At 34.2% G+C, this 72,089-nt stretch overlaps 3 protein-coding genes across 5 annotated transcripts in view; 2 read left to right on the top strand and 1 right to left on the bottom strand.

Annotated features, from left to right (window-relative positions):
- The window catches only part of LOC129892245 (uncharacterized), an 8,141-nt gene extending 4,758 nt beyond the window's left edge, over positions 1-3,383 (top strand). The window contains exons 5-8 of the mRNA XM_055967807.1: positions 169-241; positions 1,384-1,474; positions 2,504-2,583; positions 2,753-3,383. Coding sequence (XP_055823782.1) covers positions 169-241; positions 1,384-1,474; positions 2,504-2,583; positions 2,753-3,067 — 559 coding nt within the window. The 3' untranslated portion in view covers positions 3,068-3,383. The remainder of the gene's footprint in view (positions 1-168; positions 242-1,383; positions 1,475-2,503; positions 2,584-2,752) is intronic.
- Positions 3,384-34,007: 30,624 nt separating this feature from the next.
- Positions 34,008-47,940, bottom strand: LOC129892242 (uncharacterized). 3 transcript variants are annotated; one of them, XM_055967802.1, is made up of 13 exons: positions 47,853-47,940; positions 47,770-47,808; positions 47,527-47,633; positions 46,882-46,964; positions 46,704-46,779; positions 46,514-46,581; positions 38,311-38,386; positions 38,030-38,151; positions 37,781-37,864; positions 36,948-37,094; positions 35,518-35,626; positions 35,286-35,405; positions 34,008-34,414 (listed from the first exon to the last, which is right to left on the bottom strand). In XM_055967802.1, the coding sequence occupies exons 3-13, from the start codon at positions 47,612-47,614 to the stop codon at positions 34,341-34,343; spliced, it is 1,047 nt and encodes a 348-aa protein (XP_055823777.1). In that variant the 5' UTR covers positions 47,615-47,633; positions 47,770-47,808; positions 47,853-47,940; the 3' UTR covers positions 34,008-34,340. The 3 variants fall into 3 exon arrangements, with proteins under 3 accessions (XP_055823777.1, XP_055823778.1, XP_055823779.1); XM_055967803.1 differs by having other exon boundaries at positions 47,527-47,630; positions 47,770-47,806; XM_055967804.1 differs by having other exon boundaries at positions 47,770-47,792; positions 47,861-47,940.
- Positions 47,941-51,675: 3,735 nt separating this feature from the next.
- On the top strand, positions 51,676-52,653 carry LOC129893236 (beta-1,3-galactosyltransferase pvg3-like). Its single transcript, XM_055968739.1, has one exon. It carries the CDS (start codon positions 51,739-51,741, stop codon positions 52,627-52,629), a length of 891 nt encoding a protein of 296 aa, XP_055824714.1. The 5' UTR covers positions 51,676-51,738; the 3' UTR covers positions 52,630-52,653.
- The last annotated feature ends 19,436 nt before the right edge of the window (positions 52,654-72,089 follow it).

The following is a 72,089-nucleotide window of genomic DNA, read 5'->3' as shown; positions in this document are numbered from 1 at the left end:
TGTTTGTTTGGTGCCCTGACAGTATTTATGCCATGATCATTGGTGTCAATCGTTCTCATTTATTTGGTGGTACTTTTAACCAGGTTGTTCTTAATGTTGATGAGTGTCACATGGAAATTTGTTTGTCACACTTATTTGGGTATTGCTTTTTTCTTTTGCTGTCAACAGAGTCTGGCAAGACGTACCTATCCTTGTCATGGTCAGCATGCTTGCATATTTTTGCTTTCTGGAGCAGCTTCTGGTAATTCCCTTTTGTTTCTTCATTATTATATCTCTTCCTAAGTGAGTTAAAATGCTGTGATGATCTAAGTAATTTTCTACTCTTTTTGCAATGTTTGTTTTTGTACTTAGTTTATAGGTTTTGTGCAACTTTTGTCCATCTTTTAGGTATGCAAGGTTTAATTATTCCATCTTTTATCCTGCATAAAACAATACATACATTGACTCACAACTTATACTCCCTCCATCCCATTTTATGTGGCATCGTTTCACTTGGCACGGTGATTAAGAAAAAAAGGAACACTTTTGAAACTTGTTGTCTAAAACAATCCTTGTGTGGTTGTAAATCATTTCATCAAGTGTAAAAGAGGAATTTTAAAGTAAAATTGTTTCTAATTATAGTAAGGTGACATTTTTTTGGGACGGACTAAAAAAGAAAGGGTGCCACATAAAATGGGACAGAGGGAGTACATGATTTAGTTATGTGGGATTGTAAAATGACAGCCAAACAATGTACTTGGTGTGCTTAATTTTATACTAAGCAACTAAAATGCGACCAAACATGATATTTACCATGTTAATTTTAATATACATGAATAATTCCTTCCTAACCAGCAACCAAACAATGCCTTAGGACTTTATGTGATGACAATAAATGCATAAACCCTATTAACTATGCTCCAAAAGTGCACATTTCACAGAAGTACATCAAAAGACACACGACTCATATAACGTTGGTTACTCAATGCAATTTTGGCTTTATTTATTCACTGCTTGGTTCCCCTGTCATAACCATCATGATATTCATATTCGGCATTCATGTCATTCATTTTTTTAAGTGGAGTATAGAACTACATGTTGCAGTTACAGCCTGAACTTCGTGAAAGCGTAGACAGAACAGTAGCTATGTTTTTATCATGTGGGGGGGTAAATCAATGCTCCACGTTACTGCAATACTTATCATTATTCGGTATGTCCTTAAAAATGACTGGGTAGTGAGTCTCGTTATGTCAAAGCTTGGAGCGATGTTTAAAATTGTCGATAGACAGTACTCCTATTAAAGCGACAGCCATTTCTTTGATCATATTTCACTTTGCATTCACATTGTGTTTGATGTAGAATATTGTATTTATTAATTTCTTTTCTTGTATTGTATTGTGACAGGTGGCTGACTTAGGCGCTCGTGCTCTTGCCATCTCTTTACCTTTCTCTTGTGTTTTAGGCCTCCTTTCTTCTATGATAGCTTCTACTATGGGTATGAATGTTTTTTCTCCTCTTTTCTTTTCTTATCAGATGTCATTTCTGAAATGATTCCGACCTAAAACTTCTACTTCCTGGTTATTCTCTGTCAATGATGAGGTTAGCGCATAAAAACATAGGAGAAGAATGCACATTCAACACAATAATTCTCCCTTTGCATTTAACCGAATGCCTCAAATAGATTGTGGCTAGAGAGACAAAGGAGGTTGTTGGTCCAGTGAATGCATGTTATGTTGTCTCTTTAGATTTCAAAATAGCTATGAACTGTAAAATTACTGTATATGCAATTTAAAAATTGTATTCCCACCGTCTCAATTTGTTTGTCTTACTTTTCTTTTTAGTCCTTTTGAAAAAGAACGTCTCTTCCCTTTTTTCCACGTGACATGTTTAAGACCACAAGATTAAAGGACATTTTGGTACATTCTACATATCTTTAATTTAAGACTACAAGATTCAAAAATCTTCTTTATTTTCTTAAACTCGTGTCAAATCAAAACCAGACAAACAAATTGAAACGGAGGGAGTATTAAGTATATGCAATTTCACCATTTCCTAACTTGAAGTTAACTCAGTATATCATAGGATTTACATGACTGCTAAGTAGCCACTTATAGTGGAATTTTGATCTTTAGTATACATGGTTAACGTGTTTGGATAAATAGTTCCGTGCCATTAGCCAAGAACATACTTGTCTTTATTTATTCATTGTTTGATTCCTCTCTCGTAACCAAAAGCCTATTTGGACAAACTGCTTATCATGCTGTAATACATACCTCATCAGTAGCCATGGGTAAAGTGAAATTGGCATGGCAGAAGGGAAATGAATGGCTCAGTCTTGTAGAAACTCAACATGTTTTTATTCTTAGCTTATTCCTTACATAATGTTGATTTTTCTGTTGTTGACGTATTTTTGTTGTTAGCTCATTCCTTCACATTTTCTACACACTCCTTCGATATCTTTTTTCCTTGGAGGTATGATTCTTTTTAAATAAGAATTATAATTACATTCTTTGGCCATTTGCAGTCAGCAAGAGTTACATATGGGCTTATGCTTCATTTCAGTTTGCAATTGTTATCCTGTTCGCCCATATATTCTATGCGGTGGTAAGAATCTTTCATTCTTTCATTTCTTATTTTTCCACAGCTTCCTTTAGTCTTATATATGTTGGAAGAGAGGAGGGGGGTTCCATGTTTAGAATGCGGGGGAAGGCTATTGGTGTTTTCACCTGCAAAAATAACCGATACATAAAGATTTACATAAGCTAATGTGCAGCTTAATGTTAGTGCACTCCTGTCGGTGCTGCTTTCCTCCTTCACTGGGTTCGGTATTGCAATTAGTACCAATTCTCTCCTCATAGAGTATTTGAGGTGGAGAGCAAGCAGACGCCTTCGATCATCCCCTGCACAGACAACCCCACACAGTACTCTGCCTGTTCAAAGATATTTTAGCTACATCGACAACCCCTCAGGACAACAACATCACCGCGACCACCGCCCCCATAATAATCAGCAGCAACAACCATTGCATCCTGTAGTTGGACAATCAGAAAATCCGGGGCTGCCAGAGATCAGGATCCAGACCGCATAACTCAGAGTTGTAATAGTTTGTATTATGAGGAATTCCTCATCTTGTGCTACTTTTAGCAGTACCATGAAAATTCATCTGGTACTAAGCTGCACAAGGAATAGGCAACGTATAATATATGCCAATTAAAGGTGGGGGGGAAAATGCAGAAATGAGATTAGCATAGGAAAGCTTGTAGAGCATTTTATCATTATTTGGAAGCATGTAACTTTGAATACTTCTGCTTCTTTTATGAAATACAAAAAAAGGTTTATGCTTTAATAATCGAGTTTGTTTTGGATTTCCTTCTTGATCAATAACAACGGTAGCATTGTCATTATATCGTATTATCATCCCATTGTCACGTTTGAGTTCTTTACAAGTTCGCACTACTACAACTCTGACTACCTCTATTCTTTCTAGGGGTATATTTGGTACTGTCTTTTGATTGAATTATTATCTTGACTAGTAAATCTAGAGAATAATCTTCAGTTTAATTTATTATGCTGTCAGCTCCAGCATACCCTAATTGTCCCATATGTTTTGAGTATTAGTTCAAAATAGTCTCTTAAGTACGCACTGAATAGTTTTGATTCATTAAGTTTGCGAAAAGTCTACACTTTTAATCTTTATCAAATATTTAACAATTTATATTTGTTGGATTTGATGAAAGAGTTGAAAAAAATATTTAATTATGAACACCAAGAAAGTCTCATCAAATCTTAAAAAGCCCAACACAAAAAACTGTACTACGTATTTTTAAAAATAGTACAAATTACACCTAAAAAAATTTATATACTCTAGAAATAAATTTAAAATAGTGGCACTATAAAAAAAAAATTAAAAAATTGTACCTCTAATTATGTTAACTTTTTACGAACTTAAAAAATCAAAATTGTTCAGTCCATAATTAAAGGACCATTTTAAAACTTATTCTCAAATATAAGGCACCCCTTTTTGTCATTTTTCTCACGAAGGGATGGTAGACTTTAATCACAATTCACAATTATGAGTGGTACAGTATAAATTTTTCACTAAAAAATAAAAAGAGAGATAAGAAGAGAAGGCCTTTGTCCTATCAGATTTTTCCTCTTCCCAGAATGAAGAATTTTATATTAAAAATGTTTTTCTTTATTTATATTTTTGCTTATTGCTCTCAATATTAAGAACCAAAACTTGTTGAAACGAGCTAAACAACACAGATGAGGAAAGCAACATCTTCAAGGGTTCTTTAGTCCACAAACTTAGTTATGTAAATTATAAAAAAATGGATTGGTATGCAATTAATAATACTATTTGGACCGTTGTATAACAATGTTATGATATGCTCAATTATCTCCCAACTTATCTATGTTAGACACTTTAACTAGGCTTTTTGTACAAATACTTTTATTACGGATAGATCGACTAATCACTATTGATTGCCCACACAACTAGGTTAGGTAGGTGAGGAAATGATCAATAGTGTTGTATGCGACAAAGTTTTGTTCCTGAAATATAGCGATCAAGAAAGAAAAAATAGCAAGCAAACAATAATATTTATATTTGAATATGTGCAAAGGTTACAATCTTTATGAAATCTTAAATAAAAAAGATGTAATCCCCTGATTCTCCTCTTCGTGATTGTCAATTCAAGAGGCTTACTTTGTTCTTGATTTTATGGAATACTTGCGGCTCAACAATGTAGAAGACTTGCAGATTACCACTGAAGAGCAAGGATTCTCTATGTATTTCTGTGTGTCCTTCTTTTCTTCTGAAGACCCTTTATATAGGCATGAGCTAGGGTTTTAGGGGTATTTTGATCTTCAAATAATTTAGAAGACCTTGGACTTGAAGAGCATGAGTTGAGCTCGTCTTGTCCACTTAATGGACTGGCCCAAATGTAATTTGGACTTTATTTAAGTCATATAATTTTAACTTAAATATTAATTCGACTTTATTAACCAATAATTTAATTTGGTCAACGAATCATGAATTTAAAATTTAATTCAAGTTTAATATGAATTTATTAATAAAACTTCACTGTCTACAAATGCCCCCTGCTTTGAGGCTTGTTGGGGTGCTCGACTTGTCGAACCCGTAAAGACAACACTTGAAGTATTTGTGAAGTAAATTTTTTCCTTCACGTAATTTATCTTACATGAAACATATGAACATCATAAGAAATGACTATGTCTCTATGTTAAGGTTATCCAAATCGACACATGCTGGAGTTTTTTTGACGTCATTCTCTAATTTGTGAGAGATTACTTGACTTTCGGTCATGATCAGTTACCAACTCATTTTCGATATGAAGTGTTTCCAGCTCATGAAGCCTGATCGCATGATATTTCTTGATAGTTTAATGATTATATTCGGATCATCAACTACAAAATGGCTTCCAATTCTATGAGTAAGAATTGTGTCTACAAGCTTGATCTACTGATACGAAGCTTGTAATTTTGGTGCAAATTTAAGGCATTTAACGCCCTTATGATAGGTTCTCCTCCAATTTTGCTTGATCGATTGAACAAAATGTAAGGACTTCAACCCGTCATTACGTAAGCCTAGACTTATTAGGAGGCCTTTTCATACGTATATAGGAAACTTTTTGAATTTTCCACATTCGACTGTAAGGAGTGTTTTCCATGATTTGATGTGAAAAAATACGTGTATGCATACAACAACAACAACAACAACAAACCTAGTGTAATCCCACCATGTGGGGTCTGGGGAGGGTAGAGTGTACGCAGACCTAACCCCCACCTTAAAAGGCAGGGCGGCTGTTTCCGAAAGACCCTCGGCTTAAGAGAGAAGAACAAGGGAGGAGAAACAAGGAAAACAAGACATAGGTCAGTAAAGCCAGACATATAGCAGACAATATAAAGATATAGATAATGAGAGCGATAAAGCGATAAAGTCAGGGTAGGAAAGATCGGGGATAAAGGAGCATTAACTACTATAGATAAAATAGGATACCCAAAGTAAACTGGGCCAACTAATATAAGCAGTAATCCCATGCAAAATCATATGTTAAGACAAATAAGCGCAACTACGACTACTATGGAGAACCGATAGGCCACCTAGCCCACTATCTTAGTCTGAGTCCTCCATAGCCTCCTATCTAAGGTCATGTCCTCGGAGAGCTGCAACTGTGCCATATCATGTCTAATGACCTCTTCCCAATATTTCTTTGGCCTCTCTTTGCCCCTCCTGAAACCGTCCATAGCCAACCTCTCGCACCTCCGCACTGGAGCATCTGTGTCTCTCCTCTTCACATGCCCAAACCATCTCAGTCTTGCTTCCCGCATCTTGTCCTCCACCGATGCCACTCCCACCTTGTCTTGGATATCTTCATTCCTAATTCTATTCATCCTAGTGTGCCCACACATCCACCGCAGCATTTGCATTTCTACGACTCTCATCTTCTGAACATGAAGTTTCTTGATTGGCCAATACTCCACCCCGTATAATAGGGTCGGTCTAACCACCACTTTGTAGAACATGCCTTTGAGTTTTGGTGGCACTTTCTTGTCACACATCACTCCGGAGGCGAGCCTCCATTTCATCCACCCTGCACCGATGCGGTGTGAAACATCGTCGTCGATATCCCTATCTTCCTGTATAATAGACCTAAGGTACTTGAAGCTTCTTTTCTTTTGAATGGCCTGGGTACCAAGCCTCACTTCCCCATCAGCCTCACGCGGCAGGCCACTGAAACTGCACTCCAAGTATTCTGTCTTGGTCCTACTCAATTTAAATCCTTTAGACTCCAACGTCTGTCTTCAGCCCTCCAGCTTGTCGTTAACTCCGTTGTGAGTCTCGTCAATCAGGACTATGTCATCCGCGAACAACATACACCAAGGCACCTCACCTTGTATTTGTCTTGTCAATTGATCCATCACCAGGGCGAATAGAAACGGGCTAAGAGTCGATCCCTGGTGCAACCCCATCGTACCAGGAAAATGCTCCGAGTCCCCCCTACAAAGTAAACGAAAATCACGATCAGATAGCTCCTGGATTCGCTCATGTGATTTTTTGAATTCGACTTAAAGTTCTGATGAACTGACTGCACCGACTTTGTGCAGCTTCATGAAAAATTCATATCTTGACGTAGAAATAATGAAATAACAAATCGTTTGCGGCGTTGGAAAGAATACTCGTAGACATACATCATATGTGAAAGTCACATTTATATTATATCTGTATTTATTCAGTTTTCTATTCGAAATCAGCCTTCGAACAACTTCAAAAATTTTGAATTTATCATCTTTATGCTCTTACGAATTTAACCCATGTTTTAATTCCTTTTTGCAGATATACGGTTTCGATCCCGCAATACGATGAACTTCAGTGATCTTAATACTCCACATCCTCATCTAGAGATAGTGGGTGAACAATGAAATCTGAATGCCAAAATTCTAGTTTTGGAGGTTCGACCTCCAGCAACGGGCATCTTCTCGCTTGATAGTGGGCCGTCTGATGAATCTCTTCACCTTAAAGAATGGTCCCAGATGGTCACCAAACACGTCATGGGAAACTTCTCGAGCGAGGCTATTAGCATGAATATTCCTCTACTGAAATCCGCAATTCATCAAGAAGCCGCATCCGTCTAATTCATCAATATTTGCTCGTCTATGAAAGAAGATTCATAAATCAGCGTAGGAGTGTCGAAGCCACGACATTATTTTTTTTTGTATGAAAGATAAATTCAATAACTTCAATCTGTATAAAAATAACGGCCATAGGCCTTACGAATTTGTACAGATTTTACTTTGAAGTTGATTCAGAATCTGTCATGCTCAACTTTTCAACTTTTCACGTCTATGAAAGAAAATTCATAGATCAGCGTACGATTGTCGAAATGACGAGTTTATTTTTTTTAGGAAATATAACTTCAAGAAATTCAACTATATAAAATTCACGGCCATAGGCATTACGGATTTGTACAGATTTTACTTCGAAGTTGACTCAAAATCTGACATGCTCAATTTTTCAGCTTTGCGCGTCTATGAAAGAAAATTCATAAATCAGCGTAGGAGTTTCGAAATGGAGAGATTATTTTTTTGTAGGAAAGATAACTTCAATAACTTCAACTGTATAAAAATAACGGCCATAGGCTTTGCGGATTTTTACAGATTTTATTCGAAGTTGGCTCAGAATCTGCCATGCTCAAATGTTTCAGCTTTACGCGTCTATGAAAGAAAATTCATAACTTAGCGTAGGAGCCTCTGAATCATGAGCCGTTTTTTTCGTTGCGAAGAGGACTTCAAGAAATACAATATGTGTAAAAGTATGGTCAAAACCCTTATGTATTTTTTACAGATATGCATTTGAAATCAGCTCAGACTTTGCCTTGCTTGACGCTTCTTCTTTGGCATCTGCGGCACATTTGGTGAGGAATATCTAATTCATGTGCCATCCATGCCACTTCAAAGAGCTATAGTGATGATCAAGCAATGCCAATAACTTATTTTTTACTCATGTGACTGAGCTTAGAGTAACTACTCCAAGCGTCTACGTACCTCGGTGAAGAGGATCAAGTCATATCGTAGTTCAAGATGATGAGTTTTTTTTAATATATTTTTTTTGTGTCCTAACTTTTGCCTAGGCCGCCTCCTTCGAGGTTTTCAACCTAGAAGACTATTTCTTTTTGGGGCCATACACAGTTTATACTCTTGCGGGCCAAGAGTGAGATGTTGCTTCAAGGATAATAGTTCTTCAAGAATTTCCCATTGATGGGACCAATCCACAAGCCGTCTGCATCCACAATCTTGTAAGAACCACTTGAATAGGCTTCTTGGACGACGTATGGTCTATCCCATTTTGAGGTGAACTTGCTTCCCGATTTATGAGATATGATAATCGATCTTCTTACTGCGAGGACTTGATCACCAACTTGGAAGGACCTTAGGTGAACCTTTTTATTAAAAGCTCGAGAAAGACGAGCTTGATAACATTCCAGACTTTTTTGAGCTTCCAATCTTTTCTCATCGAGATCCTCCAACTCTTCAAGGCGTAAACGAGCATTTGCTTCTTTAGTAAGTCCTTCTTGGATGGCAAGCCGCAATGATGGTATTTGGCGTTCAAGCAAAAGGACTGTTTCAGCTCCAAAAACAAGAGAATAAGGAGTTGCTTGAGTTGGCGTGCAATGAGTCGTCTGGTATGCCCAAAGAGCTTCTTCCATTCTATCATACCAATCTCTTTTGGATTTGGAGACGACCTTCTTTAAAAAATTGCACAAGGTCTTGTTAAATGCTTCAGCTAGTCCATTTGCAGCAGCATAATACATTGACGAATTACGTTGCTTGAGGCCAAAAAGATCGTAGATCTTATCCATCAATTTGTTTGAAAAGTGCTTTCCATTATCTGTTATTATATAACTAGGAATGTCAAAACGATAGATGATGTTCACCCTAATGAAGTTTGCAACATTCTCCTTCTTTACTTCTTTGAGGGCTATAGCCTCAACCCATTTTTGAAAAGTAATCTATCGCAGCCGAGATGTACAAGGGGCCACCAGAAGATTTCATTAGTGGTCCAACCACGTCGAGCTCCCAGGCATCAAATGGCCATGATGCAATAGTAGGATGTAGTACTTCAGAAGGTTGGTGCGTGAAATTCACATGAAGTTGGCATGCTTGGCATCTTCGAGCATAATCCAAATAATCTTTCACCATTGTCGGCCAATAATAGCCCATTCTCTTTATGTGAAAGTGCAACGTCGGCCCAGATTGATAAGATTCACAAACTCCAGAATATGCTTCTTGCATAGCTTGAGTTTCCTCTTCTTCCCCCAAGAAATGCAAAAGGACTCCCTCAAATGATCTTCGATATAAAGTATCTTTGTAGTAAAGAAATTGAGGAGCACGACGGCGAATTTCAGTTTTTCTCTTCGAATCTTCTAGACGTATATTGTAACACAAGTAATCGATCATGACTTGTCTCCAATTGACTTTCTCAGCTTCTGAAATGGCTAGAAGGCGTTCAAGCTTCCTTTCTTCATCCTCACCCTCCTCTGGCGGTACTATCCATTTTTGATAGATAGTGATTTGTGCTTGGTCAAGAAGAGTCAATGTCGAATCCAAAGTAGCTAAGGTATCAACATTCTTATTTTCCTTTCTTGGGACATGTTGGAGAGTTACATCTCCAAGCCATCTAATCAATTTTCATGCATAGTCATGAGAGGGACGCAATTCTGGCTTTTTGACTTCATAGCTACCTAACAACTAATTGATCACCATTTCAGAGTCTCCAAAACTTGCAATTGTAATTGCTTCATAGCAACCGCCATTTCAAGCCCAAGTATGAGGGCTTGATATTCTGCAACATTATTGGAGCAATATTGTGTTAAGGTGAAAGAATATGGCAAGATCTCCTCTTGAGAAGTGAACAATATCACCCCAGCGCCGGCTCCTTCACAATGTGAGGCTCCATCAAAATACATCTTTTAGGGTGGTTGAATTTCAATGACCATTGCATCTTCATCAGGTAGTTCATCACTTAACTCCCAATTATCAGGTATCGAGTGGTCTGCTAAGAAGTCTACCAATACTTTACCTTTCACAGCCTTTTGAGAAACATACACAATTTCAAATTGTTAAAACTGGAGATACCATCTTGCTAGTCAATCGTTGAGGACAGGTTTCGACATCAAAAAATTGATGGGGTTTGCTTTAGAAACAATGCGGATGAAATGAGCTTAAAAGTGTGTTTCATCTTCTGAATTGAGAAGATTAAGGCTAAGCATAATTTTTCGATCGGCGAGTACTTCAACTCATTTGGTGTCATCATCTTACTCAAGTAGTAAAGGGAATTTTCTTTCCCTTCACCATTCTCTTGGGCTAAGAGTGCTCCAACTGATCTTTCTTGAGCTGATATATAAAGTATCAATGGCTTCCCAGGAACATGAGCTGCTAAAACCTGCGGTTTTGTCAAGTAAGACTTGATGCTCTTGAAGGCACTACTACAGGCTTGGTCCCTTCGAAAAGAGTGCCCTTTTTCATAAAACGACTGAATGGTTGGCATTTTTCAGCTAAATTTGAGATGAATATCCTAAGATATGCTAGCTTCCCTTGAAAACTCTTCAATTCATGGATGTTCCTTGGCTCGACCATCTTCAGAATTGCATCTATTTTGGCTTGATCAATTTCTATCCCTCGATGTCATACAATGAAACCAAGTAACTTTCCAGAGGTAAATCCAAATGTACACTTCAAAGGATTCATTCTAAGTTGATACCTTCATAGTAAATCAAACACCACCCTCAAGTCTTGCAAGTGATCACTCATTTTCCTTGATTTCACTACCAAATCATCAACGTAACACTCAACATTTTTGTAAAGAATGTTGTCGAAGATATTTTGAATAGCTCTTTTGTCACGACCCAAGCCTAGGGCCTAGACGTGACATGGCGAATGAGGAACCCGAAAGTACCTCAAACAAGCCTCTTAGCATTCTTTTAGCCTTTCATAGGTAATGATGATAAATAAACAAGCGGAAATCATAATAAATCTTCAACTTACATATGTCCAACAATACCTCTAACTATTTGATTTACCGGGGCTAAGACAAGTCCCTAGCTCACCCTCAATCATAATAGAAGAAATTTCATAGTAAAACGTCTTAACATATCATAAGTTAGAAATATAAAGGAGTATTGTTCCCGGAACATGGGAACTCACCAAAAGTAGTCTTCAAACGAAGTCTCAACTAGCCACGTGGAGGAGAACGAGGAGGAGCACTGATCCCTACATGGTGATATCATGTAGGCAAAAGAGTATGCGTTAGTACTTTGAATGTACTAAGTATGTAAGGATGCATGAACATTGAGGAAGCATTAAAACATTTATGTAATATGGAACATAATTTAATGTATGCATAATAAATCATATATATATCCTTTAAAACATTCATTTTGTGGGAAATTAACCATAACCGACATTTAAGACCATGCGAGCTATTACATGGAATCCAACATAACCCCCTATGTTGGCCGGGGAGACTACTTGCCAGGTAGAACTCCGTCAACTTCATTCATTTCTTTAACTTTAACTTTAAGGGCTATTTATGGATCCATTAGCCTAAGCCTACAAGGGCTCCTATGTTGGCACATAGTTAATGAGACAAGGGGTTGCTACTAGGATTCCCTTACCGAATCCCACCTCAATGACCCATTCGGTGCTAAGTCAATCCCACGGAATAGTTTAATACTTCAAAATAGTCATAACATATAGCTTGAAAAATTCAAAACATCATATTCGGTAGAATAGCTCATTAAAATATTTGGTAATTCAAGTATGCAAGAATTGTCCTTATTGCATAAAGAATCCATCATTCATATCATTTCATCATTCTTTCATTTCATAAGACTCTCTTTTGATCATAAATATTGCTTTCATAAACATTCATTTGGAGTCAAAGCTTTCAAGTCAAACTTTATTAAAAACATAGTAAAACTAGGTGGGTTCAAATCACTTCAACTTAAAAACATGTATGTAAATAAATATACATAAATACTTTGAAATCCATTAATTAAAAGTCATGCTTTAGACAACCCACCATGAATTTCAAGAACCTTTAAAAATATAAATAAATAAATTATTTGCAATCCATCAATTCATACATATAAAATTATGTTGTATCAAAATAGACCAATAATCATTAGTTTAACCATGATTCATACTATTAAGTAAAAAATAAAAATTACCATAACAAAAATATTACTTGAAATCAAGAGACTTAATTGAAAGAGTTTTTGGACTATATGGATGGAAGAATTCATGGATAAACACCACATAACTTAGAGTAAAGCTTAAAGAAAATAAATATAATTTATCATATAATCAAAATAATTTAGACATGAGAGTGGAAGGAATACTCTCATTGAAGCCTTACATACCTGGAAACCGAAGCTTTAGTTGGTACCGAAAGACTTAATGAACACTCTTGAGTCCTAGCTTCTCTCCTTGCCGGAACGTTTTGTGTACTATCTGGAGTATATGAATCACCGGAATAGTATTTCTTCACTACTAAGAACTAAAACTATATTTGAGAATGTGTAAAGAAGTGTATAGAGAGAAGATTTGCTTGAGAAAGCTTGATGAATAAAATGAGGAAATAAGGTGGGTATTTATAGGTGGGAAAGAGGGACCTAACAATAAATAAAATAATTATAAATAAAAATCTGAAAATTTAGTGGAATATATTGATGTCATGGATGGTGTTAAATGGAGGACAATTTATGTCATGAGTGATGTCAAATGTATCTAGATCTTTCTATGGTAGGTGAAATGAGTTATCTTTGACAGAATACTCTTTTTGGGAGCTGCGTTTGAATAAGATAAATTCCTTATTAGGATTTGGTGTCTTCATAAGAATTGTAGATATGGAAGTCTAGTTTCATATAGTTCAGGAATCAACCAATTTGGATAAACCTACAGTGAGATATGATTTTTCTTCTATAAATACTCATTTCCGTCAGAGCATCCTACCTTACAAAAATTAATTTATTTGACCTACTTAACCTCCGAATATTAAACTATGGTCTTCATAAAAGTTGTAGGTAATGATCTTGTGGTTACTCAGAAATTTGAAACACTCAATTTGGATATTCCTATGAAAAGTTATGCCCGAAATACAGAGGCTATATCATGTTTAGGCGAAAATTGAAACATCGTATACAACGTTTTTAGGGGATGTTCCATTATCTCCCCCTTGGGAACATTCGTCCTCGAATGAGAAAAGACTTAGCTTGAGTAGAGTAGAGTGTTAACAAACAACCTATCATTAATGCAACAGTGTAATTTAAAATACCGTTTAAAACATATTTCATAATTTTGCAAGCATATGACAAGAAAAGTTGAGATGTAAAGATTTCAAGTAATTGAGCAAGGGCAACTTAATACCTTAGGTTTGGGTAGAGGGGAAAAGATGAGGGTATGTCTTAATCATATCCGCTTCTGCTTCCCATGTTGCACTTTCTATTTGTTGATTCCTCCAAAGGACTTTAACAGATGCAACTTCTTTGTTCCTCAATCTCTTAACTTGCCGGTCCAAAATTTCTACAGGAACTTCTTCATAGGTCAAGTTTTCTTCAATATTCACTACTCCCATAGGTAGAATGGAACTAGGATCACCCACACATTTTTTCAACATAGACACGTGAAACACCGGATGAACCATGGCCATTTCCAATGGTAATTCCAACTCATATGCAACCTTACCAACACGTCTCACGATTCTATAAGGCCCTACATATCTAGGGCTCAATTTCCCTTTCTTGCCAAATCGAACCACACCTTTCATGGGTGAAACCTTCAGATACACCCAATCATCCACATTAAACTCAAGATCCCTTCTTCTAGTGTCAGAATAGGACTTTTGACGACTTTAAGCCGTTTTCAACCTTTCTCTAATGATCTTCACCTTCTCTAAAGCATCAAGTACCAAATCGGGGCCCAACAAGGTCATCTCGCCTACCTCGAACCAACCAACTGGTGATCTACATCGTCTCCCATACAAAGCCTCAAACGGCGCCATCTCAATACTTGAGTGGTAACTATTATTATAGGCAAACTCGATGAGAGGTAGATGATCATCCCAATTCCCTTTAAACTCCAACACACAAGCCCTTAACATATCCTCTAGTGTTTGAATCGTCCTTTCGGCTTGCCCATCTATTTGAGGATGGAATGCTGTGCTCAACTTTACCTTAGTACCGAGGCCTTTTTGAAATAATCTCCAGAAGTGAGAAGTGAATTGGGTACCACGATCCGAAATAATGGATAATGGCACACCATGCAACCTCACCAACTCCCGAATATACAACTTGGCATAGTCTTCGGCACTATAGGAAGTTTTAACCGGTAGGAAGTGAGCTGACTTAGTTATTCTATCAATAATTTCCCAAATTGAGTCATGACGCTTTCGGGTATGAGGCAAACCCACTACAAAATCCATATTCACATCTTCCCACTTCCAAGTTGGGATTTTAATGTCTTGGGCTAGGCCACCCGGCCTTTGATGTTCGACCTTCACTTGTTGGCAATTCGTACATTCAGACACAAACCTTGCTATGTCCTTCTTCATGCCACCCCACCAATACAACTCCTTTAAGTATCGGTACATTTTCGTTGAACCGGGATGAATAGAGTATGTAGAATTATGAGCCTCCATCATGATCAAACTCCTTAAGCCATCAACATTTGGAACACATATCCGACCTTGATAGTATAGTACCCCATCTCCCCCTTGGGAAAAGACCTCTATCTTCTTTTCCTTTACCAACTTCTTTAACTCGATAAACTTTGGGTCAAGATCTTGCTTGGATTTAACATCCACCACCAAAGAGGATTCAGACCTATTTTGAACAACCATACCCCCATCATTAGTACCACACAACTTCACCCCTAATCTAGCCAATCGGTGAACATCTTTCACCAACTCCCTCTTACTTTCATCCACATGGGCCACACTCCCCATAGACACTCTACTAAGTGCATCAGCAACCACATTAGCTTTACCTGGATGATAGTGCACACTCATGTCATAGTCCTTAAGGAGTTCTAGCCACCTCCTTTGCCTTAGATTAAGGTCCTTTTGGGTGAATACATACTGAAGACTCTTATGATCAGTATACACATCCACATACACCCCATAGAGGTAATGCCTCCAAATCTTCAAAGCAAAAACAACGGCCGCCAATTCAAGGTCATGGGTAGGGTAGTTACACTCATGCACCTTTAATTGCCTAGAAGCATAGGCTATGACCTTGCCGTTTTGCATTAAGACACAAACTAAACCAATCTTTGAAGCATCACAATAAACTACAAACCCCTCTAATCCTTCTGGGAGAGTCAAAATAGGAGCAGAGGTAAGTCGATCTTTTAAGGTCTGGAAACTCTTCTCACACTCATCTGTCCATATGAATTTGGATTTCTTTTGGGTCAATTTTGTCATAGGAGATGAGATGGAAGAAAAGCCTTTGACGAACCTTCTATAGTACCCGGCTAGACCTAAGAAGCTCCTAATATCTGAAGGAGATAATGGTCTAGGCCAATTTTTGACTGCCTCTATTTTCTTAGGATCAACCTTGATTCCATCACCGGACACTACGTGACCAAGAAATGCTACCTCTTTTAACCAAAATTCACACTTACTAAATTTTGCAAATAATTGTTTATCCCTCAATGTTTGAAGAACAACTCTCAAGTGATTTTTATGTTCTTCCTCACCCCGAGAGTAAATTAAAATATCATCAATGAAGACCACTACAAAGGTATCAAGGTAAGGTTTGAACACCCTATTCATCAAGTCCATAAACACCGCCGGTGCATTCGTCAACCCAAAACTCATCACCACAAACTTATAGTGACCATACCTTGTTCGGAAGGCTGTTTTGGGAATGTCACACTCCCTTACCCGTAGTTGGTGATAGCCGGACCGAAGGTCGATCTTGGAGAAGTGACTTGCCCCTTGCAATTGATCAAATAATTCATCTATTCTAGGGAGTGGGTACTTGTTCTTAATGGTCATCTTATTTAATTGCCGGTAGTCTATGCACATTCGAAGTGACCCATCCTTCTTTCTTACAAATAGAACGGGAGCACCCCATGGCGAAATACTTGGTCTTATGAACCCCTTCTCTAACAAGTCTTTTAATTGTTCCTTCAGCTCTTTCAATTCTGCTGGGGCCATGCGGTAAGGAGGAATAGAGATAGGTTGGGTATCGGGGAGGAGATCGATACCAAAATCAACTTTCCTTTTGGGAGGGACACCGGGAAGGTCATCGGGAAAGACATCGGGGAATTCATTGACTATAGGAACTGACTCAAGAGAAGGACTTTTAGAGTTGACATCCCTAACCCTCACAATGTGGTAAATACATCCCTTAGAAATCATTTTGCGAGCCTTAAGATAAGAAATAAACTGACCCTTTACCACCGAATCACGACCCTGCCATTCAATAACAGGCTCATTTGGAAATTAAAACTTGACTCGATGATTCCTACAATCTATGGAAGCATAAGATGCATGTAACCAATCCATCCCAAGAATGACATCGAAATCTATCATGTCAAGCTCAATGAGATCACAAGGAATAACTTTATGCAAGATAGACACAAGGCAACCCCTATAGACCTTTCTAGCAATAACTGACTCACCAACAGGGGTAGACACCAAATAAGGTTCTAATAACATTTCAGGTAAAACACCAAATCTATTAGCAAGGAATGGAGTAACAAAAGATAAATTTGCACCCGGATCTAATAGTGCATACACATCAAAATAAAAGACCTTTAACATACCGGTAATAACATTGGGTGCATCCTCAATCTCTTGTCTCCCATGCAAGGCGTAAAAGCGGTTGGTGCGTTGGACACCTCCTTGGACTTGTTGACCATGAGCAATTTGTCCTTGAGTCCTACCACCACCATCTCTACAATCCTTAGCATGGTGGCCCAGCCTGCCACACTTAAAACACGCATTGGAGCCGGCTAAGCATTTCCCTTTGTGAGTCCTTCCACACTTCTTACAAGCGGGGAAAGTTTGAGTAGCAACATTTTCTTTTGGAATCATTGGTTTACCACTCTTGTCCTTGTTGAAATTTGTAGGAGGAGTATTGGTGGAACCTTGTCCCACAAATCGTTGCCCACCTTGGCCTTTGCCATTGTTACCATGATCGGACCTTTGAGGGTTAAACCCTCCACCATCTACTCTAGCCTTTTTGAACCCCCTTGATCTCTCTCTAAGCTTCTCTTCTTCAATTTGTTCTGCGTAAGTCATTAACCGAGAGATAACCATCTCCTTGATCAACATGGCTATTTTGCACTCCTTGGACACCAAGCTTGAGACACCGGAAATAAACTTGCTCATCCTAGCTCTTGGGTCAGAGACCATGAAGGGAGCATACTTTGACAACTTAGTGAATTTGAGAGCATACTCCCTCACGCTCATACTCCCTTGACGGAGGTTGATGAACTCTTGGATTTTGGCCTCCCTTAGCTCCAATGGGAAGAAGCGATCTAGGAAGGCACCTTTAAACTCTTCCCATCCTATCGGCCCTATTTCTTCATCCCTCTCAACAACCCATTGTTCATACCACACTCGAGCCACACCTTTGAGTTGATAGGCCACTAGCTCGGCCTTCTCATTTGGTGGCACACCCATGATAGCCACAATCCGGTACACCTCATTAATGAACTCCATAGGGTCCTCATCTAGTTTAGAACCATCGAACTCGGGTGGATTCATCCTTTGGAAATTTCGAATCCTAGAGGCTGGATTTTGTATTTGGGGAGGAGGAACGCCTAGATTCCCTTGGTTGGCTACGACTTGAGATAACAAAGTAATAACACTGCGAAACTCAGCATGGGTTATACCATCCTCATGATGTTGGGTATTAGGAATCGGAGGAGTTTGGTCCTCATCGTCAACCCTTGCTCTTCGAGGTGGTCTTCCACGAGTCATTATCTAGAGAACACAAAATGGGTCGTTAGTTAAAAGAAAGCTTAGGATGCTCTAAGGCACGAAATGAATTTGAAAGAAGTGAAAATTTTCCTAAACGCCTCATAGTCTTTTATTCATAATTGTGGCGCGCTTCACAACCATGAACAAGACACTATTCAACGCGGTATGTTGGACTCCAAGGATCATTGAAAACCTCGGGCTCTGATACAAAGTTTGTCACGACCCAAGCCTAGGGCCTAGACGTGACATGGCGAATGAGGAACCCGAAAGTACCTCAAACAAGCCTCTTAGCATTCTTTTAGCCTTTCATAGGTAATGATGATAAATAAACAAGCGGAAATCATAATAAATCTTCAACTTACATATGTCCAACAATACCTCTAACTATTTGATTTACCGGGGCTAAGACAAGTCCCTAGCTCACCCTCAATCATAATAGAAGAAATTTCATAGTAAAACGTCTTAACATATCATAAGTTAGAAATATAAAGGAGTATTGTTCCCGGAACATGGGAACTCACCAAAAGTAGTCTTCAAACGAAGTCTCAACTAGCCACGTGGAGGAGAACGAGGAGGAGCACTGATCCCTACATGGTGATATCATGTAGGCAAAAGAGTATGCGTTAGTACTTTGAATGTACTAAGTATGTAAGGATGCATGAACATTGAGGAAGCATTAAAACATTTATGTAATATGGAACATAATTTAATGTATGCATAATAAATCATATATATATCCTTTAAAACATTCATTTTGTGGGAAATTAACCATAACCGACATTTAAGACCATGCGAGCTATTACATGGAATCCAACATAACCCCCTATGTTGGCCGGGGAGACTACTTGCCAGGTAGAACTCCGTCAACTTCATTCATTTCTTTAACTTTAACTTTAAGGGCTATTTATGGATCCATTAGCCTAAGCCTACAAGGGCTCCTATGTTGGCACATAGTTAATGAGACAAGGGGTTGCTACTAGGATTCCCTTACCGAATCCCACCTCAATGACCCATTCGGTGCTAAGTCAATCCCACGGAATAGTTTAATACTTCAAAATAGTCATAACATATAGCTTGAAAAATTCAAAACATCATATTCGGTAGAATAGCTCATTAAAATATTTGGTAATTCAAGTATGCAAGAATTGTCCTTATTGCATAAAGAATCCATCATTCATATCATTTCATCATTCTTTCATTTCATAAGACTCTCTTTTGATCATAAATATTGCTTTCATAAACATTCATTTGGAGTCAAAGCTTTCAAGTCAAACTTTATTAAAAACATAGTAAAACTAGGTGGGTTCAAATCACTTCAACTTAAAAACATGTATGTAAATAAATATACATAAATACTTTGAAATCCATTAATTAAAAGTCATGCTTTAGACAACCCACCATGAATTTCAAGAACCTTTAAAAATATAAATAAATAAATTATTTGCAATCCATCAATTCATACATATAAAATTATGTTGTATCAAAATAGACCAATAATCATTAGTTTAACCATGATTCATACTATTAAGTAAAAAATAAAAATTACCATAACAAAAATATTACTTGAAATCAAGAGACTTAATTGAAAGAGTTTTTGGACTATATGGATGGAAGAATTCATGGATAAACACCACATAACTTAGAGTAAAGCTTAAAGAAAATAAATATAATTTATCATATAATCAAAATAATTTAGACATGAGAGTGGAAGGAATACTCTCATTGAAGCCTTACATACCTGGAAACCGAAGCTTTAGTTGGTACCGAAAGACTTAATGAACACTCTTGAGTCCTAGCTTCTCTCCTTGCCGGAACGTTTTGTGTACTATCTGGAGTATATGAATCACCGGAATAGTATTTCTTCACTACTAAGAACTAAAACTATATTTGAGAATGTGTAAAGAAGTGTATAGAGAGAAGATTTGCTTGAGAAAGCTTGATGAATAAAATGAGGAAATAAGGTGGGTATTTATAGGTGGGAAAGAGGGACCTAACAATAAATAAAATAATTATAAATAAAAATCTGAAAATTTAGTGGAATATATTGATGTCATGGATGGTGTTAAATGGAGGACAATTTATGTCATGAGTGATGTCAAATGTATCTAGATCTTTCTATGGTAGGTGAAATGAGTTATCTTTGACAGAATACTCTTTTTGGGAGCTGCGTTTGAATAAGATAAATTCCTTATTAGGATTTGGTGTCTTCATAAGAATTGTAGATATGGAAGTCTAGTTTCATATAGTTCAGGAATCAACCAATTTGGATAAACCTACAGTGAGATATGATTTTTCTTCTATAAATACTCATTTCCGTCAGAGCATCCTACCTTACAAAAATTAATTTATTTGACCTACTTAACCTCCGAATATTAAACTATGGTCTTCATAAAAGTTGTAGGTAATGATCTTGTGGTTACTCAGAAATTTGAAACACTCAATTTGGATATTCCTATGAAAAGTTATGCCCGAAATACAGAGGCTATATCATGTTTAGGCGAAAATTGAAACATCGTATACAACGTTTTTAGGGGATGTTCCATTATCTCCCCCTTGGGAACATTCGTCCTCGAATGAGAAAAGACTTAGCTTGAGTAGAGTAGAGTGTTAACAAACAACCTATCATTAATGCAACAGTGTAATTTAAAATACCGTTTAAAACATATTTCATAATTTTGCAAGCATATGACAAGAAAAGTTGAGATGTAAAGATTTCAAGTAATTGAGCAAGGGCAACTTAATACCTTAGGTTTGGGTAGAGGGGAAAAGATGAGGGTATGTCTTAATCATATCCGCTTCTGCTTCCCATGTTGCACTTTCTATTTGTTGATTCCTCCAAAGGACTTTAACAGATGCAACTTCTTTGTTCCTCAATCTCTTAACTTGCCGGTCCAAAATTTCTACAGGAACTTCTTCATAGGTCAAGTTTTCTTCAATATTCACTACTCCCATAGGTAGAATGGAACTAGGATCACCCACACATTTTTTCAACATAGACACGTGAAACACCGGATGAACCATGGCCATTTCCAATGGTAATTCCAACTCATATGCAACCTTACCAACACGTCTCACGATTCTATAAGGCCCTACATATCTAGGGCTCAATTTCCCTTTCTTGCCAAATCGAACCACACCTTTCATGGGTGAAACCTTCAGATACACCCAATCATCCACATTAAACTCAAGATCCCTTCTTCTAGTGTCAGAATAGGACTTTTGACGACTTTAAGCCGTTTTCAACCTTTCTCTAATGATCTTCACCTTCTCTAAAGCATCAAGTACCAAATCGGGGCCCAACAAGGTCATCTCGCCTACCTCGAACCAACCAACTGGTGATCTACATCGTCTCCCATACAAAGCCTCAAACGGCGCCATCTCAATACTTGAGTGGTAACTATTATTATAGGCAAACTCGATGAGAGGTAGATGATCATCCCAATTCCCTTTAAACTCCAACACACAAGCCCTTAACATATCCTCTAGTGTTTGAATCGTCCTTTCGGCTTGCCCATCTATTTGAGGATGGAATGCTGTGCTCAACTTTACCTTAGTACCGAGGCCGTTTTGAAATAATCTCCAGAAGTGAGAAGTGAATTGGGTACCACGATCCGAAATAATGGATAATGGCACACCATGCAACCTCACCAACTCCCGAATATACAACTTGGCATAGTCTTCGGCACTATAGGAAGTTTTAACCGGTAGGAAGTGAGCTGACTTAGTTATTCTATCAACAATTACCCAAATTGACATCGCATTATATCCAGTAATTGAAGCAATAAATACCCTTGGGAGTGCAGAATGCGGTAAGCTCTTCGTCCTTTGGTGACATGCGGATCTGATTGTAGCCCGATGAACCATCCATGAAAGACATCGCATTATATCCTGTAATGGAATCAATCATAAGCTTAGGGATAGGAAGTAAAAATTCGTCCTTAGGACATGCATTATTGAGATCCCTAAAGTCAACACAAACTTGAATCTGCCCTTTTTTCTTCCTTACGGGAACTATACTCGTGGGGTACTTAACTTCACGGATAAATCCAGCCTCTGTTGACACCCAATTTTGACCAACTCATGACTATTTTTTGGATTGCTCTCTTAATAAATAAGCATTTTCAAAATTATTTCTTTATTAAATAAATCAATTTATATTTAGTTTTACCTAATAAATCATATATTTTTACGTTTGTAATTTAAAATATTTTGCTATTTATTAATATTCAAACTATTTTTTTTTTTTAGTAATGAGTTTCATATATTTGAATATTTTTTACGTATCTATTGAGTATATATTATGTATGTGTGTATTTTCTTTATATATATAAAAAATATATTTCTTAACTAAGTTTATTTTATAATTTACTTATTCATATTAGCATGCACATATTACATATCTATTTTAATACGTCTTATATATATGAGTTTATAAATTTATTACTTAGTTAAGTTTATTATATATTTTAGTTAACTATATTAATTATAGCTCTATTTTATTACATACTATATACATACATACATACACATATATTTACATAGTATATATATAAGTAGTTACTTTATGTATACAAATATTACTACTTGATAAAGTTTATAATTTTACTTATTCAACATATATATTATAGTTATTATCTAGATAAGTAATCTATTTAATTTTCCTCCATTTTTATTTTTTAAGGTGTAGTGTTCTTTATTCAATTTATTAAAATTTTAGCCAAATAAGATTTAATCACATCCACCCATTTCATCTCCATCAAATACGAAGATCCAATCTCAGTCGCTTATCAAAAATTGACCAATGGTCCAGATTAAAAGATAATTTATTTCCTATTTTTATCCCTAAGACCCAAAATCCTAAAAAAACTAATTTTTTTCTCTTTCCATTATCACACAAAAAGACTCACTCTCTCTAAAAACTCTCTTCTTCACTATCTCTCTCTCTCTCTACACTCTCTTCATCTTCTCCAAAGAGAAAACAAGACAAGTTACCGTCCTCTCCATTCTCCCTCTTATCTCTCTCCTTTCACGCACCATCGAATACCTCTCTCCCACTCGTCTCCGGCGAAATCTCCAACGAACCACGCCAGAAAAGCCACCAAGCCGCCGCTAGACTAACAAGACGAGAGGTCGAAGACGGATTTTTACAAATCCATCTTGGTATGGTTTCGTTTAACTCTTATTTTACTATATATGTTGCGTTCCTTTAGATCTAAAAGTTCATATATATTTTTTATTTGTGTATATGTTGGGTTGATTACATCTTATGTTCGGTGTTCTTGATAAGTTTTCTTGCTTGGAAGATTTAGATCTTTTTCATGTTAGACTCCGTTTACTAATTTTATTTTGCATAACAAATGTTGGGATGATTGATTACTCTAACCATTATTGTTATTTTCTTGCTTATAAGATCCATATTGTTCACATGTTACTACACCACTTTAGTTCTTAATTTTTGATCCAAATGATTTGATAAACTCAAGATTAAAAGATTTTTGTTCATTCATAATTGATTGAGATTGAAAGGCATATTTATGTTATTTTTGTTTTTATTTTTGTTGTTCTTGTTCATGTTCTTGTTCATGTTCATATTCATATTCATGTTCATATTCATGTTCATATTCATGTTCATATTCATGTTCTTACATTTTAATTATGTTCATATTTATATTCTTGTATTTAATTAAGGTTTCATGTTCATATTCATGTTCTTACATTTTAATTATGTTCATGTTTATGTTCTTGTATTTAATTAAGGTTTCTTGTTCATATTCATGTTCTTACATTTTAATTATGTTCATATTTATATTCTTGTATTTAATTAAGGTTTCATGTTCATATTCATGTTCTTACATTTTAATTATGTTCATGTTTATATTCTTATATTTAATTAAGGTTTCTTGTTCATATTCATGTTCTTACATTTTAATTATGTTCATATTTATATTCTTGTATTTAATTAAGGTTTCATGTTCATATTCATGTTCTTACATTTTAATTATGTTCATGTTTATATTCTTGTATTTAATTAAGGTTTCTTGTTCATATTCATGTTCTTATATTTTAATTATGTTCATATTTATATTCTTGTATTTAATTAAGGTTTTTATAGTGAGATTGTTATTATTTGCTAATGTCTAAATGCATATCTTTTAATTTGGGTATCTATTTGATTAGCTAATTGATAACCGATATTTTATTTTCTTGATTTAGATTTGAGAAATGTTTAATATTTTGCTAATCAGGCATAATTTGTTGATTGAAATATTTCACTGTTAGGAAATAATTATAGTATTTTTTATAAAATTTGCTAGCATGTAGTAATTATTTTGGCATTTATCATAATTTATCTTGCCTCCCTTTATTAAATTTGAAATAAAGTTATTACCCTACTACTTTAAATAAAGTTATTACCCCACTACTACTTTAAATAAAGTTATTACCCTACTACTTTAAATAAAATTATTACCCCACTACTACTTTAAATAAAGTTATTTCCCCACTACTACTTTAAATAAAGTTATTATCCTACTACTTTAAATAAAGTTATTATCCTACTACTTTAAATAAAGTTATTACCCCACTATTTTAAATAAAGTTATTACCCCACTATTTTAAATAAAGTTATTTCACCACTACTTTAAATAAAGTTAGTACCCACTTCTTTAAAATAAGTTTTAAATAGTTTTTATTATTTTAATTATTTGGAGGGATGATTACATGTCTATTACTTATGTAATAGACTTTTATTTTGGCCAATGAAAAAATCTCTCCGTCGGTTTTCGAGGCCTCTCCATTTTAAAGACGGAAATTTTAATTTAAGTTTACATTATATATTATATGTTACAAGTTGAAATTGGCCGATGAAGAAATTATCGTCGATTTCCAAGGCCTCCCATGTTCATAAGACGGGTTTTATTTTTTGTATTAGTATTATTATTATTGTTATTATTATTATTTTTATTATTACTATTTATATTATTTATTATAAACATGTTTACTAAGTATTTTTACAGGCACTGGAGCAAAATTGACTGATATGCAATTTCATATATATCTGATATACAAGAAAACTGTTGGTTGTATGCACTAATATACAGTGTATATACAGTTGTGATATACATCAGAATTGGCCCAAAAGCCCAAAATGCAGGTGGCCCAACAGCTTAGTCCAGGCGTACAGAAACTAAGTGTCGGGCCATATTTTTTATATGTTCATTACTTATTTTTTTATTATTATTATTATTTTATTGATTCGGTTTGTAATAATTAATTTATTTATGTTGTTCATGATTGCTTAGATATTAATCTTAGTTTAATTTAATTTAATTAGAATCCCCTAAAGATAAACCAATTCGTGTCAATTTACTTTTTAGATGATTTCTAGTTTTAATTATTTAACCTAAGTTTGGCCGGTAATCGTTTTTAACGAATTTTAAAGGATGCTTAATCCCTTCCCTTTAGAATAACTAGAACCCTTACCTAGAATCATATAAGTTACGTAGACCATTAAATGGAGTTAATTTTAGCATTACATTAGTTGATCATTTAGGTATCCTAATTTACCTTAAAAATAATTAGGTGGCGACTCCTTAAAATTAAATAATTTAGGAATCATCAATATGTTGTACACCATTTGACCTCGAGTTAAAATAGGGTATAACAGCCTCAATAAGCTTGTTAACTTCAGCTTCGACCACAGGAACCCATTCAGGCCTAAAGCGCCGTTGAGATTGCTTGATAGGTCGTGCACCCTTTTTGACCGTAAGATGATGGACTGTAACCTTTCGGTCTAATCCTGGCATTTCTTTATAATTCCATGCAAATACATCTTTATACTCTTTGAGTAAGTTGACATAGACCCTCTCTTCATCACCTGCTAGTAAAGCATTCACATAAGTGAGTTTTGGATCTTCATCAGTTCCAAGGTTGATTTCTTTCAATACATCAACCATTGTCTTTACTCCTTCTTTGAGTTCGGGTGGTGTATACTTAGCGTCTTTATCTTCTTGAGGTTTGCCATCATTAAGAGATATATGGTAACACCATGAAACATCCTCCAATTTTTCATCAATTTTAATTGGAGAAAAGTTATACCCTTCATCTTGTGTAGTGACATGATATGAAGAGCCAACACTTTCTTCATCTTCATCACATTGTTTGGTGTAGACCACAACATGCAAATTTGACTTTGGTACTTCTCTACATGAGACAACAAGGTTCGTCCGCCGCCTCATTCTAGAAGGGATCAGACTTTGGAAATCCTTAGGAATATTTTGAGATTCGAGCAAAGCAGATGCCTTCATACTCCCATTGCTTCTCCAAAGCTTTTTTTTCTTCTTCAACGGCCCTAACCTCTCAAATACGGAAATTCTCGTTGTTGAGTTTCCAAGTCAATCAAAGACAGAAGGCCTTTTGTTAGAAGCAACAGGTTCATCTTCCGCATTGATATAGTTGTTGCTTACCTTTTTTATGGAGATGCAGATCGGTGGAGGTTGTTTGTATCCCAAACCTTCATATTGTTGCCTCATAGCAGGTTTTGACGGAAGCTTTCCCAATTTTGATGGTTCGCTAGGATCAAATCCAGCCTTTGCTAGTAGTCTATAAGATAGGATCGTAACCTTCTTTACACTTCATTGGGAGTGCTTCATATTGCGACGACTTAGGGGACACAAATTTTTCGTAAAGTAATAACTTAGGAGCCACAGACTTTCCAACTAAATGTGTGGATGACTTCATCATATCAATTTTCCTAACAGGTAGGGTTAGTCCCTCTAGTGCATTACCTCGCAACTTGAGAGAGTATCTTTCATCCTCCTTAGCCTTTGGAACATAACAAAGAATAGATGACACCTTTTTACTTGAAGAAGCACTATTTTTATTAGGTGCCTTATTCGGATTGCCAAGCTTTGGAGCTTCCTTGCTTGCAACTTTTTCCTTATCAATGACCACCTTAGCCTTCTTATTTAGGAGCTCCGCATCTTTGATCACGATGTCATCAACCTTTGTGGCATATTTCTTCAAGTAAAACTTTGCATCAACAAAGTGTGCTTCGACTTTAGTAAATGGATTATCATCTGCAATAATTTTTTTTGCAACTCCATCCTCATAATATTTCAAACATTGGTGGTAGGTAGATGGTACAACTTTTTTCTCGTGTACCCAATGCCTACCAAGAAAGATTTTGTATGAAGTCTTTGCATCAATCACATGTAACCACACGCTTGACTGCAACTCTCCAATGGTGAGGTCCCGTTTGACCGCCCCTATGGCCCTTTATCTGCCTTGGTTGAATCCTTGGATCATTAGGCGACTTTCAGTAAGATCTTCCATTGAGATCCCAAGTTCCTTCATTGTATGAATTGGAAGGATATTGACTCCAAATCCACCATCGACTAGAATTCTGTTCACTCTTTATTCACGCGCAAAACCAACCACGAGTAAAGAGCGATTATGAGATGTGTCACTAAGAAGAAGGTCGTCATCAGAGAATGTAATTTTAGCCATGTACGCATCCTCAACTTCAAGAGAAGACTTTAGGGAGTCCTTTGGTGATGGACATGATAAAGTTGTATTCTTCACTTCTTTCTCATCGACACTACAACATTGAGCTTTTATGCCATCACATATGAACTTGGTGTAAAACCAGCTCGGGAAGTATTCTCTAATGTAATTGGTTGACGCAACTCTTGATAGTGGTGCACCTTCATTTCCTCCTTCTTTGGGTGGCACACAATCAATTTTGTTGTTTTGGGTCTCCTAACCATCTTTTCCCTGATGTGTCTCTTAGTTACCTCCTTATGCAAACTTGTTTTATGGAGAGTCACGAGAGTCCATCCCCAATCATCAAGATGATCTACCTGGTCTCCATATTCTTTCGTCAATCCTCTTTCTATGGAAGCCACATCACTTAGCATAGGAAGAGACAACAACTCATCTACATTAATGGGTTCAAAGTCTCCTAACTTAATCATTCTCGTCAGATTTATGTTTGGAACAACTTTATCTCCATATCATTCAACAAAATTGTAGGTCATGACCGTATTGAGTAAGTCAAAAGCAATACTAACTTGGTTCGAAATTGATTTCTCATCTTCAAGTTCAATCTTCCCTTCGCAAGCTAGGTCCATGATTTTATCCTTAAAGACAAAGAATTTCTCGTTAGGGTGTCCAATCAACCGGTGGTCGTACTTACAGTAGTTTGGATTATCACTCCTCCCTTCTTTATTCAGTCGTTTCATCTCTGGTAACTAAACAAGTTTCATCCCAAGGAGTTCATCAAAAATTGCGGCGACGTCTGAGTTAAAAAATAGGTAATCCTTCTATTGCAATTCCTTTAAAGATAGTTTTCAATTTGTCCTATCTTTAAAAGAAGTCGTCCTTACGCTTTGCTTATTACCTACCTTAGCAGTGAACTTCACAGTAGAAGCATTGACGTTCACGGATTCTTTATTTTCAACCTTAGGCAAATATTTCCTAATCTTTTTGAATTCTTGCTTTTCTTTACCTTTGCAGAGTTCGTGGACAAAACGCGCTTCAATTCCGACTGATGTCATGCTTAACTCCATATCATGAGTGTGAGTGGACAATTCCTCAAAAGTTCTAGGCTTTATGCCTTGTAAAATATAGCGGAGACCTCAATGCATACCTTGAATGCATATCTCTATACCCGAAGCTTCGCTTAGCCTATCTTTATAGTTTAGACTTGCATGCCTCCATCGGTTAATAAAGTCAAAAATAGGCTCTTTTTTTGCTGACGTGTATTTATAAGTTCCACCATGCTTACGATATGTCTTGTGTTATAGAAGCGGTTGAGAAATTCTTGCTCCAATCCCAACTATCAATGGAACTAGACTCAAGGTCTGTGTACCAATCGAAAGCATTACCCTTAAGGGCAGTGGCGGAACCAGGAGTTTTATGAAGGGGGTTCAAAAAAATTAAACATGCTAATCAGAAAAAAATAATATGCTTATTAGGATTCAAACCCGCGAGTTGAGACAAGCTAAGGCAAAATATTGAACCCCATTTGCCACTGAGCTAGTCCTTTGGCTTATGCTCAGGGGTTTCAATGTTAAATATATACACATAAATTAAAAAATTTATCTTATATATACAGTGTAATTTTTTTAACGACGTGGGTCCGCCCCTACTTAAGGGAACGAACAAATTGTTTGACGAGGTAATCACCATATGTCCCAGCACTATTGCACGTTTTAATGTAGTGTGCCACATGTTGCTTTGGACTTCCCTTACCATCAAACTGCTGAAATTTTAAGGGTTGATAACCGACAGACATCTTTAAGTTATTAATCCTTGCAGTGTATGGCCTCGCATATGTGAGGGAGGATTTTGCAGCAACCTCGTACTTATCTTTAATGGTACTCATGATGAACTCCTAGATTTGGTCGATTGGAATCATTCCATCAGAGGAAACTTGGATATCCTTAGCATGTTCCACTTGCTTTGCAGGACGATCAACTGTCTTTTGTACTTGTGGACATTTTTCAGGTGCATGAATGGATTCTTCATCCATCATACCTTCCACCATATTCGTTACCTTAACAATTTGAGTGTCTTGGTCTTGAACGTATTTGGTCAAGCCTTCAATAGCTCATGTCAAGCTAGCAAGTTGTTCTTCTACCGATGAAGCGTTAGTCACCATCGCATGCATCACCATCATAGATGATGGATAATAACATCAATTTTTCCAAATATGAGATACAGATATATTATGCAATGCAGATTCAGTGCTAAGGACATCATCATTGGATAAAGTGAAAGTCTTTTTGGATGTAGATAAGCTTAATTAAGAAGGAACCCTCTCAGCCATTTCGGCGATGTCTTCTTTTGTGGTGTGTGCGGGATACTTCACACCTTTTGGAGACGAACCAAAGACAACAGTAGATTCAGATTGCACTTGTGAGGCTTGTTGTCCGAGCAATTTGGCTTGTTCCTTGTGACAGGTCCCATGCTTCCCACAGTAACATTTAGGATATTTTCCACAGCATCAGAGAATACGGACCTAACAATATTTGCAGATGCGGATGCAGATGCGGATTTCGAGTTGACCTTTTTGGAAGCCATCTCAATAATGTTCTTGAACTTTGATTTTTGAAGAGAAGAGATGAGAGGTAAAGATTATCCCACTGGGGGTGCCAGTTTGTATGCGACTAAGTTTCGTTCCTAAAATATAGTGATCAAGAAAGAAAAAATAGCAAGCAAACAATAATATTTATATTCGAATATGTGCGAATGTTACAATATTTATAAAATCTTAAATAAAAAGGACGTAATCCCTTGATTCTCCTCTTCGTGATTGTAAATTCAAGAGGCTCTTACTTTGTTCTTGATTTGATGGAATACTTGCGGCTCAACACTTGGAGATGAAGACTTCTTTGTATGCAGAAGACTTGTATATTACCACTGAAGAGCAAGGATTCTCTATGTATTTCTGTGTGTCCTTCTTTTCTTCTGAAGACCCCTTTATATAGGCATGAGCTAGGGTTTTAGGGGTATTTTGGTCTTCAAATAATTTAGAAGACCTTGGGCTTGAAAAGCACGAGTTGGGCTCGCTTTATCCACTTAATGAACTGACCTAAATGTAATTTGGATTTTATTTAAGTCATATAATTCTAACTTAAATATTAATCCGACTTTATTAACCAATAATTTGACTTGATCAATGTATCATGAATTTAAGATTTAATCCAAATTTAATATGGATTTATTAATAAAACTTCACTGTCTATAATTGCTATCAATATGATGTATACGCAAATAAGCTCAAAAATAAGTTTCTATAATAGTGTACTACAAAAAACAAAAAAACAAAGAAGAAGAAAACAACTCTGTCTCAATTTATACAATAATATTTGATTGAACATGAAGATTAAAAAAGAAATAAAGACCTTTAAAATTTATGATCCAACACAAATTATAAATATTTGAGTGGCCTTAAATCACCTCATTTAGAGTAAATCGAATATTTTAAAATTAATTATTACTCCACTAAATATTATAAAAATATGTCATTCTTTTAAAATTGACAAAAAAATAAAAGTATGAAGCGGCTAGGAGCCCGTTTGGATGAGAGCTTAAAAAAAGTAATTTTTATGTATGAAGTGTTTTTAGAACTTTGAAGTGCTGAAAGTTATTTTTATAAGTAAGCAGTTGAGTGTTTGGATAAAAGTGCTTAAATGAGGAAAATGATGTGAATTTTAGGGTTAAAAGAATAAAAAGGGTAGTTTGAGAATTTAGTTAAAATATAAGGGATATAAAAGTAATTTTCATGATCAAAGAAAATGACTTTAAGCGCTTAGAAAAAAAAAGTTAAGAATCCTAACTTTTCATTTTTGATGGACTTTAAGAACTTTATGGCTTAAAGTTAGCATTAAGCAAACACGTCCAAAAGCTAAAAAGGGACTTTAAGTTGGTTTTGACCAACTTAAAGCCCATCCAAACGGGCTCTAGGTTCGATGCCCACCCGTAATCCTAGTAATTAGGGCTGTACAGGGCAAACCGATAAACCGCACCAAACCGACAAACTGAACCAAACCGAAAAAAAAATCCGACTAGTGGTTTGGTTTGACTTGATTTGGTGTTTGGAAAAAAAAACCCGACCATTATAGGGTTGGTTTGATTTTAACTAAAAAAAATCAAACCGAATCCAAACCGACCCGATTATAGATATACTACTTTTAAATTATGTTATATATAAAAATATTTATTAAAATGTAATTTATAAATATTTTTTAAAAATTTTTTATAATTTTTGTTTTCTTTCTTGCATTTAGATTTGAACTTGAAAAACCATCTAAATAATATACAAAAAAAACTCATCTTATAAAGTTATATTATAAAGTTAAAACTTCAAACAGTGTTCTGCCTCCATCTTATATGTTGATATTTGGGAAACTTACATAAATATACAATATTAAGAAAATATTTACCATTTATAGCAATAAAAAAAATTTCACTGAACACTTATAATACATTTTTAATACATATTGCAGAGAACTATTTATAAAATATATATAATACAAGTTTTATAGATGGATAATACATTTATCACATACTTTAATAGATTTATAATTAGTTTCTTACTACACAAACATAATATATATTTTAAAACACTTATAATACATTTATATTGTATGCATAATTCACTTTTAATACAAGTGTAGATTTGTCATAGTATTGCTATAAATGGTAATAGATAAAAAATATCACTAAAATCAGTAATTAATTTTTAAAAAGCACTCAATCAAGTATTTTTTTCTTGATATTTTGTACTAGAACTCTTTTTAAGAAGCACTGCTCTGTGCTTTTTATTAGATACTATGAAAAACCCGAGAAATCCGAAAAAACCCAAAAAACCCGAGAAAAATTGATATCGAAAAACCCGACTTTTATTGATTTGGTTTGGTTTATAGATTTAATAACCCGACACAAATGATTTGATTTAGTTTGTAAAAAATCCGAACCAACCCGATCCATGTACACCCCTACTAGTAATGATGGCATCAAGTATTCCGTCAAATATGATCTTGCCATAACAGATGCAAAAGACAGAAATAGGTTTCACTCCCATTTACCAAGACTATATATCTACTAGTGTTGTATTTCTATGTATTGACTTATTTTAAGTAGTTTTTAATTTTTAAGCTTTTTTTTTAGTTTTGAAAAATACAAAAAATGCTTAATAAAAAAGTCAAAAGTTAGCTTATAAGCTACTTTTAAAAAATCAATCCAAACACAAGTGTTTTAAACACAGTAAAAGAAAGAGTTAATAGTTAAAAACCCTCTTAACTTTGGCAAATTTTATTAAATACATATCTAAACTATAAAAAATCTTTATTACCCATCAAATATGATTTTTTAAAACTATTTACCCCTAAATTATGAGAAGTCTTAATTACACCTCAAATATAGATTTTTGAAAATATTTACCCTCTTAGTCCTAGACTATGAAAAATCTTAATTACCCCTCTCAAACATGGATTTTAGAACTATTTACCATCCTAATATTACCACATAGCACAAAAAAATTACTCCGTCCCAATTTATATGACTCATTTCTCCTTTTAGTCAATCCCAAAAAAAGAATGACACATTTCTATATTTGATAAAAATTTAACTTCAAATTTTTTATTTTACCCCTAATAAAATAATTTATAATTACACAAATATTTATAACTTATTTTAGGCAACACTTTTCATAAACTTCATGCCAAGTCAAACTAAATCAAATAAATAAAAACGGAGATTAAATTTTTACTTGGTATAAAACTGTGTCATTCCTTTTGAGATTGACTAAAAAAAAAGTAAATTATATAAATAGGACAGAGTAATGTTTTTGTGCCATGTGGCATATTAGGAGATAAATAGTTTCAAAAATCCATGTTTGAGGGGATAATTAAGACTATACACAGTTTAGATGTGCATTTAATAAAGTGTCAATTTTAAAGGGCTTTTAACTATTAATCTAAAAGAAAAAAGCATCACATAGAAGTCCTCTCAGATGCTGCAATTTTTCCCACTAAAATTGAGCAAGAAAACCTGGAAGTTTTCATTTTCTTTGAACTACAAACTAGATTATGTTACAGTGACCAGTAAGTAAATCTTTTCTCAGACTGCTAGATTGGCTTGGGTAGAGCACGGTATATTTGTGTAAAGTGGTATCAAAATTAAAGGATAAAAAAGTAAGAAAAGAAAATACATAGGAAACATAATATACACAAGCCTCATTTATCGATCTCTCTTGTTCAATACGAAAATTCCCACGTATAGAGTGAAATCCCTGACTGAATATAACTTTGTAGGCAACATGTGGCTAGGTAACCTTAAATTACCGCACAAGACTTCTGCTATTTTTCTCCATAACAGCTTCAAGGAACCTGTACATCCATTTATCTAGCATGCCTATTATACACAAAACATTAGGTAAGTATGACTGTATGAGAGAATTTGTGATTGGATCAATGATTTCCAACTAAATTCAAGGTACACTTTCTTATCTGCAAGAAACAGTCGTTAGGGGTATCCCCCAACGAATCAGGGGAAAACATGTTGTTCGTACTTAAATCTACAATAGCCTTCTCACTTTTGGTGTAAATAATGTAGTTCCTAGTATCAAACAATTCTATTGATATATTCTCGGTGCAAAACAAAGGGCTCCCAATATTAAGCCACTCCTAAACCTATGACTGTAATAACCACATATAAAAATCAATATCTAACTCAACAGATGCAATATAAACTCCAAATCATTGGCATATGCCAGGTCTATACTATTCCAGAAAATAATGAGAATGGAGATGTTGTTTGAATGGAAGATCCCTCGACTGAGACCATGGAAAAAAAGGTTACAGAACACGGGAGAATTTCCAAGGAATTGGTTAACTCTTAAGATAATATCTCCAGAAATTAGCATTCCATTCTCAATATATAAAAGGCAGCCCGGTGCACTAAAGCTCCCGCTATGTGCAGGGTCCGGGGAAGAGCCCGACCACAAGGGTCTATTGTACGCAGCCTTACCTTGTAAGAAAGGAATAAGAACAAACGAAGACTAAAAATCATATTTACTGGCACCAAAATATATTTAAGCATTTTCCACACACCCCAGCAAATGATTGACAAATTCTTCACGCACAACAAAATGAGCATCAAGTTCAGCCTTCACATGACAAGAATATACGTGCAAAAGGAAGAATAGAATTATAGCAGAGACTTCTGGTTTATCAAAGAATTTTATACCTCAAATAAATCCTACAGCTAAGTATTAGAGGCAAACCTGTCAAGGCAAAGGTACCACCCAGTACTGCACAGAGCCGAGTGATTAAGTGCAGAAAATTGCGACGTTCTTCTCTGATGGTCACAGTAATTGGTGACAAATCATATAAGAAATATACAGCTGCATTAAGTGAGAAAACATTCAATAAGCAAAAAGGTACAACAAGAGAAAAAAACACAGCAATTGATAGAAGGAATTAGTCTGTTGAGTACTTCAGACATTAGAGATGCACCTGGCCATGTACGATCAAACTCATTGATCGGCGAAAAGTATTCCGATACAGAGAATTGATTAGTTGGCAAAACTTCTTTTGATAGATACCTATATTCAGTGGGAACAATCTACACGACAAAAAGCAGAACTTCAAAATACAGAGAGGCAAAGGAGAGCCAAACAATGCAACACTAGCCTTCTAAGAAAAACTTGGTAAGGAATCTACATAAATTAACTAGACCTTACATTTCACCAAAACGTTAGGAAATCCCTCACTTCTGGTTATACTTAAGGACAATGTGACGGAGGACACCAGCAAATACAACAACAACAACAACAAGCCCAATGTAATCCCACAAGTGAGGTTTGGACACTAGCAGATACCGAGACAAGAAATTACTCCTGATATACAACTGCGTATTTAAATGGTCTGAATATAGGCGTCACATTAAATTTTGACTGCTCTACAACAAAGGTAAAAGTTGAAAATCTATCATATTTAAATTACAGTGTCCACAAGTACAGATAAAGTTTCAACTTTCAAAAAAATTGAATACTGTTAGAGTGAAAATGGGTCCCAAAAACTGACCTTTTTTCTGATACTAAAGTAATTAAGAAGTATTACAATAATAATATTAATAAAAAAGAAGTTCTCATTTCAAGTGGATACAATCTTGAAACAACCTGAAAAAAAGTAGGACAGAAAGGGGGGAGCTGATGAAACTTTATGTAGTTACAACCATTTTTTAGCTAAATCATACATATGCTGTTGAAGACCCTGATGCAGAAAAATAGTCTCCTCAATTTCACTTCAAAGTGGAATGGAGATCATGCACCGCTGTGAATGTCTCCAGAAACTACCATCACCCATTTGGTGTAGCTCCTTATGCAGCACTAAATCTAATTAAGTTATTCTGGGACTGTAATTACCAAAGAAAGAAAATGGTCACCTAAGGATTAGAGTCTTTCCATTTAATGTATTTTAAGATAATTGAGAAATCCCCAAGAGCCAGTAGCACATGGCTTGAAACTCAACAGATAATGGGCTCGCCCCTCTATCCTTCTATTTAATGTTGTTGCTCTATGGAGAATGCACCATCTTATGACCTGTATAAACCATTAATTGGCACATATCCAAGTATAGGCAAGAAATCAGATAGTGAGCTCCCAATTACAAAAGATAAGTTACCTACAAGAAAATATTGAAACTGGTAATGTTGAGATAAGTTACCTAAATTTGCTCATGTCTCCGTTTTAAGTCCAGGAAAATGACTGTTAAAAAACTAAACTAAAATATAAAAAACAAGTACAGAAAAATGACTGAAGTGTGCAGTTGCACATTCAATTCCTCAGTTCGAGAAATATCTATGGCTATGTCCAAATACTGTAGTTATAAACTAAACATCAAATACAATATCCATAATTTCAAATGAGGGCTACAACTCAAACCTTAATATAATATTTGAATGTTCCACTTGCCCCGCGCAGAATTCGTTCTGTTCCATCAAGCGGGTTGTGACTACCTGGATATTTGGGCCCAAATGATAAGTCATGGATGATATGGCTCACATTGACATGAGTAGTACCTCCAAAAATCTGCAGTGATTAAAAACAGATACAAACAGAAGTAAGCAAGAAACAGGAAAACAAATCTGATTTCTATAAGAACTTCCAATCAACCAATTCCTAACAGGTTATTATTTTCTAGTCTACTTTAAGTTCCACTTTAAAGAAGAAGGCAATGTACTTTAAAACAGGGGCCAAAATTTATGCAGCAAACAGATTTTTAGAATATGGTTTACTTGCTTTACCTGTGAATTAAAAGTAAATGGCTTGCCGTTACAAACTATTCAGCAACTCAATTTTGTTACTATATCGTCAGACTTAAGTAAAATATCTAAACACCTCTCTTAATGAAAATTAATTAAGATCTAAGAAAACTAGCTTCGAACATCACAAGCACGCAAGAAATGTCAAACCTCCAGCAACAAATGGAAATTTCATTTTTAGCTACCAAGATATAACTCGATTAAACTATATTGGATTCTCAAACCTTTCAGAGGTTTAATTTCCCTACTTCCTCAGAAAATAACTTAAGGAAAAGATTCTCAAAATTTAATATTATCATCTTCCAACTAGAAACCTTCAAAGATCAGTAGTACATATATAATCAACAATAACAGAAAAGAAAGTTAAATGGAGTAGTCAATATCTTCCAACGGATTGTTGTATCATTGCACAAAATCATACAATAAAAAGAACATAATTCCAAGAGATCTAACCATTTGAGCAACGAATATGTTTAACCCATGAACAGATATATGGAAATTTCCAGCAACACGTTGGACATCCAAAACACCATAGACCTGTAATAAGCAAATACAATTATCATTGCTTATTTAGCCCAAGGGGTGTACCTGGTACTTCCAAGGATAAGGATACATATTTTTCCTAATCTTATTTCTGAGGCACAAGGGAGAAAGAAGGGTGTTTCAAAATAAAATAAGCAGCTAAAAATAAAAGAGACATACTCTGCATCCCTCCCCATGAGCCAATGCTTGCTTGACCTTCTTAATCATATTTTCAGCATCTTGATCGAACCCTTGCACATGGGATTTATCATCCGAATCATCATGATGGTCTTTGTGATCATCTGGTCAAAGTTGTCATTTTAGAACCATGCTACATTGCTATTAAACATACAGTATATTTTTCATCCAAAACAAAAAATAATGCAAGTTCACTAATGTGAGGAGAAAAAAGTCTCGCACAATTTATACACAAAGTCAAGTGCAGAACAAAGAGGCATTACCATGTTTATGTTCCTTTTCCACAAGGTCTGTCAGATACTCAGTTCCAGTAATATGGCCATCACTGTTCAAGCGAAGCTGCAAAACTCTTAACCATTAAGCAAAATGCTTTCATAACTCCGGAAAAAGATAGGGAAAGATTTTATTTTAAAAAAAAGGAGAGATATGTGCTTGGACAGGCATAGGAAGTAGGTACTGCAAGAGAACAAAATTCCCATATGAAGTGAAGGCAATAACAAAATCTCTAGTGAACTGTACAACAGAAGTCAGCTACAAGTAACTGCAAGTTACCCCTACAATTTTACAAGGTTTCTTCTAAGGCTCGCAACGGACTGGACCAGTTTTATCGGAACCGGGTCCGTTAACCCGTTCCAATTACCGGAACCGGATTTACCGGAGCATTTCTAAGGTTCCGGATAGCATGTTGGAAACGGACTGGACCGGTACCGGGTCCGTACCTTTTTTTCCCATATATTTATATATATATCAACTTAATAAATAATAACTTGTTATTTGCTAAAAACTTAAAATGTTATTTAAATATTTATTAACTTATTAAATATTGTAATTAGTAAATTAGTATAATATTATTACAAAAAGTTTGAACTTTATATAAAACTTTCAATTTGAAACTTGTAAGAATTGTAATTTAAGTAAAGTTTAAACAATAAAAAGTAGTAAACATTAAGAACTTTAAATTCAATTTTATAGTAGACTGATGTTAAAAATAGTTGAACATTAAATTTTATCAAATGAGTTACATTAAATAAAAGAATATTTTAAAAGAAAATCAAGGCGAATAGCCGTATATTTATTTAAATAAATAAAATTGTACAATTACAAATACTAGAAAGAGTACCGAATCTACAAAGCCACCTTCTAGGAAGGGTTCTGTTTGAACTGGTTTTCGAATATTATACTAATATCTGTAATTTCCAAAATATTGTTTTCATAAATTTTCTTGAGAAACATTATCTGGAATTTGTATTTGTCATTCTTCCTCCATTGTTTCCATGCGATCCCGTAGTCAAATGATTCATGACTTTCTTATATTTCATGTATTGGGCAGCAGTTTTTTTTCGGATTTTATACCAAAAATTTCCAAACTAAAGATCTTTTAGGACGTTCAGCCTTTGCGGTCTTAGAAAACGTAGGTAAAGCGGGGAGATCATTTTGTTGCGGTAAATCCGTAGCTGGACTAGTAGGGGTGTCATCTTTTATTTCTACTTCCTCCACTAATTCTTTCTCAAAATTAGTAAAACATCTATTTAATGTCTCGTGGTCTATTTCAATTTCGGAATTAAAATCTATAGGACTTGGATGTGACATAAAAGAAGTTTCATCAACATGAGTATAATCTAGGTGGCAATTGCCTAGAAGTACTTCCACCTTACTAGTAGAATTTTTTTTGCGGATATTGGTTTTTTCACACTATTTCTTTGTGAATTCATAGTTAAAATTTAAATAATTAAAATATAATAAAAACAAGCAAGATAAATATAACAAAAAAATATAGTAACTTAGTATATAAACAAATAAAGAGATTAAAGTTGGAACGAATGTACCGAACGTCTGCGTAAAAACAGACGTATAACCAAAGCCGGAATTAAGAGATGCCAATTGAAGCTTGCAAATTACTTCAAAAAAATCTCCGTACTCCAATTAACCAATAGCACAAAAATAAAATTCATAATCAACAAGAGAGATTGAAAATTGAGAGAATTTGTAAGATGTTATTCCCTCCGTCCCAAATTTTTTTTTGGTATACTATAAATAGTTGTCCCAAATTAGTTTTCAGTTTAAACAATTAAGAAACAATTAGTTATTTTTTTCCAATTCTACCCTTAATAATTACTACAACTACTACAGTTTTCAAAAAGTCATTTTAAAGTTACAGGACTATCTCAATGTGAAAAAAGTTATTACTCCAAGTTACAAGACTTCTTCAATTAATGCACTTACTCCCTTTTAACTTTACTCTATAAATCAGGTTTAGAAGAATCATTAGAATATTATGCATATATTTTTAAATACATGGACATCAAAATTAAAATTAAAATTTCAGCAGATATTAGAATTAATGACTTCAACAGATAACTTTGTTTGATATTCATATTTCAAGTACCATGCATTCTTTTATAATGTTAATTTTAGTGGGAAGTTTTAAATTTTCATATAGTATGAAAGAAATATTTTTGTTTAAACCAAATTTTGGAAGCAAAAAATTTTCATTCACGGAGATGGTGGCAAAAAACTTTCATTGAGCAGTGTAAAAACTTTTAGTTCTCTTAAAAAGTTATCTTGTTAAACTTTTGGTATTCCTTGTAGCATTCAATACAGAACACATCAATCAATGACGTTGATTTTTATAGTAGGAGTATATTTGTCAAATAACACTCCTAATGATTGTTTTCTTAAGGGGTGTGCAAGACCCTAACCTGACAACTAATTTGGGACGAAGGGAGTAATAAAGAAGTTTGTGATTTGTGAGAAAAATGAAAGAAAATGAGGTATATTTTTAGTGTTAGGAGGTTAAGGGAGTAGGGGGCTGTTTTTTAGCCGTTAGTGACCCCCCCACCCGATAATGAGCACTTTTGAAAAAGAGGCTAATAGCCGTTGTGTATTTAAAAAAAAAATTGGACTGAAATCGAGTCTACCAGGTAAAAACCTAGGACCCGTACCGATACCCTATACGACCGATTCCTTACCGGTTCTACCGATACCGGGTCTATCAGAGCTGGAGCCAGTCCGAAAAAAACTCGGTCCCTTGCCAGCCTTAGCTTCTTATATAAGAAATATGGTGAACAGACAGAATGCCAAAAGAACAGGGTAGGACAGGACACAAGGGGGTTGGGGGTAGCCTTCCCTAGGGAACCTAATAAGACTCAAGTCTTACATAAGTGAGTTCAAGCTTAGGTTATGCCAACTCAGATTTTGCAAGCGAAGGAGATCCACTAGTTCTAGATAGCTACCTAGCATGAATGAGAGACTAATAAAAATTTTAGGAATATTCTATACAATATTTTGATGATACTCTAGATTTTAAAGCATTCTAAGTTATGTAAAGCAGCGCAATTGTTTTTGGGTAAAGTGCAAAGCTTGTAGCTTGTTACAATTTCAGACAACAGTACCTTCCCTCCTATTCTCGTAACTAAGGCTGGCAAGAGATAGCACTTTTTCCGGTCCAGACCAGTTCCGGCTCCGATAGACCTGGTACCGGTTCTACCGGTAAGGAATCGGGCGTATAGGGTACTGAAATAGGTACCGATATAGGTCCTAGGTTTTTATCCGGTAGACCCAGTTTCGATCCGATAAGCGGTCAATTTTTTTATAAAAAAAAATACACAACAGCTATTAGCCAATTTTTTTCAAAAGTGGACGTTGGGGGGAGGGGGGAACTAACAGCTGAAAAAATAGCCCCCCTCCCCATAACACCCCCTACCCCCCCCCCCCCACATAACACCCCATATCTCCCTTAACCCCTAACACTATAAATATACCTCATTTTCTTTCATTTTTCTCACAAATTCACAAACTACATTATTAATATCTTACAAATTCTCTCAATTCTCAATCTATCTTGTTGATTATAAATTTTATTTTTGTGCTATTGTTTAATTGGAGTTCGGAAATTTTTTTGAAGTAATTTGCAAGCTTCAATTGGTATCTCTCAATTCCGGCTTTTGGTTATACGTCTGTTTTTACGCAGATGTTCGGTACATTTGTTCCAACTTTAATCTCTTTATTTGTTTATTTACTAAGTTACTATATTTTTTTTGTTATATTTATTTTGCTTGTTTTTATTATATTTTAATTATTTTAACTTTAAATATGGATTCACAAAGAAATAGTGTAAAACAACCAATATCCGCAAAAAAAATTCTACTAGTACGGGTGGAAGTAGTTCCAGATAATTGCCACCTAGATTTAGAATTAATACCGATGATTATACTCATGTTGATGAAACTTCTTTTATGTCACGTCCAAAACCTTATAGATTTTAATTCCAAAAAGGAAATAGACCATGAGACATCAAATATATGTTTTACTAATTTTGAGGAAGAATTAGATGAGGAAGTAGAAATACAAGACCATGAACAAGATGACACCCTTACTAGTCCAGCTACGGATTTACCAGCAACAAATGATCTCCCCTAAGACCGCAAAGGCCCCAAACGTCATAAAAGATCTTTTAGTTTGGAAATTTTTGGTACAAAATCTGGAAAAAACTACTTCCCAATGCATGAAATGTAAGAAAATCATGAATCATTTGACTATAGGATCACATGGAAGCAATGGAGGAAGAACGACAAATACAAGTTCCAGATAATTTTTCCCAAGAAATGATAGAAAATTTACGAAAATAATATTTCGAAAATTACAGATATTAGTGTAATATTCGAGTCTAGTTCAAACCCTTCCTAGAACGTGGCTGCGTAGATTAGGTACTCTTTCTAGTATTTGTAATTGTACAATTTTATTTATTTGAATAAATATACGGCTATTCGCCTTGATTTACTTCTAAAATAACCTTTTATTATATGCAACTCATTTTATAAAATTTAATGTTCAACTATTTTTAATTTTTTAATATTAGCCTGTTATAAAATTAAATTTAAAGTTCTTAATGTTTACTACTTTTTATTGTTTAAAGTTTAAACTGTAAACTTTAAACTTTACTTAAATTACAATTGTTACAAGTTTCAAGATTTAAATTGAAAATTGAAAATTGAAAGTTTTAGAAAAAGTGTAACTTTTTTTGTAATAATATCATAATAAGTTACTACTTACAACATTTAATAAGTTAATAAATATTTAAATAACATTTATATATATATATAGGGGGGGAAAACGGCATGGACCCGATTCCGGTACCGATCCGGTTCCAACCCGCTATATATAGGACCGGGCCGGAACCTTGGAAATGCTCTGATAAACCCGGTTCTGATAATCGTAATGAGTTAACGAACCTGATTTCGATTGCGGTAAAACTGGTCCGGTGGTTTCTAGTCCGGTCAGTTGCCAGCCTTACTCGTAACTACACTACACTGGTGGAGTTTCCAAGATTCACCGATCTTTATACAAACCTCCCAACCTATAAGGTATATATTACGGTATATATTACGAAACATCTAACACACAAATTTATTCAAAAACATAGAAGATTTGAATTGGAAGTGTAGTTTAAAGTAAACACAATATCTTTTTTTTTGTGATGACCATGATGTCCGAGTCAACTTTCGCACAACTCGACTAATTCCACGGGATACCTGTCACATTCTACAGCAACAAGTATCTGGTACCTCTGTTCACCAAGGCTAGGACAGATGGAAGAATCACATAATGTTTTTTTGTCTCCGCTGGGATTTGGACTTGAGACCTCATGGTTCTCAACCATTTCATTGACCACTAGGCCACACCCTTGGATGCAACACGGTATCTTTTTAACCTGCACTTACTTTATGTTTATTAAAAGTTTCTTTCTTTATTAAATAGACAATAGGTACACCAATTTTGAAACTAAGAAGCTCTTTCTTTAATGAAACTAAGAAGCTTTTCTTTTATGTTCTTGCATAACTTTTTTTTTATGACAGTAGTGTCCGAAGCCAGTTTGCACGCGCCTCGACTATTCCACCGGGTATCTGTTATCTCCCACCAACACAAATACCTATTAACTCTGCACACCGTGGCTTTAGCAGATGAAAAAAAATCACCTAGTGTATGTAAAACTAGAATAATTGGTGTCAAAGCAAAAGAGCATAGAAAAGTGTCAAGGTATATTGGGACCTTAAGAACAAAGTACAATTTTGTGTAACAAAATGCAAATGAAGAATATATAAAAAGTATATATGTGTTGCTAGAAAAGAAAAATTAAGTGAAAAATACCAAGAAAAATTATTTTAGTATTCTAAATGCAAAAACACATAAGTTTCTAACGCAAGTTTAATGACTAGTTTTCCAGCAAAATTTCTAAGAATCATGATAAATCATGTTCCCTTAACATTTGATATTTGCTTTGTCAGATACATTTGTCCAAAAATTCACATGCCTCATTAGTTCAATAGAAAATTGACAAATTCACATGGCCATATGCTTTTCCAACTCTAGTTTGCATATAATACCAGATTTCCTTCCTTTTGTAAGTATTGATCAAGGCATTCATTTGCTACTATTGTTGCATTAATGATTTTGGCTCCTTTTTACGAATGTATTTTGATAACTAGATATGGGTTTTGCTATACCTTCTTCAGCCTCTCTGCCAAAGTGTTTAGAAATAATCTTATACACTTCCCAATAGACTAATTGGTCTAAAATCTTTAACTTCCACAACTCCTTTTTTATTGGGCAATAAAGCAATGGAAGTAGCATTAAAGCTTCTTCAAAGGTACAATTCGGGTTGAATCACTCCACCATCTTCATTTATCATCCATGACAATCTTCCTACACTTTTAGGAGAAAAACATATTAAAAACATATGGCTTGAGAGCCTTGTCCCCATCAAACTGCTTTATATAACCTCTATTTCCTCTTCAAAAAATGGCCGTAGCACCCAATTTTTTTCTTCATTTCGTGTATTTGTCTCCAAATGTTACCAATAGACACCTTGACTTCTGCCTTCGGGATATCTCTTTTTTCCTTGCAATTTCCTCTCGCTCCGAGGTGATTGTTTCCTTCTCAACTATTACTGCATTCTCATCAGCAATGGCTCCATTAAAATGATACACTTCTTTCAGCCTGTTCAAAGCCTTTTTCTTTCCTTTTTTCCAGCCTACGATACACCTTATTGTTCCATTTCTTAATATCACTATTCAACAACTTTAACTTCCTGGCAAGATTAATATCTGGATTACAACTCACCTTGTTTGAATTCTGCCTTCACTCCACAAGTTCAATGAAATCATCTTTATCAATCCACATGCTTTCAAATTTAACCCCTTCCTTGCTCGAAATACCACACTAAGAGCCCGTTTGGATTGGCTTAAAAAAAGTAACTTTCATGTATGAAGTGCTTTTAGAACTTTGAAGTGCTGAAAGTTATTTTTATAAATAAGCAGTTGAGTGTTTGGATAAAAGTGCTTATGATGTGAATTTTAGGGTTAATAGAATAAAAAAAGGTAGTTTGGGAATTTAGTTAAAATACAAGGGATATAAAAGTAATTTTCATGGTCAAAGAAAATGACTTTAAGCACTTTGGAAAAAAAAGTTAGAAATCTTAACTTTTCATTTTTGACTGACTTTAAGAACTTTATGGCTTAAAGTCAGCATTAGGCAAACACGTCCAAAAGCTAAAAAGGGGCTTTAAGTTAAACACGTCCAAAAGCTAAAAAGGGGCTTTAAGTTGGTTTTGACCAACTTAAAGCCAATCCAAACGGGCTCTAAGAACCAATTGTTTGATTAACTCAAACCAGGTGGGCTATATGAATCCTCTCCACCTATTTTACTTTATTTAAGTTCATTTATTCCAATACTAATTACTACAAGTATTTATATTTTAATGCAAATTAGTGATTCACCAAAACTAGAGATTTTCAAAATCTCACAGCTATGCCTGCAGAAACACGCAAGTCTCTAGCCAGAAAGATAGTGAATCTAACATAAGCAAAAACAGCTAGGCCTTAACAACTAGGCATTAATCTTAACCATTGCATTGCAAACTGTTGAAGTATAACTTATAACCATAAACACTCGAAATATTTTTAATAGTTCAGTTATCTTCAGATGCTAATATGTGATTAAAGCAACTAGCCAACATAAAAATGCCAAACATGTCTGTCAGAAGAATATAAGCATGAAATACTAAGTGAAAACAGAATAACTGTTTTTTCTGTCATACCCCACTAATGTTTCATCCTACCTACAACAACAACAACAACAACAACCCAGTGAAATCCCACAACGTTGGGTCTGGACTAATGTTGCATCCTACCTCTACCCACTAAAACAAACACAGCAGAGGAAGAAAAACAAAGAAAGACATTTTTTTTATCAAGAACTAAGAAATATATTGCTACCAGATTAAATCTAACAAAGGTACAAATAGTTGCTAGTGAAGACACTACAAAAGTGAAAGCATGATTAACATACTACAATCTACAGCTTTATGCATCATCTTGTCCACTTTCTTTTCAGTTTAATGGGTAGAGCACTTCTTTCTCTGATAGGTAGGGCAGAGCACTAATTTCTCAAATCAAATAGACCAATTACCTTCCATATGTTTGTATCAAGGTCTACTTCATGTTTCCCCGACATATCAATAGCATCCACGCTTAGAACTACCAGGGTAGAACAAATTGGTCAATGTCTGAAGCATTTAGATACTAGGTATTCACAGAGAAAAATGAAATCTAAAAGAGCATAAGCAAACATAGACCAGAAGGGGGTTTATTTTTCTTACCATCACAAGGCAAAGAGGGGAATGTCATATTGATGTGTATGGGAAGAGTCTCTCCACGTCTCAAGTCAACAGCCATCTGCCAACACATATTTCAAATCAAAAACCGTTAAATTACTCTTAATTGGGAGAGCATAAAGTAAACAATAAGAGAAAGCTAAATTGAAGAGAAGAGAACAACCTGATGAACTGTATTTGTGTTAAGATAGTAACTCAGTTCATGCAAAAATAATGTTGACATGATAACCAGCCCCACAATGGAAACTAGTGAGTAAACAAACAAAGGTGTAAAGTTAGTAAGGAATCAAACTTAAAGAAAAAATGCAGAATATAGTAATCACAATATCTTCTAAATGACAATTCAAAAGCAACGCCAACTGAAGTAACTAGCAACTGTCGCAATTCAGTACCAGGCCCTTTGCATTTAACCAGGCGTGGTGAGCAACTTTGACAAAGGCCAGGAAAATCTTATAGAATCAAAAAGACGTAATAGCATCAATAACTTTAATGAAGGAAAAAAAAATGCATCACCAAAACTTACAGCATAGATAAACATAGTCTACGATCAACTAACTAGACGGACATTAGGTAAAAACAAATGTGCACAAACATGAAGTAGCACAACTTTAACATACAAAAACAACATATTTAAATTCACACCCAATAGTTACTATCACTACATGCAGGATTTGCTATTACTTCTTCTTCTGAAACATTAAGACCACTTCTCCTTTGTCCAATTAGATGGAAAAAAAAAGGATCGTGATCATTCATCCTAGCTAACCACATGAAGACAGGACATGGAGTTAAGAGATAATAATAATACCAAAGGCGCCAGATTTAGTCTTTTGTAACAAATGCTCTTCGGCACGGGGAAAAGCATCCAGGGCTCTTAGAACTTGCTTCACACCCATCTTTCTCTAATTTCTTCTACTGCAAACAAACAACCAACAAATCAATTAATAAACTACTATGCCTAAATCAAATTACATTGGTAAATTGGATCAAAGTTAAAAATACGACATCTCTGAGAAATAAAACTAGATAATTGTAGAGAGAGAGAAAGTACCTTGAAAGAAGAGAGAGAGAGAGAGAGAGAGAGAGAGAGAGAGAGAGAGAGAGAGAGAGAGAGAGAGAGAGAGAGAGAGAGAGGGAGAGAGGAAATGGAAGAGCAGGCCGAGGGAGGAGGAGAATCCGATCTCTGATACTTCTCGGAAGAAAGAAAACGACGACGACAAAGATCCATCGAGAGAGACCAAAAAAGAATTTGCTTTTTCTATTGGGTTGGGCCTTTTCCAGATGAGCCCAATTCTGAACGGAAAACCATAAATTTCACTTAGGGCAGATTTGGAAAGTCACAATAGAATTGAGATTTGGTGTAATTGAGTGTAATTATATTTTTTTGATATACTTAATAGATCGGGTAATTACTTGATAAGAGAGTAATTTGACATAATTGAAGAAGAGTAAGAGTCTGTTTGGATGGACTTATTTTAAATAACTTATAAGTTGAAAACTGCATATAAGTTATAAAAAATTAGGTGCTACTATTTTCAACTTATAGGCGGCTTAAAATAAGTTTATCCAAACAAAATTAATTATTTATTGGAATATTTTAAGCACAAAATAATTTTAAATTGATGAGTTAAACACTCAAAAAAATTGAAAACAGCTTATAAGTCAATCCAAATGGGTTCTAATTACACTCTTTAATTTCCAATGGAGGGTAAGACCATGCCCAACACACCTCTATTTTACTCTCTATACTCTATATTTGGAGAGTAAAATAGAGAATGGGCACTCCAATCACCCTCTATTTTACTCTCTACACTCCAAATATATAGAGTTGTACTATTATTCACACTCTCTATTTCACTTTTTGAATATTTTTTTATTATTATATTACATTTCTACTTTCTATTATATAATATTTATAATTAACGTATTATAAATCATATAATGTTATTAGTTAAATCTCTAATATGTGTAATTCCTTTTTAATGTAATACAATATTTTTAAAAATATATTATTTAATATATAGTACTATCATTCCGGATTAATAATATTTTTTAATTCTTTTTTAGTTTTCGTCACTTTAATTTGAACGTGCATTCAGAATTTTGCCAAAAAGACTGGTGCCAAAAAGATATTGAACGTGCATTCGGATTTTTGCAATCACGTTTTACAGTTATCACAGAACCATCACATTTTTGGAGAAAGGAAGTGCTACATGATATAATAACTACATGTATTAAACTACGCAACATGATAATCGAGGATGAACGTGATCTTAATGCACCAATTCAAGATGCCATAGTGGCTCCAACTCCAACGACAGAAATGGTGATTGATGAAAATCTCCAGTTTGAATAATTTTTAGTTAGACATAGAAAAAATTAAGGACAAAAATGCTTATTTTGAACAACGTAATGCATTAATAGAGCATTTATGGAGCAACATAATAATTTTGAAAGTTGAGTATTTATGTAATATTTATGTTATATTTCATTAATTTTTTATTTTTTTTTATCCAATTTGTATTTCATTAATGATATCACTTTTATTTGCATTGTTTATTAATATGTATATTATTTAATATTTGCTTGCAATTTATGTTATTTAGAAATTTAAAATAAAAATAATAATTATATATTAGATATATTTTATATTATACGAAAATTAAATATGGTGATTATTTGAAAAAAAAGATTTATATTATGAAATAAGAAAATAAAAATGAAATAAAAATAATAATATAATATTAAAGAGAGAAGAAGATTCCTTTTTAGAGAGTAAAATAGAGAATGGATTGAAGATGCCCTAAAGAATTGAGTGTAATTACACCATGTAATTATGTGAAACTTTTTAAAATTCCTTTCTTTTTTTATTTCTATTTGTATTTTTTCATTTTAATTTATTTTTTATTTCTGTTATTTTTTAAAATTTATTTTTATTATTCTAATATTTTCTAAAAATATATTTTTTATTTTTTATTATTTATATTTCATTTCCTTCTCATTCTCAATCTTTAATTTTTCATGTGATTTCATGCAATGTTTCATATTATTTATTTTTTTAATTTTATTTTATTTTCATTTACATAATTTTGTTAGTATTCTAATTTTTAAATTAAAGTATAATTCATTATTCAATAAGGTTATAGACTTATGTTTTCCTTTTTTTAAAATTATATTTATGTATGTTACGTTGAAATTTGACATAATAGTATTATGTTAAAATTTTTGTTTTGAATATAAAACTTATATCATATTTCAATTTCATTTGTTTTAGTAGTATTGAATTTATATTTCACATTGCAAGCCATTTAATTTTTACTTAAACTTGATAGATTATCTTTTTTTGTCAAATGTTTTAATAATTTTACGACATTATAATTATAATATTAACATTTTTATCAAACATGCATTTCATGATGTTCATAAAAATCTTATACTTTTAGTTTTTATGATTAAATTAATTCAATTACACTAATCTGAAAGATATAAAGCAATTATTTTTTATATTATTAGTTAAGAATATATGTTTATTAATTAATATATTTTCAAAAAACAATATATATCTTAACTATTTAATTTAATATCATTTATAACCTTATTTGTCTATAAAATTTTAAATTTAGATAATTAACCTTTATTTCAAAATTTAATATAACCTTATGATTGAACTTGTGCAAACAAACAATACACTTGTAATTGCATTGTGGCAAACAAGCAAATCATTATAATTACTAAGTTGTGTAATTACTAGACTGATAATTACTACCCTAATAATTACAACAATTTTAATTACCAGGCGTCTTTCCAATCAGGCCCTTAGGAATTATCAAAAACCATATTTTTGTATGATTTTGGAATTTCTACTACAAATTTATCATTCCTTTTAATCAAGGACTTCTTATATAAATGTACCGACCAAAAAAATAAAATAGTTATATGTATATGTAATATATTGATATTGTATAAATTATGTATAATCGTGTATCTATGATATATAACTATATATCGAAAATGTAAATACAATATTTATACATTGCAACAGTTCGTCTTCCTCAACGAGATAATTCTTTTTTCAATTCCGACTAGCTCGAATCTCTTCTAAACAGATCCAAATTTTAGATACAAGATTCTCTCTTTGGTTCGATTATTTTTATATATTATTTACTCGAAACTATTCGCGTTTGCGGCAAAACAAAATATAAAAATTGAACATCAAAGCTCTTCAATGGTGGAAGATATTGCAGACATCATAGAAAATACAAAATAATTATCATTCTTCTGGATAGCGTCTAAGAACCCTACCAACATACCTAAGTCAAATGGATGAACTATAAAATATAAGCACAATCTTTCGAAATATAGTGATAGAAGTTACATGAAACGATAAAATACTGAAGATGAAAAATGTCGAATGGATCTCTAAGGCATATGAACGCGTCAAAGGAATAATTAGGGTAAGAATCTCATAATTGAGCTATTTTGGGTTAGAATTATTACCAAATGGATATTTTGTGTAATTTCCTCTTTAGTTTAATGCAATCTAATAATATTTCTTTTCATCTAAATATTTGAGACCCTTCGAAATAGTGAATATGCTTATGATAATAATAATTTTTAAATTTGATAAAACTTATTTATTTGTTTACATAAACGAATGAGATATTGAAGGTATGACATATTTAATTACGAAGCATTGTGCTACAAAATTACAATTTTGATGATAGCATATTTTTGAGATCTTTTTCTATTAAAATGAAATCAAATTTCCAAAAAAATGTAAAAAGTTCTTAAGTTGTTCACATTTTAAGTACTATATCACATACTTTTCACAAGATTAATTACTCATTGCATACAAAGCATGACAAGATCACAAGTTTTTTACTTTCTTCATACCATTAACCATGTCATATAAGGAGGACAAGTCCTTTTCCTTATAAATGATGTGTGTATTTAAGAAACTTAGCACATAATCCGTTTTCTAAGTGTTCAAACTTGGTTCCTTTTTTTTATTTTATAAATTATGATGCTAATAAGGAGGAAACTATTTTTGGCTTCTTTATCTTCTTTTGCTATACTTTTCTTCATCTTTTTTATATCATTTAGTATTCGCTTAAATTTTTCCTTAACCAATACTATTTTATTACAACGAGCGCCTCAAATAAATACACAGTTTACCCTCCTAATAGGAATTTTTACACGACCCAAAAATTTTGATAGACGTCATTTCCTTCGTCTTATATATGGAATTCAATCCACCCCCACAGCTCATATCGATGTAAAGTTTGTTTTTTGCAACATCACCAATTCAGAAGAAGGAACTTTTGTCGCTTTAGAAATCATGCGTTTCAATGATATTATCATCCTCAATTGCTCAGAGAACATGAATAGTGGCAAAACTTATACTTATTTTTCTACTCTTCCTCAAATACTTCCCACTCGTTATGACTATGTCATGAAGGCTGATGATGATGTTTATTTGAGGCTTTCACCATTAGCATCATCACTTGAATCATTACCTAGAGTTGATCTGTATTATGGCTTTGTTATACCTTGTCCTAGCATGAATCCCTTTGTGCATTATATGTCCGGAATGGGATTTGTTTTATCATGGGATCTGGTGGAATGGATCAAAAAATCAAATATTCCCTCGAATTATACGTATGGGCCAGAAGATAAATTGGTTGGTCAATGGCTAAATTTGGGAAATAAAGCAAAAAATAGATTTTCAGACAAGCCAAAAATGTATGATTATCCAGGAACTAATGGAAAATGTTCACATGAGCTTATTCCAGATACAATAGCTGTTCATCGACTAAAGAAATGGGAGCAATGGATAAATGTTGTTAGATTTTTTAATGTAACTAAACAACTTCAACCTTCGAGTCTTTATAGTATATCATTTGACCATTAATGAATTTGATTATTGTTTTTTCCTATGATGTTACTTTTAATTATATATGATAAACATTTTATGTTTTCTTGCTACAAATTTTATTCTTACATTTTCAGTTATACACAGGGACAACAAAACGTTATTTTTATTTTATTAAAATAGTTTAATATGTAATAGCACGTTAATTATGATTTTTTATCAAGTTAATAATTAATTGTCTTAGTAACTTAAATATATAAATATAAATATCTCATACATCGTTGGTGCACATATAACACTCAAACTCTTCTTCGCATATTCGTTTCTAAAATGTATCAATGTGACTATTCTCCTCAAAATATAATTATTCGAAGATCAGATTTAAAAAAATAAAAATAAATAAAGAGGAATACAATCTTTGTTAACGCCAGATCAATCTTAATAAAAATAAGGTAATGTAAGATTGCTTGGAAATTCAGTATTATCTGATGACAACTCCACGTCCAAAATAAAGATTTATGATAAGTATTTATTCAAATCGGATATTTATCAAATTTAATGTAATTTATTATGTTTAAATGATTTAATAAAGTAAATCTATACATTAATTAATTATAATTAGATGATAATTGTCTATTTTCAAATGCATTGTAAATATATGGTGTGGATAAGCTTTTTACCAAGATTTACAAGGTTTCATATTTTTTTTCTTCTTGGCTCGAATTAGAAAACAGTCATTTTAAAACATTTCTTTTCATGATGAATAAGAAATCTACACAAGAGATGAGAAACTATTTTGGCCATAGATTCCGAATATTGAAATAATGTTCGTGTTTGAATATAATTTCAAAAATGAAAAATGAATTAGAAAATATGTTAGTATAAGTTATTTTTCTAATTTGAAATATGAGTTCACATTGAATTTAAAATTGTATGACCAAATTATCTATATATCTATACATAATATAACGGAGAGTAGTTTGCAATGTAGTAATAGTAGTAGTAGTAGTAGTAATATAGAGACAAACCCAAAAGAAGATTCAAGAAAAGATCCTTTTCTTCTGAAGACACTTGTTGGACATGTGGGAAGAAGGGACACAAATCTAATGAATGTCCCAGAAACAAAAAGAAAAGAAACAAGGTAAATCTACTAGAAGTAGATGAAGAAACTAAGAAAAAACTCTTCTCCATCATAGAGGAAGAAGAGTCTGAAACCAACTCAGACTGCTCCTCAGAAGACGAAAGTAATGATGAATTCTTAAATGTTGCTCATGATACTCAGTCAGAAGAAGATTCGGAATGCAACTGCAATGGAGCTTTCTGCATATGTGATAGTAAAACTATCAATGTTATATCTGAAAATTCGATAGAGATCTTATTTTCTACTATCGAACATATTCAAGATGAAGATGCTAGAAGAAAGTATCTAATTGAATTACAAAAATTAGTTACCAGGCAGAAAGAAGAAAGACCTGAAGTAATTCCTTTTAGCATGAAGCAAATCATGGGAAGATTTGACTCCAAGAGAGAAGAACCCTCTATAGAGTTATTAAGAGGAGAAGTCGAAACTCTCAAAAATGAAATCAGAGAAGTCAAGGCACGACTTCACAAAATCGAGATCGAAAATCTCACTAATCAACTTCAAAAGGAGACTGCCAATCAAGAAAAATCTTCAAAGGCTATTCTCACCGAAGAAACTGACGACGAAGATACTGAAACCGAATCTCACAAGTTTGAATCTGATGCGGGTATAAAAACTATTACAAGAATTAGACCTCAGAGCTCCCATATTCTGATAAAGCTTGTCATTAACAATAATTTCATTCTTAACAAAATTGCTTTGTTAGACAGTGGTGCTGATAGAAATTGTATTGTGGAAGGATTAATTCCTATAAAATACCTTACTAAGGGAACTACAAGATTATACAGCGCCACAGGTGAACGTATTTTGATAAATTATAAACTTTCAGATGCCCATATCTGCAATAATGGTATTTGTCTTTCTAATGATTTTGTTATTACAAAAAACATTAATGAAAAAATCATTTTAGGTATACCCTTTATTACTCAAATCAAACCATATCTTTCATATTTTGATGTTATACGCACAAATATTTTGGGTAAAGAAATTGCATTTCCTTTTATTAAAACTCTTTCTCAAGAAGAAAGCAAACTTCTTCATAAACAGACTGCTTTTAAAATAAATCTTATTTCTCAGCAGATTTGTTTTCTTAAAAATGATATAAAAATTAAGCAAATAGAGCAAATTTTAAAAACCCCTGGAATGGTAATCAAGATTGCCAATCTCCAAAAAAAATTTGCTCTGATTTTCCTAATACTTTTTGGGATCGAAAATCCCACACAATTGAACTTCCAATAATTGATGGATTCAATGAAAAAGTCATTTCTATGAAAGCTAGGGCAATTCAAATGAATCATGAATTAATGGAAATTTGTAAAAAAGAAATTAATACTCTTTTAGCTAATAAAATTATTAGACCTTCAAAATCTCCTTGGAACTGTTCAGCCTTTTATGTTAACAATGCAGCTGAAAAAGAAAGAAGATCTCCTAGACTTGTTATCAGTTACAAACCCCTTAACACAGCTTTGAAATGGATCAGGTATCCTATTCCTAATAAAAGAGATCTTTTAAAAAGAACTTACAAAGCTAATATTTATAGTAAGTTTGATATGAAATCAGGATTTTGGCAAATAAAAATTGCTGAAAAAGATAAATACAAAACTGCTTTCAATGTCCCGTTTGGACAATATGAGTGGAATGTAATGCCTTTTGGGTTAAAAAATGCCACTTCAGAATTTCAAAATGTCATGAATTCTATTTTTAATCATATCAGCCATATATCTATTGTTTATATAGATGATGTGTTAATATTCTCGGAGGACATTGATTCCCATTTTAAACATCTTAACATCTTTCATAACATTGTCAAGAAAATGGTCTTGTAGTAAGTGCCAGAAAAATTAAACTTTTTCAAATAAAAATCAGATTTCTTGGTCATGATTTATACCAAGGCACTTATAAACCAATCTGTAGAGCCATTGAGTTCTCTGATAAATTCCCTGCTATTATCACTGATAAAACTCAGTTACAAAGATTTCTTGGAAGTCTTAATTATATTGCTGACTTTATTTCTAAGATTAGGCAAATTTGTAAGCCTTTGTATGATAGGTTAAAAAAGAATCCGGTTCCTTGGAGCAAAGAACAGACTACTGATGTTGTTAAAATTAAAGGAATGGTAAAAACCCTTCTATGTCTAGGAATTCCCAACCCTAATCATTTTATGATTGTTGAAACAGACGCCTCTGATAATGATTATGGAGGAATTTTTAAACAAAGAAAATCCCCAGAATCACTAGAACAATTAGTACGATACACATCTGAAATCTGGAATTCTGCACAGAAAAATTATAGTACAGTCAAAAAGGAAGTTCTAGCCATAGTTCTATGCATCACTAAATTTCAAGATGATCTTGTTAATAAAGAATTCTTGCTTAGAGTAGACTGTAAATCTGCTAAAGATATTTTGCAAAAGGATGTTAAAAATCTTGTTTCAAAATAAATCTTCGCCAGATGGCAAGCATTACTATCTAGTTTTGATTTTCAAATTGAGTATCTTAAGGGAGAAGATAATTCTCTCCCAAATTTTTTAACAAGGGAATTTTTGCAGGGAAAACCATGAGGCCAGGAGCACCATTAGCGAAAGGACCCTTCAAAGGGAAAGAAGTAGCAGCAAAAACTGCTTCAGTTAAAACTTTTAACGTTCGGCCAGAACTTACAGGGCCTTCTAATCGTTACTCAGCCCTAGCTCAATTACCTCCCATAAATCCTTCAGTATTTCCTCCTTTGCCACCAAGCACATCCTCAAACATGCTAGTAATGAAAAAACCCTTTGCTCAAACTGCAGAGCCAAGTTCACTATCTCCTTCAGGAAAATAAAGATTTTCCCAAACTCAAACTAAGGACAGTTATACCATAAAAGCTCCTGAAAGCTTTGCTGAAGCTGTAACCCTAACAGCTTCACCTTCTAAACCCAAATAGAAAGAAAAATTTAATCTTATTTCCTTGCAGGTTATCCCAATCTTAGCTCTAGACAAAGAGTATGAGAACTACGAGATCAAACATCTCCTCAAACCTTTGTATACAAACAGAAATTATGTGGATACTGAAAATCCTCTTAAAATCAGATTATTTTATGAATTCATTTTAGTAGATACAGGATCTATTGAAATAGAACATGAACTGGCAGATAAAAACAATCCGGATAGCATCGCCTATTCTAAATTTACTATTAAAAAGATTCTAACCCCTTTTGAATGGCAGGTCGACCATTTACATACCCCCATAAATTTCTCTAGAGAATATAGGCCCCAAACTTACAACTGGTGGGACTATAAGCAAGCCTGGTTTAATTTCATGTACTTACGACCTTTATTCCACACCTGGTTCGTAAAGTATAGTCCTGAATTAGCAAGATCCATCATTCCTAAATGGTTTTATGAATGGTGGCAGTGTTTTGGGGGGAACCACCAAACTTTGCCAAAATTATTTTTAGAAAAATTTAGTCAATTTCAAATTGATCAAGACATTTGTACTTTACCAGAGCACATTCAATTGTATAAATATTTTATTCAAAAAAGAATTTCTTATATTTTGAGTTGGACCTTTAAAATTGATGAATTTGAAAGGATCATGTATTTATCCAAAGAAATCCTTATCAAAGGATGGTTCCCTGCCCCTAAAGAAACTCAGCAAACTCCTTCAAGAAGTTCTCTTTCTCTACACAGGTCACCAAAGAGTGATCTAAAGAAAAGGCTTGAAAAAGCCCTATCAGATTTGGATAACACCAATGAAGAAGAAGTCCTTCAGCTTCTAGAAGAAGCCTCTTCTCAAAGTGATGAGAATAGGGACATGCTAAACCCTAAAGGGATAACAAGAGCTTATTTAAATCCATATGATGATTAAATCCTGATTGAGTGTTTTAAAACACAGAATAATTAGTCTTCCAAATAGAGATACAAAGTATCAGAATTATTATGGAAGAAAAAGATGAGTCTCTAAAAGAGACGGAATATCTTTTGATTTAATCAAAATGGACCCCACTCCATCGAAAGTTCTTTAACCTATTCGAAAGATAATTTTTGCCACTCAAAAAAAAAGAAGTGGACTATTTCATCAATCAATCTCCACTCAGAGGGACCCAGAATGAAGATAAGGTAATTCTCACTGGCCAATCAGAAGAAGGCATCCGGGATTCTCATTATCTATTTTTGTCTATAAAAGACTTAGATCATCTCATTTGTAAGGCATCAAAAAATTTACTACAAAATTTCTCTTAGTCTTGCTTTATTGTAATCATGTTTGTAATGCTTTCGCTACGTCAATAATAATTCAGCTCTGTTATTCCTGTAAGTTTACTCTTTTTACTTAATATTTACTTGCAGTAGTTACGATCCGTTTTATGGTATCAGAGCCATGTTGTTGTATTTGCTAGCCATGCATAGCTAAATAATCTTTGCCTAGATTATACTTATTGTTGATAAGATGATAGTAATACATAGTTCTTAGTATTGTTATGACCTAATTATAACATATATGTCTCTTAGTCTTATCTTCATAAGTATGAAAATTATTTTTGGTGGTTAAGATGAGGTGTAGAGATCTTGTCAAATAGTTCTGATGCCGATAGACGGTCTTCTAGCCAAAGAATAGGCGTTTTCAGATTGTAAGGTAGTTTATTTGACAAACTTTTATAAAATTCAAAATCCTTAGCATAATATCCTTGTTATAATTCCATAATTATGCTTTCTGGACTTAGAGATATATGTATTATAATTTGTTCATAACTTTCCTAAGTACTAACTATTACTATTCACTTATCTTCTCACATAGTATAATCAAAGTCATACTCTTTTTAATGAATAATCATCAGTATACTGTTAATAGTGTTAATTTATCTATCTCTAAGGTAGAAAATGATTTGCAAAACTGGTCTATTCCTAAAGAACCTTTTGAAAGGATTTACCAGTTAGGTAATTTTTCACTTTTTTAAAAATATAATATCAAGACATGTGAATCTACTATTTTTATCAATAATTGCCTTGAAACCATCAAGTTGTTAATTGCTGCTGATATCAATAGATATCAGAAAGAGTTTAAATTCCTTTATATTGGTCTGATCCAAGTAGCTGTTAAACCTCTCTCATGTAAAGGCTTAAATATTCATATTTGTCTGCTGCTTAGAGATGATAGACTTCTAAACTTTGATGACTCTCTGTTAGGAGTATTAGAAAGTAACCTAGCCAATGACCCGATATACTTTAACTGTTACCCCAACTTCTCGGTCGATATCCATGATCCAAACATTATAAATACACTGACACTTAATGTCAAGACCAAGAATATGAACAATAAGGCTGATATTAGAGAGATAACTGTAATATATAGGGTATATTACAAGCTAATGAAAACAACTATAGCCCCAAAGGCTATATCCACAAGTGTCAAAAGAGTTACTATGCTCATGGAAGCCAACCAAGAGCACAGTACTACCTTCGTTCCTAGGCTTCTGAAATGGGACGACATCTTAACAGACGAAGAATGGAAATTTGATTCCATTACCCATCCTTTATCCTTTCAGCCTGACAGATCTCAAATCGATAGGGTCATCCAATTCCCGGATGGATCTATTAACCTTAAGTTTTTAAGATCCAGCTCCTACAGTCAAGCTTCTTCAAGTAGAAGAATGTCTTCGGCTCGACCTTCTTCCTTTTGCCCCTAGGAAGAAGATGACTCTTCCACTGAATAATAATAATAATAATAATAATAATAATAATAATAATAATAATAATAATAGGGGTTATTTGGACTTTTACTTAGCTGGGATTTTTTCAAAGTTAAATGTATTTTATGTAAACCGCAAATTAATCATCTAAAAACCCAACCGGGAACATCCTATGCGATTTAATCAGTCATACAGGATTTACCAATGGAATTACAAGGTTTTTAACCCAATTAACTCATCACTAATCATGTCGGGAACACCCTTATTAGGATTTACCAACGCCATAATTTAAGCTTAGTTTACTATAAAATTATTTTAACTTTACCACAAGCTAAAACCTTAACCATTAAAGAAAAACTCTTATTTTAGAGTCATTGTCATTTAGTATGCTAACAATTCATATCAGTTATTATTTAACACTTAAATATTTAGCCCATCATGGGTCTAAGTTATACAGAATTAAATAAAAGAAAAAAACAAGTACCTGAAAAACCATCAGTCTCCTGGGGTTGTGTAGCAAACTTCAACTCTTTATTTTTGATTCACAAACTTAATACAAACTACTTACAATATTTAGAGAGAGGAAATAGAGAGAAGGCAGAGAGAAAAGAGGTAAAAGAAAACTTACAGAATGAATTTAGAATTCATTCTTTTATAGACGAAAAAGTAAACAGTAAAATGACAAAAAAGTCAAAAAGGCTACAGTGCCAAATAGTAATGCACAGTGCCAAATAGTAAAATTCTTCAATAATGGTGTCTTTTTCAATGCTGAACAGTAAAACCACTGTTTATACAATAAATTCACTGTGCTTGTGGTCAAAATCTGTCTGCTTGTCGCTTTCCAACTGTGTCTTTTTTAAATCTTTTTCTTATTTTTGTATTGGAGAATCTCTTCTTCTGCTTTCTTAATTATCTCAGGAATCTCATTAGAGGCAATACTATTAACACTTTGAGAATCATCAAAAAGATTATTATTGCCAGAATTTTTTGGCATGGAATCATCATCATCAGTGCCGAATTGGGCCTGTATATCTCTTTTAACTTGTTTCATGTAAGCTGTAATAAGTTCTTCCTGGGTTAATAATCCGCCTTTTCTAATCTATAATTTTCGGGTTATCTTTGCAAAATGGCTCTCTTCAGTTGGGATTTGAATCTGGTTAGTCTCCCCATACTTAGAAATGGTATTGGTAATATCATCTAATAAGTCTTGGCCACATAATCTGCCAACTTTGTCTTTTTGAATTAATTTGGACCAAAATTTTGTATGAAAATTTCTACACAGGCAAGAGATACTGTCATTGTCAGTAGTTACTTCGACAGTCCACTTAAAATCCATGGAATTAAAAATTCAAGGAAAAAATTGAGTAAAGGTGTCCTCTGGAATAATCTTTCTTCTTTGTCTAACTCAGCAATTTTTGGAGTAGTTTCAATCCAAACAATGTAAAGATCCAAGAATTGTTATGGTAAAATCTTGCTAAAAGGTCTGAAAAATGACCACCATTTAATGAACCAAGTAGGGATAATTGTGCTTCTGAAAATTTGAGCACATACTTTGATAAACCAAGAGTGTTTGTGATCATCATTTTCATAGTATAAAGTTTTTATAAAAGCTTCAACATAATCCCAATAGTTAAAATTTACACTTGTTTTTGAAATCGGGTGATTATATTGAGAATCTTTTAAAATACTGAGACCCCATTCTTCTGGCAAAATCAACCTTTTGATAATCATTTTTGAGTAAGTAAAATAAGATTTGTTTGGACCTCCAGCATTATTATGGGAAATTTCAACAGATCCTGTGGAAGTTAAAATCAATTCAAAGTGTAATCTAGGTTTATAAGTTTGCATCGGAAATAATGCATTATTTAAATATCGTTTCATCACAATCCAAGGATTGTATTTTCATTGTAAATCTTTTGATTCCACCAATAAAATGACTTCTCGTTTAGAAAGATTGGTTTCAAAAATCTCTTTGTTAGTCTTGCCAATAATTGAGGCAGAAGAATCTTCATCAGTAACATCCTCAACAGAGGTGGGTTGAATGGTAACATTGTTACCCCCAATAGTTCCAGCATGACTGACATTTATAAAATTCAAATAATGTTGGTAATCTTCATAAGACGGTCTAGCATTGACATTGCCAACCGTTGAGGATGATGCTCCTAGAGTAAAAAAAACTCTACTTAGACTTGGCCTTGGAATCTGGCCTAGGGACTGGAATCTGTTCCCATATTAAGGTCGGGCTCTTCTTCTATTAGAGGACCCAGACCAATTTGGATGCATCCTGTACATGAAAATAGTTAATTTAAATATTTCCTGGTAAAAAAATCAAGTAAACTATTTTCAATCCCTTTTTATATTCAATATTAAAATCAAAAGGGGCTAACAATGCTTGTCACCTAGCAAACATTTGCTTAAAAACATTGTGTTTGCAATCTTTAGTAAATATAAATTTAGCAGCTTGACAATCAATTTTAATAACAAACTTTTGATTAAGTAAATCAGTTTGGAATTTTAAAACACATTTAACAATAGCTAAAAATCTCTTTTGTAACAGTCGCATAATTCTTTTGACTGTTATTCAGTTTATCAGAATAAAATTGAATAATAATTTTTTTTATCAATAGGAGAATATTGGGTTAATATACCTCCATAATCAATATTTGAAGCATCAGTTTCAACAGTTTTTTCCCAATTAGGATTAGATAAAGTTAAACAAGGTAATTCCTTAACTTTTAATTTAATATTTTTGACAATATTTGTATGTAAATCACTCCATGCTTTAGGATCATTTTTTAATCTATCATACAGAATAGCAGTATCTGTAACCAAATCTTTAACAAAAGGAGAAATATAATTTAAACTTCCTAAAAATCTTTGCAACTGAGTTTTGTCAGTTAACACATCAAGAAATTTAGAAGCAAATTCAATACTCCTATTTATAGGACTAATCTTTCCTTTTTCAATAATATGACCTAAAAATCTAACATTTGTTTGAAAAATAAACATTTTTGATTTAGAAATTACCAACCCGTTTTGAATAACAATCTTTTGGAATAATTCAAGATGTTTAAAATGTGTTTCAATATCTTTTGAGAATACAAGAATATCATCAATGTAAACAATAATAAAATTAGTATATGGAATAAAAATATTATTCATAATTTTTTGGAATTCAGAAGGAGCATTTTTCAAACCAAATGGCATAACATTCCATTCAAACTATCCCATAGGCACATTAAAAGCAGTCTTATATTTATCACATTCAGAAATTTGAATTTGCCAATAACCAGACTTTAAATCAAATTTAGAGAAAATAATAGCATCATGCAATCTATGTAATAATTTTTTTATTGGGAATAGGATATCTAATCCATTTTAAAACTTTATTAAGAGGCTTGTAATTAATAACTAATCTGGGAACTCCTTTTTCCTGTTCAGCATGCTTATTAACATAAAAAATAGTACAAAACCATGCAGAACTAGACTGTCTAATTAAATTCTTTTTCAATAAATTATCAATCTCATTTTTGCATAATTCTAAATAATCAAAATTCATTTAACAAGGTCTAGCATTGGTCGGAATATTCAATTCATCAAAAAATTCTTTATAAGGTAAAGTAACAACATGTTTTTTCCTATTCCAAAATGCACTAGGATGATCACCACAAATATTAAGGATTAACTGATTCTGTAATAAATCTATTTTTCTCTGTAACTTAGGGTTTTTTAAAACCACATCTATTTCCATCAAAGAAATGTTTTATTTAATAAAATCTATTTGTTGATTTTTTAAAACTAATTTATCAACAATCTGATTAATAGACTTAGTAAATGGTTTTGTAATAAAATTTATTTGAAAATCTTTACCTTTATACGTACCAATTAATTTATTACTATCCCACCATTTCAAAGGAAAAATAGCATTCATAAAAGGCACACCTAAAATAATAGGGCAAGAAATATCTTCTACAATCATAAAACTTTGAAGTAAACAAATACCCTTATTACACAAAAATGCTTCAGGTAATTTGTATCTTAATTTCATTCTACTTTCATTAGCAGATCTCAAACAATGAGTAGTTTTATGAAAATATTTAGAAGGTATAATCCCTTCTTGCATACAATTAATATCTGCACCACTGTCAAATAAGACAATAAATTCTTTTCGGAAATTATAGTCTATCTGGAGAGTAATATTGATATAAAATTTTTGGGAAGTAATAATACTAAGTTTTTGTAAAAATTCAGTGTCATCCTCAAATCGAATAATTTTCAAAAAATCTTCATTCTATTCTAAATCATCATTTTGATTTTGCAAATTAGTTTCTGGTAAAAACATTTTTTTCAGGTTTATTAGCCTGTAACAGTAAATCAAAAGTTCTATTATCTTCCAAACTCAAAATTCGATTTTCATGATTTTTGTTCTGATTTTTTAATTGAACAATCTCTTCTTTTAAAATAATAATCTCTTGTTGTAAATCAGAAGTAGTAATTTCTTTTTGAACAAAATTTCTTTGATTTAAAATTTATTTTAAATTCGTCATAGAATAATAATCAGGTTGTGTAATAATATCAGTAGATTTTTCTACTGTATTACTACTAGAACCTTCATCAAAAACAGTATCAAAATGTAACAACCCCTAAAATGTTGTATGTCGATATTTCAATTGTCGACGAAAATAATGCAGCCTCTGTATTTTGGGCATAACTTTTCATAGGTTGGTCCAAATTAGGTGATTCAAATTTCTGGGTAATCACAGCATCCTTACCTACAACTTTCATGAAGAACATAACTTTAAATTCGGAGTATAAGTAGGTCAAATAAATTAATCTTTGGAAGATATAGTGCTGTGATGGAATTGAGTGTTGATAGAAGAAAATTCATATCTCACTATAGGTTACTCCAAATTGGTTGATTCTTGAACGATATGAAACTAGACTTCCATATCTACAATTCTTAGGAAGACACCAAATCCTAATAAGGAATTTATCTTATTCAAACGCAGCTTCGAAAACAAGTATTCTGTTAAAAAGAACTCATCTTACCTACCATGGAAACATCTAGATGCATTTGACATCATGCATGACATAAATTTTCCTCCATTTAACATCATCCATGACATCAATATATTCCATTAAATTTTCAGATTTTTCTTTATAATTATTTTATTTATTGTTAGGTCCCTCTTTCCCACCTATAAATACCCACCTTATTTCCTCATTTTATTCATCAAGCTTTCTTAAGTATTTCTTCTCTCTATATACTTCTTCTCAAATATAGTTTTAGTTTTAGTAGTTTAAAAATACTACTCCAGTGATTCTTATACTCCGGGTAGTACACAAAACGCTCCGGCGAGAAGAAAAGGCTAGGGATCCAAGAGTATTCCAATTCGGAGTAAACCTTCGGATTTAAGGTATGTAAGGCTTTCATAGCATTGGATTGAGTTCGTCCATGCGCCCAATATTTAAATTTATTATAATTGAGTTATAGTTGAGTTTTATCCAAATCTTGAATTCTAAATGAAATAATTCTTCTTCTATTGAGTTTGATATATTTATGCATTAATATTATTATTATTGTTATCTCTCATATTATTGGAATTATTGTTCATGGATACTTTCCCATGAATCCTAATTGATTTGATGTTCATGAATATTTTTACACATATTTTGAGTAAAGATGTTGACTTTTTAATATTTTCATTGATAAAAAGAGTGATATGAATTAATACTATATATGTATTTTATTGAGTTTTGAAAGAGCAAAAGAATTGAGTTTAAATGATTTTTTGAGTAAATGATGTTTTGAGCAAGATGTTTTGATGAGATGTAAATGATGTTTTCGAAGTATAATAATTGATGAAGAGGTAATGAGATGAGTTTGATGATTTAAATTAAAGTCTAATGAGACTAGATGATGAGTTTAATATGAGCACATATTTTGAGAGTAGTATTGAGCACCGAGTTGGGTAAGAGTTTAATTGACTCAAACCCCAGAACTACGTAGCCAGCGTAGGATGGAGGCTATGCCTCTTAAGTCCCAAAAAGAGGACTTTGATGAGTGGATCCAAGATGGTGATGTCCTTTACCCTGGCAAGGTATTGGATGGATGTGGCAACGACATCGCTTCGTTGTATCATCGCTAGCTCGTAAGTGATGGTTGTCGGTTAGAGAAACTCCCAACTGAGTAAGCATTGCTTATTACTATTATTTTTATTATTATATTTTAAACTTGCATTACATATTCATGTTGAGATGATGTTGAGTTCTGAGCTGAGTTTTAGTGAGAGGAGTATCTTGATATCTGTCCTTACCTTCCTGCCATTTTACATACTCGTACATTCCACGTACTGACGTCATTCGACCTGCATCGTTTTATGATGCAGATACAGGTGTTAGAGATCCTCAACAGGCGCATCGTTGAAGATCATTTCTTTTCAGCTATTTGGTGAGTCCTTCTTGTATTCGAAGGAACTCCTTATCCTTTTATTATTGTTGAGTGTGATGTTTCTTTTGAGGTAGCCATGGACATGTCATTGGCACCATCTAAGAGTATTAGAGGCTTCATAGACAGAGTCTGATGATGTAATCGGAGTAGTTCTCCTTAGAAACTACTTCTTCTAATAATTATCTATTTTTCCTTTGATTATGACAAGCCCACATTAGTATTCTTAAGTCTTCCGCTGATGAATAAATAAGAAATGAGACCAAGTGGTTCTCTCAGAAGTCAGAAATGATTTCTGAGTGCCGGCCACGCCTAGGGTACCCTCTCGGGGCGTGACAAACTTGGTATCAGAGCTCAGAGTTCAAGAGTCCTAGGGTGTCTATGAAGCCGTGTCTAGTAGAGTCTTGTTTATGGGTGTGTCGTGCACCACACTTATAATCAGGAAGCTATAGGACATTAGGTATTATTTCACTTCTTTCATAATCTGAGTTCGTGCGATAGAGTTTAACTCTATAAAAGCTTTCTTTCTAATTCGTGCGTTTACACGTTTCAGACATGCCTCCTAAACGTTCAGCTAGTCAGAGGAACGCTGCCAGCACTGAGGTTCCACAGTCAGTGATGCCTCCACGGAGAACTAGGGGCCGACCTGCAAGGTCTACTGAGGTACCCCAAGTACCTACTGTTCAGACCACTCCTACTTCTGAGGAAGATTTTTGAGGAGCGATTGCTATGCTCACCCAGTTGGTGGCTGCTCGAAATAGTAGCCAGAGTTCACCAACTCCTAGCTCTAGTTATCAAGAGCTGTCTACTGCCACGAGGATCAGAGATTTTCTGAGAATGAATCCGCCGGTCTTCACGGGTTCCAACGTTGATGAAGACCCCCAAAATTTCATTGATGAGATGTGGAAGATACTAAAAGCGATGCATGCTACAGAGATTGAGGGGGTTGAGTTGGTGTCTTATCAACTCAAGGATGTGGCAAATGTCTGGTATAACCAGTGGGAAGAAAGTAGAGGTGAGGATGCAGAGCCTGCTCTTTGGGATGAGTTTGAAAGAGCATTTCTTGATAACTTCTTTCCCCAAGAGCTACGTGAAGCAAAAATTGAGGAGTTTGTGAACCTCAAGCAAGAGAGTATGACTGTGAAAGAGTATAGTTTGAAGTTTATTCAATTGTCCAAATATGCCCTAGAAATGATTCCTCATATGAGGTCTAAGATGAGGAAGTTTGTCTCTGGCCTAGGCAAACATGTAAAGAAAGAATGTAAGGCAATGCTAATGATTTCTGACATGGATTTTTCTAGATTGATGGTGTATGCTCAGCAGGTTGAGGATGACAAGAAAAAGGACCGAGAAGAACACCTAAGCAAGAAGGCTAAGTCTGCTGGGCATGAGAATGATCAGAAGCAAGGGAAGGGTAACAAGTCTTTCTTTCAAAAAAGCTCTTCCAATTATGCACCTTCCCCAACAAATGCTTTTACACCTAATACCAGGTATGATCAGAGATCTCTAAGTCACCAAAACTTTCGATCTCAAGGTTCTCAGTCCCAATTAAGTATGGCTCAAGGTTCTAGAGGGAAACCACCATGTGCTAGATGTGGGAGGCTCCATTTGGGAGAGTGTCGTGTGGGCAGCAATGCTTGCTACGGATGTGGAAAGACAGGTCACTTCCAGAATGAGTGTCCTTCAAAAAGGCAGGGAGATGGAAGTAGTAGAGCTCAGTTTTCTTCTGCAGCTCCACAGAATAGAGGTAATCATAGAGGTGCAGCTTCAAGTGAAGGTGGGGGAACCAACCGTCTGTATGCTATGGGTAGTCGCCAAGACCAAGAGAATACACCCGATGTTGTTACTGGTATGCTTCGAGTCCTTTCTTTTGATGTGTATGTATTACTTGATCCGGGTGCTACATTATCTTTTATGACTCCTTACTTGGCTAGTAAATTTGAGATCCTTCCTGAGTGTCTTCTTGAGCCTTTCAGTGTGTCTACTCCTGTTGGTGACTCTATCTTAGCTGAGAGGGTCTATAGAAATTGTACTGTGTCAATCTATCATAGGGATACCATGGCTGACTTAGTTGAGTTGGACATGGTTGATTTTGATGTGATTCTTGGCATGGACTGGCTTTATTCTTGTTATGCTTCAGTTGATTGTAGGACCCGAATTGTCAAGTTTCAATTTCCAAACGAGCCTATCTTAGAGTGGAAGGGGAATTCTGTAGTGCCTAGGGGTAAATTTATTTCCTACCTTAAGGCCAGAAAATTAATCTCTAAGGGATGTATATATCATATAGTCCGAGTCAAAAATATTAATGATCAGACTCCATCTCTTGAGTCAGTTTCCATTGTGAATGAGTTTCCTGAAGTCTTTCCTGAGGATCTACCCGGAATCCCTCGTGATAGAGAGATAGACTTTGGTATTGATGTCCTTCCTGATACACAACCTATCTCCATTCCTCCTTATAGGATGGCTCCTGCTGAGTTGAAAGAATTGAAAGAACAACTGAAAGACCTCTTAGATAAGGGGTTTATTAGGCCAAGTGCCTCACCTTGGGGCGCTCCTGTCCTATTCGTGCGAAAGAAAGATGGATCCCTTAGAATGTGCATTGATTACCGACAACTAAACAAGATCACCATTAAAAACAAGTACCCTCTTCCCAGAATAGATGATTTATTTGACCAACTTCAGGGTGCCACATGCTTCTCTAAGATAGACCTCAGATCAGGCTATCACCAGTTGAAAGTGAGAGAATGTGACATCCCGAAGACGGCTTTTCGAACCCGCTATGGTCATTTTGAGTTTCTTGTTATGTCCTTTGGATTGACAAATGCTCCAGCAGCTTTTATGGACCTCATGAACCGAGTATTCAAGCCATACCTAGATACGTTTGTAATTGTCTTCATCAATGATATTTTGGTCTACTCTAGAAGTAAGAGTGAGCATGCTAATCACCTTAAGATTGTCCTTCAAACTCTTAAGGAGGAGGAGTTGTATGCTAAGTTTTCAAAGTGTGAGTTTTGGCTTGAGTCTGTAGCATTCCTAGGCCATATTATATCTGGGGATGGAATCCAAGTTGATACTCAAAAGATTGAGGCAGTTAAGAACTGGCCCCGACCTACCTCTCCAACCGACATAAGGAGTTTCTTAGGTTTGGCTGGTTACTATAGGAGGTTTGTTGAGGGATTTTCATCCATATCCTCACCATTGACTAAGTAACTCAGAAGAAGGCTAAGTTTCAATGGTCTGATGCTTGTGAGAAAAGTTTTCAAGAGTTGAAAGCTAGATTGACTACTACTCCAGTACTATCCCTACCCGAAGGAATGAATGGTTTTGTAATCTATTGTGATGCTTCAAGAGTTGGGTTGGGATGTGTATTGATGCAGAAAGGTAAGGTCATTGCCTATGCTTCCAGGCAGCTTAAGACTCATGAGAGAAACTACCCCACTCATGACCTTGAGTTGGCAGCTGTGGTATTTGCTCTTAAGATCTGGCGTCACTATCTTTATGGTGTACATGTGGATGTGTTCACAAACCATAAGAGCTTACAGTATGTATTCAGCCAGAAGGAGCTGAATTTGAGGCAGAGGAGATGGTTAGAGTTGCTCAAGGATTATGACATGAGCATTCTCTACCACCCAGGTAAAGCAAATGTAGTTGCTGATGCTCTTAGCAGGTTATCTATGGGGAGTACAACCCATGTGGAAGAGGAAAAGAAGGAGTTGGCAAAGGAAGTGCATAGACTTGCACGTTTGGGAGTTCAACTTGTTGACTCTAGTGAGGGTGGTATAATAGTATGAAATGGAGCTGAATCATCTCTAGTTGCAGAGGTGAAAGAAAAGCAAGATCAGGATCCCATTCTTCTTCAATTGAAGGATGAGGTTCACAAGCAAAAGGTAATGGCTTTTACCAAAGGGGGAGATGGAGTGTTGAGATATCAAGAAAGATTATGTGTTCCAAGTGTTGATGGTATTAGGGAGAGAATCATGAAAGAAGCCATAATTCTAAGTATTCCATCCATCCAGGTTCAACAAAGATGTATCATGACTTGAGAGAAGTATACTGGTGGAGTGGAATGAAGAGAGATATAGCAGAGTTTGTGTCCAAGTGCCCTAATTGCCAACAAGTTAAAGTTGAGCACCAAAGGCCTTGTGGAGTGGCTCAAAATATAGAGATCCCAGAATGGAAGTGGGAAATGATCAATATGGACTTCATTACCGGTTTACCACGAACCCGCAAACAACATGACTCTATTTGGGTGATTGTGGATAGGATGACTAAATCGGCCCATTTCTTGCCGGTTAAGACTACGAACACTGCAGAGGATTATGCCAAACTGTATCTTAGAGAGATTGTTAGAGTGCATGGAGTTCCTTTGTCTATCATCTCTGATAGGGGAGCTCAATTTACTGCTCAGTTTTGGAAGTCATTTCAGAAGGGCTTGGGTTCAAGAGTGAACCTTAGTACTGCTTTTCATCCGCAAACAGATGGCCAGGCAGAGCGTACGATACAGACTTTGGAGGATATGTTAAGAGCCTGTGTCATTGACATCAAAGGTAATTGGGATGATCATTTACCTCTTATTGAGTTTGCATACAATAATAGTTTCCATTCGAGTATTCAAATAGCTCCTTATGAAGCTCTGTATGGGAGGAGATGTAGATCACCAATTGGTTGGTTTGAAGTTGGTGAAGCTGAGTTGATTGGACCAGACTTGGTTCACCAAGCTATGGAGAAGGTGAAAACCATACAAGATAGGTTGAGGACTGCTCAAAGTCGCCAAAAATCCTACACTGATGTTAGAAGAAGAGATTTGGAGTTCGAAGTGTACGATTGGGTATACTTGAAAGTTTAAATATTGGACGCATGGACGAACTATAACTCAATTACGATGAATTTAAATATTGGACGCATGGACGAACTCAATCCAATGCTATGAATAACCTTACATACCTGAAATTCGAAGCTTTACTTCGAATTGAAAAACTCAATGATCACTCTTGAACCCCTAGCTTTTTTTTTCGCATCGGAGCGTTTTGTGTACTACCCGGAGTATAAGAATCACCGGAATAGTATTTATACACTATTAAAAACTAAAAGTATATATATATATTTTTTTTTTGTTTTACCCCCCATTTTGGAGGATTTATAGTGTTTCCACACTTCCCCTCCAATGTGACTCGAACGCAGGACCTACCGGTCGTGGGTGGAGGTGCTTAACCAACTGAGCAAGCCTCACTTGTCAAAGTATATTTGAGAATGAGTAAAGAAGTGTATAGAGAGAAGAGTTGCTTGAGAAAGCTTGATGAATAAAATGAGGAAATAAGGTGGGTATTTATAGTTGTGGAGGAGGGACCTAACAATAAATAAAAATAATTACAAAGGATGATCTTAAATATTCAATGGAGGATTGTGATCTCATGGATGATGTCAAATGGAGGACTATTGATGTCATGGGTGATGTCAAATGGATTTAGATCTTTCCATGGTTGGTGAGATGAACCTTCTTTTAACGGAATACTCTTTTTCAGAGCTGCGTTTGAATAAGATAACTTCCTAATAAGGTTTTGGTGTCTCATATGAATTATAGATCTAGAAGTATACTTTCATGTCGTTCAAGAATCAACTGATTTGGAGCATCCTACCGTGAGATACGATTTTTCTTCTACAAACACTCCATTTCATCACAACAATATGTCTTGCAAAAATTAATTTATTTGACCTACGTATCCTCCGAATATTAAGATATGGTCTTCATGAAAGTTGTAGGTAATGCCGTTGGGGTTATTCAAAAATTTGAATCACCTAATTTGGACTATTCTACGAAAAGTTATGCCCAAAATATAGAAATAATATCATTTTAGTCGAGAATTGAAACATCACATACAATGTTTTAAGGGGTGTTACATGGCGCCAGTAGCTCGATCGCCTGCTTGTTCGTTTGGGTTTTAGGACCGTTTTCTTATTTTGGAGCTTTTACAACTTGAAAAGTTGACTTCGATCATAATTTCAGGAAAACAATCTCAGAATAGAATTTTGATGGTTTCATCAACCTCCAAAATGGCCAAATTAGCTTGTAGCATGGTCGGCATGAGTATCGAGGTAATTGATTCAAGTTTGGTATCATTTGACGCTTTTGCCTTTGAAATTTGGCCTATGGTTGACTAACATTCTTAGAAACCACGCATGGATAAAAATTCTGACAATGTTGTGAGTTCTGAAATATCGATTTTGGTCTAGAACGACCCTTCGTTTTT

This window comes from Solanum dulcamara, chromosome 6, assembly GCF_947179165.1.
Source record: "Solanum dulcamara chromosome 6, daSolDulc1.2, whole genome shotgun sequence".
NCBI classification, from domain to species: domain Eukaryota; kingdom Viridiplantae; phylum Streptophyta; class Magnoliopsida; order Solanales; family Solanaceae; genus Solanum; species Solanum dulcamara.
This window is presented reverse-complemented; position numbering and strand designations above follow the sequence as displayed.

What these genes read in the sequence shown, in the direction of transcription:
- LOC129892242 (XM_055967802.1), bottom strand. Translation starts at nt 47,614, where the DNA reads ATGGGTGTGAAGCAAGTTCTAAGAGCCCTGGATGCTTTTCCCCGTGCC. An exon ending in CATTCAAATATTATATTAAG is followed by an intron (nt 35,627 to 36,947) that starts GTTTGAGTTGTA and finishes TTTGTCGTGTAG; the next exon opens with ATTGTTCCCACTGAATATAG. An exon ending in TGGTACCTTTGCCTTGACAG is followed by an intron (nt 34,415 to 35,285) that starts GTTTGCCTCTAA and finishes TGTGTATAATAG; the next exon opens with GCATGCTAGATAAATGGATG.
- LOC129893236 (XM_055968739.1), top strand. Translation starts at nt 51,739, where the DNA reads ATGATGCTAATAAGGAGGAAACTATTTTTGGCTTCTTTATCTTCTTTT.